This window comes from Cupressus sempervirens, chromosome 1, assembly GCF_028749045.1.
Source record: "Cupressus sempervirens isolate cs-2001-9-10 chromosome 1, ASM2874904v1, whole genome shotgun sequence".
NCBI lineage: Eukaryota > Viridiplantae > Streptophyta > Pinopsida > Cupressales > Cupressaceae > Cupressus > Cupressus sempervirens.
Window position 1 is genome coordinate 162703737 of NC_143118.1, and position 72089 is coordinate 162775825.

General features: G+C 33.7%; 1 pseudogene; it reads right to left on the minus strand.

Moving 5' to 3' along the window:
* Window positions 1-1536: 1536 nt before the first annotated feature.
* Window positions 1537-46349, minus strand: LOC149576655 (DNA mismatch repair protein MSH2-like; annotated as a pseudogene).
* Window positions 46350-72089: the final 25740 nt, after the last annotated feature.

Genomic DNA, 72089 nt, shown 5'->3' on the forward strand with positions numbered 1-72089 from the left:
GATACACACTTACCCTATACCATCTGAAATGTGTATTTTAGACGAAGAGTCGTGTGTGAACGAATCACAAGTTGTCTAGTCGGCCTAGAGTGCGATATGAAATCCTACATTGACCAAATCACAAGACCATTAAACACGTTACGTGTTGTCCATTTTTTCCATTTGAGACGTGTCCACGTGGCTACAAACCCCTCTCTCCCGCGTTACATTTGACACTTTCATTTATGCCTCTTTCTGGAAAAGTGCGTTTTCAGGGCACTATAAATATCCTTCGCCTCTTCATTTAATCTTCACAATCTTCTTCATATCATCTACATCTCAAATCGTTGCGAGTGTTCAAAGAGGTGCACATCATTTTCGACGTGTGGAAAATTTGTGATCAGCGAAGTAACATCCGTTAAAATGACAGGAACAGCAGCGAATTTGAGATTGATGGGAATCTTAGTTGTAATGATGATGATGATGATTGTGAGCGCAGTTAATGCACAGGAAGCGGAGGCGCCTACTCCATCAGCGATCACAGGCGCAGCGAATTCTATTGCAAAGACTCCATGTTTAGCCGCTGCTCTCATCGCTTTCATGGCTTGCCTTTTACATTGAGTACAGAGCTTCACAGCTATGTTTTCAGCGGTTAACAATGAGTGGATTTCTTTCGTGACCTTGGAGAACGCTCTTCACGTCTAAGAGCTTTGTGTTACAGATTTATATTGGGAGATTATTTGATTAGGTCTGTAGAAAATAAATGGATCTCCTTTATTAGATCCGTAAACAATTTTGGGTTTATTGTTCTACTTATTTATTTTATATACCAAAATTCTTTCAGATGATCTTTCATTTGGCTGTGGTAATTTAAAATATGTGTTATAGGTTTCAGATTTGGCAGATCTAATGTTACTTTTGTATCTGTATTTTATAAGTGGAACAGATCTTTAAGATTTAATTACGAAAGCATGGTTCCGCAGAAATAGAAGGACATGATTGCTCTTAATGCCGAATTTACAATCTGCTAAAATGAAGAACAGAAAAAGTTCATAATCCTATTACTTTTTAATTTTCTATAATAAAATTCTGTCAGATGATCTTTGATTTGGCATTGGTAATTGAAAATATTTGTTATAGGTTTCAGAATTTGCAAATCTACTGTTACTTTCGTTTCCGTATTTAATAGGTGTAGCAGATCTTAAAAATTTAATGAGAAATAGAAAGGCGATCGTGCTCTGTTTTTCTTAAAGGCGATTTGCAATCAACTAAAACGGAAGTAGTTAATAGTTCGGCAGAAAATGAAGGGTAATCATGCTCTGTTATTTGTTATTGTCAAACGCTAGAAATTTTGAAGGATTTTGAATCTTGATGTGTCCTTGACAAAAATAAATAAAATTAGCGTTGTTTTAAATTTCAAACATGAATCGTTAATTATTTATTTGGGGAAGCGCGTTCGCTGGACACACTATAAATACCCCCACCCCTTCTTTCTTCTTCTTCTCAACATAAACCTCACACCCTCTGCATTCTAAAAGAGGGCAAGAGATTAAATAATTATTTAGGGTCCTCTGTGCATCTGTGAAATACACTTGTCATAAAAATGGCAGGAGCAGCATTCAAATTGGAATTCATAGCAGCACTATTTACTGTGTTGATGATTGTGAGTGCAGTTAATGCACAAGAAGCAGAGGCGCCCAGTCCATCAGCGATCACAGGCGCAGCTAATTCCATTGCAAAGACTCCATCTTTTCTTTTCTGTATTCTGGTGTGGTAAAAATCTGAAATTCAATTGTCGAGGAATTGTTTTTCATTTTTTGGTATAATTTAGCTTTTCAACTCTCCTTAATAATTGTGGTTCGTCTCTCTGCTTCCGCGGGGTTTTGGTTGGTTAGAGTTACTATCATTGATTTACTTTTATGACTTGATATTATTCTCATTTGATTGGTTATATTCTTATTTATAAAATAAAATTTGAGTGACTATTCTACACTCATTGAGTTCTTTACATTTTAAAATATTGTGATAACAATAGGTTAAATGAGTGTTTATTATATAATCGTATGTGTCAAAGTATACAATTATAATGACACAAAAAAGTATCTTTCTCTTAAGGTGAAGTATGCAATGAAATATAGTCATGTAAATGTATTTCATAAGTGTACAATTCATAATGAAGAAAAAATTGATTATGAAACTTTCATTGAAGAAAATGGTCACCATTTGTTGTGTAGTGATCCCATTAGTGCGATAAAATATCATAAACAAAATAAATGACAAATTAGCCACATGTCAAGATGCATGCAAACATTTCAAAAGTAGTTATATCCGTGTAGGCTCCTAATTTGACAAGATTTCAAATACCTTTTGAAGTGGCTAGGGAAATCTAGTTATCAGCTACAAACCATAATACCATAATAGATATCCTCGCACAAATCAATAGGACCAACTAACAAGACTTAGCAATCTTCTCCCCTTTGAATTTGCAAGATTCAGAAGACTATACCTAGGAATTTATTATATTTCTTTCTTGGTAACAAAAACAACAGTATGCTCTAATAAATCTTGTTTATTTTTTTGAAAAATCTAGTATGCTCTCCTCTTGCATCTTCAAATGGTCTGGACAATCAGAGAAGTTTGACTAAAATGTTTTTAATCTCTAGGGTTTGCACATGTGTTTTATGAAATTTGGGCGATTGCAACATTTCTGGTTATACTGGCAACATTTTTGGTTGTTCTAACATATCCATACGGCTTGAGAAAGTTAGATTTGGTTTTCATTTCACCAAAATCAAAGATCGTCATACAAGTTGTGAAACTAGGGTTTCAATTTCAAATTTGACAACCAACATGCATATTTGGTGTTTTCAATCAATATTGCAGGTTCCAACGTGTCATTGATTGTCTTAGGTAGCTGATTCAACCTTTGCATGACATCTTTTGTTTAATGGGGTCATTTTTTTGGTTGCCAGGGTAGCTTTTCCATGCTAAAGATGTCTGATTTATACTAGATCTACATCTTTTATACATCACTAAGGAAAATGTCTTTTGGGTTTTGCTCATAGCATGAAAAAACTACTGGGTATCTTATAGTTTTTGCATGTGATCTATATATTTTTCAAAATCAAACTCGAAAAGCTATAGTCACACCCCTCTCCATTGGCAGTCACAAATTTGAACGCAATTTTCAAATGCCCTGTTCTTGCTCATATGGACTCCAATTCTGACAATTTCTGTTATGATCTTGGCTATTTTTTTGTGCTTTATCCACTATTGCAGTCATTTTTTATTTTGATGGAAATTTTTTTCAAAAATTGTGGATTCTTAGTCATGACATTGCATAGTTCTCATTTTGGGAACTTTGGAGGATCATAACTTTCTCATACGAACTTATATAGAAGCGATTCTTTTTTTGAAAGTGCATGATTTTTCAAGTAGATCATAGTGGTGTTATTTATTTCTCTGAGTATTGTGCCAAAGTTGCATTTTCAGCATATGCTCTTCGTGAGGGTTTTTTAATGCATTGAAATCAAGACCACTTAGTATTTCTTGCTAGTGGTGGTTGTAAACACACTAATATGAAGTGCCAAATCATATTTTCTTGGGGGGGTTTCTTTGATTGAGTAAAAAGGGGGGGATTGTCTTGGTAGGGTTCTCTTCTTTTTAGCATTTCTTCTCAGTATTTCTTCATCATGGATCAAACAAATATACCCATCCTAACTCCATATAATTACTTTGAGTGGAAATCATGCATGACAATTCACTTAAGGAAAGCTAGATTAAATAGGATAACTATGGGACTTGAAATTGAACCTGATAAAGATGAAGATAAGCCTAAGTGGTTTAACAAATGTGATGAGGCATATGGAACATTCTATTTATTTATTTCTCCTGATTTTCTCTTTCACATTAAGTCTTTAGATACACCAAATGAAATATGGACAAAGCTAGAAATACTATTTGGCACACAAGATTCAATAAGGGGGCATATGTTGGGCATATGTTGGAAAATGAACTAATTAATTTAAGCCTAGACAATTTCAACACAATTCGAGATTTCTTCACTAAATTGAAATTACTAAGGCTGCAGTTAAAAAAATATGGAATTGAAAAGGAAGATGAACAACTGATTGTTAGTATTCTCTCTAATTTAACTTTAGAATATTCTTTGTTTATCTCTACCTTCTATGCTACTAAGGGTACACTTGGTACTCAATTCACCATGCCATCTTTAGATGATTTTGCTGTCAACCTCACTCAGGAATAGGACAATATAATTTAGATGGACACTCTTAATTCCTCTAAGTCACATGCCTTGGCTACCAACCAAGGCACAAAAGAACAAAAGGAAAATGTAGTAACAACAATAGTTAGGATAAGAAACAAAAGAATAGCATGGAGAAGAAGGATCAAATATAGGTTGCTTAAAAAGAAATTATTAATACCCCATCTTCCAAGGGCGATAAGCCTAAGAAAGAAAGGATCCAATGTGCCTATTGTAAAAGACCCGATCATGATGAATATAAATGTCCGAAAAAACAAATTGATCACTTGACACACATTCTTGAGAAGAATAATATCAGTGTTCCTGATTCTATCAAAAAAAGTTCTAATGAAGGGTCTAACAAGGAAAAATAAAACAACAAGGGGAAAGGAAAGGACAAGGCCCTTTTTGCAATTGCTTCATCACCATCCACTTGGGTTCTTGATTTGGGTGCTTAACACCACATGGCTTCATCTAAGGAAGAACTTACATCTTTGGAGTTGTGTACTATGCCTTCTATTTTGATGGGTGATGACACTCTTGTTAAGGTGTGTGGGAGAGGGTTTGTTGATGTGGGGGATGACACATTCCATGGTGTTCTTTGTGTGCCCTCATTATCAACTAATTTCCTATCGGTATGCCAGATCATTCACATAGGTTCAGGTGAGCAGGTTGAGTTCACTCCTGGTTCAGTGGAGACACATGAGTTGTACAATGGTTATAGTTGCACCTGGGAGAGTAGATCATCAGTCACAACTCTATTTATTTTCTCACTTTGTTCTTGATCCTCCTTCAACTGTTTTGCTCACTCACTCTAATGATGTGAGTAAATTATGGCATGAGTGGTTTGGCTATCTTAACTTCCACTTCTTACATCATCTCAACCAACAAAACATGGTCACAAGGTTGCCTTCAGTTTAGTTCTGAGACGATGTTTTCCAAGGTTGCATTCTTGGTAAGCATCCTAAGGAAAAGTTTTACAAAAGTAAGGCATGGAGAGCTTCACAAAGACTAGAGTTAGTTCATAGTGACTTGACTAGTCCATTTTAGAATCCTTCTTTTAGCACGGCCCGATATGTCCTCACATTCATTGATGACTTTTTTTGATATACTTGGGTGTGCTTTCTCAAACAGAAGTTAAAGGTATTTGATCATTTTTAGGTTTTCAAAACTTTTGTAGAGAAGCAATTTGGGGAAACCATCAAATTTTTGTGCACTGACAATGGTGGTGAGTATGTCAACCATTAGTTTGAGAGATTTTTCACTTCAAAGGGGATTGATTTGTAGTATTCAGTTCCATACAATTCTCAGCAGAACGGTGTCACAAATTAGAAGAATAGATCCTTGAAGGCAATGGTAAACTCTATGATTCACTCTAGATCTCTTGCACCATAGTATTGGGTAGAGGCCATTAACTATGCTTATTATTTCCAAAAACATGTTCCTCACCAAGCCTTAAGGGAGTTACTCCTTTTGAATCTTGGAGCGGTCGGAAACCATCAGTTATGCACTTTCATTATTTCGGCTCTCCTACATGGGCCAACATTCTTGCAAAGAAATGTAAGGCCTTGGATTTGTAGAGTAGACCTTGCATATTTTTAGGTTATCCTAATGGTGTGAAGGGTTATCAGTTTCTCTACCCTACTACACATGAGTTGTTTATTAAGAAGAGTGTTCAGTTTCAGGAGGGATCTTCAAGCTCACTTTCTGTCACTTCTCCAACTCCTACTTTGACATTGGAGTCACTTGGAATACATGACAAATCTTCTCATGAGTTAGATTCACCTAAGCGGTCTTCTACCTCCACTTCCAATGCAGAGAGTGATTAAGAGGACTCACCTCCTTCCTCTCATATTCATCATTCAAAGGTTGATGATTCCCCTCCAGATTCTCCATCTTCTAGTCCACTTTGGGTTAGACAGACCTTGCAATTTGCCTGGGTCAGGGATCCATCAGACACCAGGAAAACTCGTTCATAGTTCCAGGATGCTCCACATGTCTTCATTGCTACTGCCTCAGATCCAAAATCCTTTCATGAGGCTTCCGGTATTCCTGAGTGGGATACAACTATACAAGAAGAATATAGTTCCTTGATGAGGAATCACACTTGGGATCTTGTCCCTCTTCCCAAGGGAAGAAAACTTGTTCGATGTAAGTGGATCTATCAAAAAAAATTTGTAGCAGATGGATTGGTTGACAAGCATAAGGTTTTCTTGCTCACCAAAGGATTCTCCCATGTTCCTAGGATTGAAAGTACCAAAAGAACTGCACTTGCATATTAGTTCATTGTAAGAGGCATTGTAATATCATTTGTGAACATTCTAAATTTCTTAGCATTGAAAGGCAACATACAAGTGTTTGACAATATTCTTTGAGCTAAAATCCATCATTTTGGGCAAGGGATATGTAGTCTACTCCCTAATGTCTCTTTATCTTTATATGTCTACCTCATATCTCTCCCCCTCTCCTCCCTCTCTCCCTCATGTCCCCTCATGTTATTACTGCCTACTATCTCTATCTCTTGTATCTTTATCTCTCACCCTCTCACAATGTCTAGTTCATGTCCCACCCACATATCCTCTCCCTCCCTCTCTCCTTATCACATTAAAATCTATTTTGGACTCTAGTTACCTCATCTTTTCCCACCCACATCTCCTCTCTCTCCCTCTCCCGCTCCTAATCTCTTAAGTCTTTCCTCTACTTCCTCTCACAATCTCTTCCCCCTATTTACCTTCTATATCTACCCCATGTCTCTCACTCATGTATCATTATCTCTCACAATATGTCTTGAACATGCCAACCCCCTGCCCTCTCTATGATGTCCTCTCTTATTATTACTACCTACTCTCTTCATCCACTAGTAAATCTAAACTCAATTTTCCACAAATTTTGGTCAAAATTTTGATGCAAGTTGGTCAAAATTTCGACCAAGCAGTTCATGGTAATTTTTCTTGTCAAAATGTCGACCAACCTACACGTTGGTCAAAATTTCAACCAATACATTTGTCAAATTTTTAAAAATTTTTTCTAGCTCTAATTTGTCATTGTTGGTCAAAATTTCCACCAATGTTTGGTCAATTTTTTTTTAAGAATTGGTGGAAATTTCGACCAATTCTTGGTAGAAAACTATCAAGAATCGGTCAAAATTTCCACCCATGTTTGGTCGATTTTTTTTTATAATTGGTAGAAATTTTGACCAAGTCTTGGTGGAAAACTATCAAGAATTGGTCAAAATTTCCACCAATGTTTGGTTGAATTTTTCTTAATAATTGGTTGAAATTTTGACCAAGTCTTGGTAAAAAACTATCAAGAATTGGTCAAAGTTTCTACCAATGTTTGGTCAATTTTTTTTAATAATTTGTGGAAATTTTGACCAATTCTTGGTAGAAAACTATCAAGAAATTGTTTCGTACACCTTTGAGAAGAAAAATTCTCCTGCTCCAACTTTATCTTTACAAAGATTTAAAAGGTTGCAAATTAAATGGCTTGGATAAGAAACAATTGGTTGATACAACATGGAACAAAGAAGAACATAAACATATAGCATGGTCATGTATTCTTTGAAATGATCTAAAATGTTGATTCAAATACTTATACACAATATTTTCTAGAAATCTATAAATTAATTAGATATAATGGTTTAAAAGCTCCAAAATTTAGGAAATGACAAAAATATCCTTCAAGATGATTTCTTTTTTTGGCCCTTTCAAAGAGAGATTTAAAGATTTTAGAAATAAAGATTTTCCATGTATACTTACAGTCCTTTAGGATTGGTAGAATTATTATCATCTTCTAGTGGCAAGAATGTACCAAAAAGTTTATTATCTCCACTCTGTAATGTAGCCATTGCAAGATTGAGTGGTCCTGCACCATTTTTGTGTATCTGAAGAGCTAAGATACTCCAATATGTTTGATAGATTGCGATGCCCCCAAATCGTAAAGGGTTATTCACACTGATAGTCTTCCTTAGAACTTCCTTTCCATTTGTATCACATAAAGAAAGGTCGATTTGAAATTGGGATACCTAAATAAAGATGGGCGAGAAAAATGAATAATAGTAAGATACCTGTTGTTCACATCTCAATGCAATTTTCAAAAGAGACTTGATTATTTTGAGATTATCAAACTGAAAAATGTAGCCAGGAGAACAAAAAAAGAACAAAGAGTTGTAAGATGATGGCTAGAATACTATTTCTTCTTTTATGTGAGTGTTTGTTTGAAGGAGAACAAAAGCTCCAGATTGTGATTCCAAATATATATACACCTCACCATTCTTATAGTAATCAATGTAAAACTTCTCAACATAAACTTCGGTTTGAAAACTGGGAATTGGTTTAGACAAAATCTCATTTGGAGTAAGCACATCCCCCATCATAAAATTAAACCTTGAGGAACTATAACTGAACCAGGGTAGCCCCCCATAGAACTTAGAGTTGCCTTTTCCATTATGAGCAAAAGAGTTGCATGTGCATCAATAAGTGCAAGCCTACCAATAAGCTCTTTGAATCCATATAGACCTGATTCACTACAGAAGATTTGCAAGCCTCAAATTTTGAAAACAAAAGATCATATTATCCATGGAATAAGAGCAAAAACATTGGATAAATGCTATGAGATCATTTCTTCCAAATAATCACAATCATCTTACCTCATATCCTAAACCCATCAGAAGAACAACAAGGTCTTGAATATGAGCTCTAGGAAGTGATTCTACAACTTCTAGTTTTAGGGTGTTGGATCCAGACTTCATGAATGCTGGGGAGAAGGCTATAAATGTCTTGCGGAACCCTAATGCAAGGGTTGGTAAATTCCATTGTATGGCTATAGTGAAAAACACCAGACTGTGCCTAGAATTGTAGTGACAATTACTGGTTTTTATTAAGTTTTGAAGTGAATAGAGAAGTATTTGTGGATTTTGTTGGATGGAATAGTCTATATAGTGTTAATTCTTCCTTGTGCAAGCATTAAATTAGGTCTTTTCAAGTTTTGCAAGTGCTTTGTTTAATTCTTTCTAAGTAGATCATGCTCCCTGTCTAGCATCTATGATGTCATTATCACGACACTATAATTTGGAAGCATGCAATGTTAAAGTAATTCTAGAGAAGGTAGAATGCAAATTCTAAAGACAAACAAAATGCAAGCATCCCTTTATAATAAAGAAAATGCCTTGAATAAAATATGGCATTAAAGGTTCCCTCATTTTGGTAAAGATCATCAGAAAACTGTAAGAGACATGAAATTTCCACAGTTCATGATAGTTCTAGTGAGTTCTTTTGGATATAATGATGCAACTTTTTTCAGAATCAATAGTTTGGATCACACTCACATTTTTTCTCAAATGTTGATGCTGGACTCAACAACGAGTGGAAGCATATGAGTTAAAGCCATAAATATATTTAAAAGGAACACAATATCAGAGAAAATTTTATGAAGACTATGTATAAAATTATTTCTCACAACTTAGATTAAATGGTAAATAAAGCAAAAACAGACTAAAAAAAACTTACCTCAGTAAATGTTGCTGTTGTCTATACCACACGGGTAACAAGTTGCCTTTGACTACTTGAAGATTCATTTGATAACTTAATATATTGCTCCCCAAGTCGCTTAAGTTTTGCATTTGTGAATTTGACTCCATCCTTCCGTGTTTCTAAGACTATATACTGTGTATTCAACTTCTTCCACACTTTTGGTTCCTCTTGTCCAAATTGTGTACCTTTGTCCAGTTTTAAGGCTTTGTCAGTAGGAAGATCTAGATCATCTGCTGCTTTATGATGTAATTTTTGAATTTGTTCTACAACTTCATCTCGTTCACTCTTAAGTGTCGTCAGACTAGGATCATAACCAATTGAGATTATGTACTCTCCATTGTCAAGTTGATCAAGATCAATAAAAGCCTCCACAAGAGCTGTAAACTTTGTCAAATGTTGTTCATCTGTCCAAAGTTCAAAGGCATCCAAATATCTTTCCCTGATTAATAAATAAAAGCCCCTTGATATCATTTGAGTAAATTTTTTATTACAGGAAGTTGTATGCTTGTCTGTCACATGTACAATAACTATAGTGAACAAAAACAATCCAAAAATAGTTTATGTGCTTGAAAACCATAGTTCTCATCTTGTAAAAGATGTGATATCTGTAAATTGCAACCTTAGCATGATAGCTAAGAACAATCATAGATGATGAAATACATCATTTAATCAGTAAGTGAAATTGCACAACACACAAAAAAATTTAGATACAAAGCAATGATTAACATTCATTCAAAAGCACGATGTCATTGTTGTGAAAGAAACACAAATTCAGTGCAAAAGTATCCATGTGATCATGGAAGAGAAAAAACACAAAGCACATTTATTGCAAATGCATAGTATAAAAAATAAAATACATTAAAAGTTAAAGTTCCTTGCTTGATAGAGCTTTACAATATCTTGTAGATTGGGCCTACCCTTCTCTTGTTTCCACACAAGTTGATCAATATCTGCAATTCTTTTTAGATGCAGTCTTAAATCTTGGCGTAATGTTGCATCCTCAACAAATGCCTGCACCATATCCTATCTACACTTGATCTCTTCTACATCTAAGAGAAGTTGCTTGAGCCACCTATTCAATAGTCTCTTCCCCATGCCAGTAGTACATGTCCTATTCGTCAATCCAAATAAACTAAAGTTCTTGTACACATGTATTTTACTTTCAAGAACATTCAATGCTCGTAAAACTGCAACATCCAGCCGCATAAAACTACCTATGTGATAATGTTGAATGGTAAACTTTCCATAATTGCTTTCATCTGCAAGAAAATATGTGTAAGAGAGGAGGGCCCCCAGAGCTCCAGTAGTAGACTCTGAACTTGCAACTATGTCCTTCAATGACTGAATTGAACATTTTATAAGGCGACGAAGATCTTGATCAACATCCCTAGACTTGAAATCAGATTTCTTCTTTTTAGTTAAGAGAACATTACAACTTGCCAATACATCATGCAGGCATTTATTATCAGTGGACTTTCCATTGCCTAGAGGTAACAAGCATTCCTTACAACCATGAGCTATCATAGCAGATTACAGGTTTGAGTATTAGCTATCATCAAGAAACTCGATGATGCCTAAAGTTCTCTTTCTCAGGTCAACAAAGGCCATATCCACAAGGTAACCATTCTCATGAATAACATATTGAAGAGCGATTATCATTTGTGTATATTACATGTTATTGCTAACAAAGAGAATGTCCTCAAAACTACCAAGCTTGCCAGGGGTTGCAATTTTTTCCAACCTCCAATTTGATTCACTTCCCTCAAAAATCTCCACAGTATGATCAATTCTCTCTAACAAAAAGTTTCTGATAATCGTTTCAAACATATTCTTGCTAATGCTCACACTTGAGAGAGCATCATGTCTATCATACAACTGACGAAGAGAAGTTGTGGTGTGGTAGTAAGTTTTTGCAATGAAGAGTGCATCATCACCATGAGCAGTATAGTAATCCTGATACCATTAAATCTTTACTCAGTTCTATGATCATCCTAACATCTATCAACTTGAATAACTCAATTCAAAATATATCTATAGAAATCATGTTGAAGTTATACCTCTTAAATATTATTGTCTCACAAACATCAATATAAGCTACAAATCAGTAAAAATTAGAAAGCAGCAAACTATAGCATCAAATTATACTTTTTCCTATATGAAAGAAACCAAAATGCTAAACATTGTTCATGTAGTGTTTAAACTTTGAAGACATTATTCAAAAACCAAATAAATTATTTTCTCCAAACAAGTGCAGATTATTCAAACCATATTAAGAAGATATATTGGCATGAATATAGCATTTACTTTAGAGTTCTGAGGTTAAAGATGGAACATACTAGTACCTATTACTAGACATACTTTCAAGGTGTCACCTTCAAAATTTTATTTCTATCTTACACATTATTCAATCTTAAACTAAAGCAACACACCAGTGTTTATACATTTCAACACACACTTCGCTGACTATAAAATGCAAAAGTTGGTAAGGATGCATGAATTAAAATAACGATAAAAATGTTTTTAAAAAATTGAAATAGATTTTTTCTTTAAATAGAAAAAACAAAGCAAAACCATTGTTACAGATACTTAAGCTTCACATTATTTATGAATCTTTTATACCTCAAAACATATCCATCCTTTTAATATTTGGATAAATAAATACTACATTAAGCTTTAAGACAACTATAGGAAAAAGGACAATTAATTTAATTGATTCAAAGACATTTCCATATTCTTGAAAGGGATAGAAAGATCACTAAAAGCACTATTTGTAGAACCCTAGATGGGTCAAAAGGAGAATGGTGTAACTATTACTGGAGGAAAAGTCACAAATACAACTTGAAGACAAACTATAATTTTTTTGAAATAGAGTATGGTTAAGGTCAAATCCAATCCAAAAGTGTTTGAGATTCATTAGAGTTGACAATGGTAGGTTGGAAGATTGGTGAACCTATCATAGGTCATTGAGGTTAACATTCTCATTCTTCAAGTATCCCAACATCTTGATTGAAATTCATGATTATCATGCATGCAATGTTTCTTTCTAGGAACTTCCACAGTTGGAAGGCAATGAGTTCTTAGATTATTTGCATGTAACTGTACCATACTAAGAAAGAACACTATAATATGTCACACTCCAACAAGCCTGTGTTACACCCTGTTGTAAATTATGAAGGCCCTATTGTAAATTATGAAGTTTTCTAAGGGCTCACAATATGGCATCCCCTATAAGTCCCATGTGTTTGAAAGGGTAAATCAAAAGATGTTCTTCCAATGGAAAAACATTAAATGTTTTTGAAATAGGACAGCTTCAAGAAATGCTTAACTCAAAAATATAGAAATTGGAACCATTATTCAATCAATTAGCCTATGATCTCTACCTGTTATTCAACTCCCATGATGTCTTGGAAAAGTGAGAGATAGGCGAAAACATTTCATAAATACTATATAGATGTGCATATATGATATGACAACACAACAACATTAAATGATAAAAATAAGAGAATTGATGTTGAAAATATATTGATGATGAGGAAATATGGTGGATTGGAAAAGTTGGGTTTACACTCAAACTTAATCATGAGGTTACAACCTAAGAGAGGAAGAGTATACAATATGAAAAATTATGAGATAAATGGAAAAATATAAATTCATTTGAACTCCCACAAAAGAACACTTGTAAGCCAACTAACATTTTTCTTGGAGGTGTCCTACAAATCCACATTTAGCTTCAGCTAGAAATTTAATAACATTAATAAACAAAAATAGCTTTCATCTTGCCTTCAGCGACTGAAAAGCTCAAATAATACTAAGAGATGATGATGCTTAGGTAAATTTATAACTCAGCCAAGCTACATATTTTTCTTGCAACAAGGGAAGAGATGGAAAAGATACAAGCAAGACCTTTGAGGATTTCACAAATGGGTGAGTAATTTGTTTATTGTTCCACTCCAAGTAGTTTGACGGTTTTTTCTCATCATTACTTTTTTGATTTAGGGAGATGATACTTGCTAGGGATGGGGATAGCAAGAAAAGCTCTAGTGAATGAGACAAAAAGCCATCCACTACTTCCCTTCCTTCCTACTCCTTTGTCCTCTTTATTCCATTCGCTTTGTGCTTTTGTGTATGATTATTTGTTGCCTGATGTATTGGTCCATTGTGTTTTTTTCTGTGTTATTTTCACAAAGCTTGATTGAGTAGTGTCATAAATTGTCGCTTTAGAATTTCACACTTAGTTTAGGCTCACTTTAGTGGTTGTGCCTAATTTTATACAACTTTGGGACCATTTGCATAATCTTGGTGCATTCTATAATTTCCACTTTCTAAAATAGGTTTTAATAATAAACAAATAAAATTGAAATATAAAAATTAATAAATAATAAAATATAAAATAAAATAACTACAAGTTAATTAAGTTAAATTAAAGGTCAAGAGATGTGAAATGAAGAAATGTGACTCCCTCAGCATTAGATATAGATGGGAGGAGAGTTCATTTGAAAGGGTGAGAGAGAGGAAGGAAGACAGAGGAAGGAATGAAGAAGAAAGGAACGTAAATAAATAAAATAGGGAAGTGACTCTTTCAAAGGGTTGTAACTCTTCGAAAGGGTTGTGATTCTTTTAAAGGGTAGAAATGTTGAAGGGTTGCGACTCTTTCAAAGGGTGAAAATTGTGACAAGTTGTAACCATTGCAAAGGGACAAACATGATGAAGAGGTGTGACTTTCCCCCACATTGGAAGATATAAAGGGTAGAACATTTCATTGAAAAAGAACATCCAACCGAGATCACTTTGGGGAATAATATATTATTCTCAAAGGAAACAATGGAAAGTGGTGACTCAATCCTTATGAAAGGTGGTAACCCTTCCAACAATAAAGTAAAAAGGAGGATTAATTCCAAGCATTGAAATGGATACATTGTGTTCTAAATCAAGGGATAAATAATTAGTATAGTACTCATTAAAAGGTGGATTAGAGTGGAAGGCATAAGCAGATTGTCTAACAATTAATACATTCAGCAATTCCTTATATCAACAAATATAAACGTCATGGGAACAATTGAAGAATATATCCTAAGGAATCATTGAGGAAGAATCAGAGACAACAATAAGTTAGAAGTAGTTACAGGAATTAAACAATAAGATAAAATCAAGATTAGGCATATGAAAGCAACAGACCCCTCGGCATTTCACAACTGTTATTACCAACATCTTGTAATCTAGCAATTGCTCTTGTGGTATTTATCATTGCCTATGTGTTATTTTTCAATCAATTATCTTTATAATGATTTGATATAGAATGCATATTTAATAATCTGTTTGTGAACTCTCATTAGTATAAAGGATGTGTAAGAGAAAGAGGAATCATAAGGAATGTCATCTAGGTAGGTACCCTAGGTCGATGATCATGTTGCTAGCCACCTAGGCCAAGAGGGACAAAGCTCCATTCTTAAGAATAGATATAACAATCAAGGTGTTGAAGATTGGTAGCTACAAGAGCTATTTGTTATACCTGCAAGGTAACATACCGAAGAGCAATTGTCATTGGTGTATCTTGCATGTCATTGCTAGCAAAGAGAATGTCCTCAAAATTGCCAAGCTTGCCAGGGGTTCCAGTTTTTTCCAACCTCTAATTTGATCCACTTCCCTCAAAAAGCTCCATAGTATGATCAGTTCTCTCTAACAAGAAGTTTTTGATAATCATTTCAAACATATTCCTGCTAATGCTCACACTTGAGAGAGCATCATGTCTGTTACCCAACTGAAGAAGAGCAGTTGTGGTCTAGTAGTAAGCTTTTGCAATGAAGAGTGCATCATCCCCATGAGCAGTATAGTAATCCTGATATCATTAAATATTTAGTCAGTTCTATGATCATCTTATCATCTGTCAACTTGAATAACTCATATTTTGTGTTATTGGTAGAGGTTTGTGACTGCTCTTCTTTCATATCCCTTAAATCTTCGTATGCCCCCATCATTTGATAGTCTATGATAGAGTGTTGAATCTTATTTGATGTTTAGGTGAATAGATGACTTCATATCTTAAAGTGTTATATCACAACCTCCATCAACCAATGACTATTTTATATGTGACTCTTGATTTGAGTCAAAGTGTAATATTTTGATACTTTTCCAGTAATCAATAACTGTTTATTGGACCCTCACCAATATTTAGTTGATATATAGTTGAACTACTGCCATTGAAGACTTACTGGTTTCCTTTCCACTCACTGCCTTCCTCAAATGGGATATTAGCATACTCTACTACTACAATGTCCCCTATTGAGACTTTTACTGTCTTACTCTACTATTCACAACCATGGTTTAGATCCCACTCAGATATAAGGATCTAAAACTTTCCTTACTAGGAGAGTGCCAATTCCTAATGATCAACTTTCATCATTATGCATTTGAATTACATTAAGGAATAATTGATGACTCACAATAAATTTTCAACCATTCAATTCCTTGTTGCACTCTTCATCACTAACCTTGAAAAGATGGGGAATTACTTGTCTGTGGGCCTTGGAAACCATTTCTGAGTAGGCTCCGTCAAAGGATTTGTGGCACATATATCTAATACCTATCATGACGCTACCTCCTCAAGGATTAATTTCTTGGCTATCTAAGGGACTGCAGGGAAGAGAATTTCTAATGAGGAACAGGTAGGTGATAATTGGATGAACCTCGTGATATGCTTTTGGGTTTAGTTTGAAGTGGAAATGATAAACTTCATCCAATTGGGTTTAGCATGGGATGAACCTAATCCCCTTCCCAAGTATTTATTGGTGCCAAGACCAAGGAAAGGAATTGGACCCAAAATGTAGTGTACAATGCAATAACAATCCCTCCTTTAGGATGCACATGGGTGGGGAATGATTAACCATTATATGTGAACTAGTCATTGTTGTCTTGTGATTCACATGTGAGCAGGTCACTATAGTCTTTTTGATGTATTTTGGAGCTACTTACTATGTATGTGATGTATGGAAAGCTAGTTAACTTGTGTATTTGTGATGTGTATGAGAACGTTTTTGTATATGAGACAGGTGCTCATTATAATAACGATGTGTGTGATTTTTGATATGGGGTTGAGGTTGTTCAAAGCAACTATCAAATGACTATTGCAAACTCGAGCACTAAGGGGGGCTATAATTACCTATTTACAAAATAGCTAAGACCAAAGAAAAACATCTATTTGAAATAAGGATTGTTTGTATAGTGGCTTGTGGATTGCAACACCATATATTGTCATATGGGAGTTATCGTAGGAGAGAAATAGACACATTTGTAAAAATAAAAGGATAGGATAGGAACAACTTATCAACAAGATGAAGGTTGCCATTATCAAGATTGTGAATAATAGAATATTGAATATGCAAAAAGTGGCAGAAAAGATGACTCATTGGGATGAGAATATGAGAGGTAGAGCGATTATCATTGGGATAATCACTCTTCAGTATGCTTGCAATGACTTATTTGTTTTTGGTATGTTAGTTTGAGCTTCACTTGGTTTCAAGAATACTATAATATTCTCTACTTAACAAGGCCAACCACATGAAGGTGGAAGCTCATTTGGCCTCACCCCCCTCCCCCTAACATCAATTTAACTTACCCATTATCATCTAATTACATACTTCATTCATTCGTTAGTCCATTTATGAACTATAACATTCGATCAATAAAATCACCTAACATTCATTAATATGATATAAAATTCATTAATACACAATACTAATCAAGACTTCATTAACACATAAAAATATTCATTAATACACAACATTCATAGATAATTACTTAAAACAAAGTTCTTTCATTATCCAAGAAGATTTATCAAAGACCATTTTGAAAACATAATTTCTTCTTTTTGTTTTTCTTAGATCTATTAAGAAAAAGGCTGATAGGAGCATCAATATCTTCCTCATTGTCCTCCTCTTATGGCACATGTAATGTCAAATTACGATGGCGCCTTCTCTTTAGAGGAGCAGGAGGCTACTGCACTAAAGGGGGCTTTGTTGCAAGAACAAGTAAATGCGTTAAATTGGCATACTCTTTTTCTTTTTTTAACTATTACAAGTCTATAATTAAGTACTAGCACAACATAACATGTTTTTTTCTTACCTAAAAATGCCACATCATGTACATTAACATTTTGATCCACCGCCACGCCAACATGCTGAACACTTGGAACATGCTCCACTCCTTCACCATGATGTTCAACATGCTCTAAAATATTCAAAAAAAGGATACATGTCAAATTGCAATTGAAGATGTTAAATTGTATTCATAATTACATAATTAATTTTCAATAGAAAATTAATACCTCCACCACTATAATGTACATCATGGCCTTCATTACGAGTAGGTTCTATAATAGGATATGAAGGCTACAGTAAAATGTTATGCGCATTGTTATGAAGTCAATTTATGTTCAAAACTAGCACCAAAAAAGAATTTTCTCAACTATTCAATTTCATTTACTTTTCATTTGACCAATTTACCTGTGTCTCATTTGGTGCACCAAATTCTTGGGTAAGGCTTTTACATTTTTGGAATAGGCGTGCAACCATGATTTTATAGTCTTCCTTCAAGGCAATTTTTCTATCTTCATCTATGAGCTCCACATTGAATTTTGTGCCCTATATTTTTTGCTTAACATCATCAATTTTTCATGTATTGTTTGATTAAATAAAATTGTTTGCAACATTATATATATATATATATATATATATATATATATATATATATATATATATATATATATATATATATATATATATATATATAATTTCATTGCTACTACTTACAAGTCGAGACTGAAGATTTATATAGCCACCAAAGCCAAGTTTGTATTGGCCAACTTTTTCTAGTCTTACTTTTGTAGCCATAGATGTGTCTAGTAGTCTATGAATAGTTTCAAACATGTTAGATTATATATTTACAAAGATCACTAATTAGTGCATGATTACAATGTACTTAATACTATCATGAGATACCTTCTTTTTCCCTGTGCTGGTTCTATTAGTACCCGATATGGTCACAATTTCAAAGCTTCAAGTTTAGAGTTGTTGAACCACTTCGAACTGAAGTTCAAAGTAGTTCAAAGTAGTTTGAAGCAGTTCAATGGTTCAGTTGATCTGTCCTGCAGGTTCAATAGAAACAAAATTCAGACTCTCGGTTTGAAATTGCAGATTTGTTAATTTAGAAAGGTTTAGAATTCTATCTCAATTCACATTTCAGGCTCAGACTTCATCGGTTCAATGGCTATACAGTTTCATCACTTTAAAGTGGCATAGCAAATGTGTTCAGAGAATAGTTATCAAAAATGAAGGGTTCAATGAATTTGATAGTTCAAAGGTTCGGTAATTCAAAGTTTGAGTTTAAAGGCAAACATAGAGACTCTGCTCTGATATGATTGGTTTCATCTGATTCAATTGATGCAGTTGATTAACATAAAAGTCCACACACATATTGAACATGGAATCATGGTTAAGGCTTGAGAAAGATCTAAAGCTATCATTTGTCTATGCATTAAAACAAATCAATTTCCAGCTCGAAGAGACTGATATGCTTGATAGAGGTGATGAGCATTAACCTTATATTGGTGATATGGATTTGCATGAAATTTAACTGAATTGAATAGTTAATAAGAATAGCATTGATTTCATGCAACATACATACAATGAGCTTACATTAGAATGCATCCATCTTAAAGTGGAATAAATATATACAAGCAGAAGAAATCTCAGATTCTCTGATGGCCTAAAAATAGTCATATTTCAAGGGTTGTATCTCACAATTTAACCATTGGATCAAGTTTAATTTTGGATATGTATTTTCAATCCTAGTTCTCTAAATCTTCACAAAAGAATTTTGTCATATTTCATATGGATCAAAAGTTACAGGTTCTTTACTGCACCACTATCAGATCAGAAATAACAGTCATAAATTGTAGATGGCGGAAAATAGTCATATTTCGAAGGCCATATCTCTCAATCCGACCATTGGATCATGCTGAATTTAAGATATTTGTTGGAAAACCTAGTTATCTAAATATTTTTATGAGATTAACTATGGGTCAAGAGTTATGGGTTTCTGTTCACGCCTCTATCAGCTCAACAACAACAGTCATAGAATCCAGACAACCGGATTGGGTCTCAATGTAGGACCCATAACTTCCAATCAAACTGTTGGATTTGGCTCAATTTCAGATATGTTTCTAAGAAGTAGGTTACACATGATCTGACCAAAGCGTTTTTCAAAATAATTCCCGGTTAATGAGTTACGACTGATTGAGTGGGATGCTATCAAAATTGTCAATGACAGTTACAAAATCATAATAGAAACTCATCACTAGCAAATGCCACTTGTCAGCATGAGTATACCATAGGGACCACGAATTTTCAAAGATAAAAGACTATTTTTATAATGATATAAACACCAAAAGAAAGGGGAAAACAAAAAGGTTTTTCAAGATTCAGTTACGAAACTGAAAAGCCATGGGAAGGAATAGATTAAATAAGCCAGCAACAAAGTGAAGAGGAGTTCCATTCTTCCAGCTTCCGACTGTAGACTTTGTGCTCCAAAAGGGAAGGAGATTTTGCAAATCATTTTATATCTTGTGAGAGAGAGAGGGCAGAGTTGATTTCCTAAACTTTGTGTTAGAGATAGGAGATCTTTTGATTTGTTAATGCAATGTTAAAGGAAAGAGTTTCAACTTTCCTTTAGATAGTGATTTTTGGATTGTAAATGTGTAAGAAGATCATTGTGTCTTTTTCATTTAGAGATATTTGTATCAGAAATTTGATTATGATGCATTTTCCTTCCACTGATCACAATCTTTGTATTGTTTTCAGTTTTCTCTGAAATACATTTCATGGTCATTGTTTTCAGATTATGCTATCATTTCAAGATATCTCATAAAGCTCTGATTCCTCATTTTCTCAAAAGGATGGAAAATACTTCCTTGATCTCATTTAATTTGTAATGCAGCATTTGGGCATGTGAACTTTGTGTCATCCAATGTTCTTTGCTAGTATTTCTTTTCAATAATCCTAGTTTTCGCATCTACTTTGTACATATAGGTAGATGTTTGTAATCCTTTTGTGCTTTCAGGTTAAAAGCATCCATATTTTAATTCATTGTAAATCATATATGGGGAGCTATACTCGATAAAATTCAGAGGAAAGTTATCAATCCAATGATAACTTGTCCAACTGTTAGTGCTGATTAGTCTTCTCATTTGGGCATTCAAGGTTATATTTGTATATATTTTCTTGGAGGACAATCTGTTCACTAACAGGTTCATTTACTCTATTTTCAGATAGCCTTTTCTCCTTTGCATCTTCTATTATTTCATTCCAGTCCATTGGTGGAATCATAAGAGGATGCTCGTACTTTGGGATCTCCATTATAGCCCTTCTATATCGATCCCTCACAGTCTTTATATGCCTTGATGCTCTTTTCAGAAGTAGTTCAGTGTCAAAAATGTTTTTTCCAAATAAGTCCTCAAAAGATGTAATTAGCTGATTTTTTAAATTCAGAAGCCTATAAATTCCACCTTTAAAAAAATAAAATTAGTTGTTAGATCAATAACTTTAATATAGTACAATAAATGGAAGAAAAGAAAAACTATGTAGCAATGATATGAAACTACGTACCTTTTATGTATGGTGGGTTCAAATAGCCTCAATGTCATATCAAAAAGATGGTCAAAGAAAACATTATTACTTACAAAAACATAAAGGGATTATCAATCCAAAATGAGTTATGTATAAGTAAACTAAATTTACACTTTAAATAATAACAATTTTAAAGCACCTCGAAGCTTTTGTAATTTAAACAAAAACATAGTTTTCTTGTTCAATAACAATGTCCCTTCAAATGAACCAGTACTAGTCACACAGATTGCTCCAAGAAATGGATCAGCTTCAATAGTACTACTCTCTATTGCTCTATCAATTGAAGATCTATTTATTAATGCACAAAATAAGTACATGAGTACAAAATCCACCCAACAAAAAAAATGCATGATTAGCACATTACATAATATAGAAATACAAGGTTTTACCAGTTGTACTAGGCATAGACGAGGATGTTTGCATGTTCCTTGTTGTCAACAATGAACAAAGAAACATTCGACCATCGACCAAAGGAGGTGTATGCACTTCATCATGAGCTGAAGAATACAATATTGTTAGCAAAGACATTTGCAATAGATAAAGATAAAATGGGATACTAGCTAGAAGCGTCCAAAAAAAAAAAAAGTTAAGTGTTATAATGTTGATGAAAACAAATAAAGAAAGTGTTACTTACACGAAGGTTGTGCGCTACAACCCTCACCATGTACACCTTACGATGTCACAACTATCACATATTTCTATACAAGAACACGTAATATTTTAGATCATGATCCATAAGATGCTATAAAATTTTAACATATGTTGAACTTCTATTATTTCTTTAGATTAATTACTTCTTCCCTTCAAAGATTGGACCCTACGGTCCAATTCTTTTTTCACTGCCTCTTTCTCCTCGCTTGTGTCATAGTCGATGATAATGTTAACAATTTCATTAGTGTATCTTTGTTTGAGTTGTTGGGCCATGAACATAGCGTCAACACTAAAGGTGATGTCTTGTAGAAATGATGCCCGTATTTTAGATCGCATTTGATCTTTTGTTGTTCTAGCTTTTTTCTATCAGTTGTGACATCAATATTAGTAAAATTTCATCAAAATAACTCCAAAGCCATAAAGAAAAGAACATAATAATACGATAATTGTTTCTGTATAACAATAAAAATTACAATAATTAATGTTTACCTCCACTGAAGGTGTCTGAGTTGGTATAACCTTGCCTATGTGTAGTGGTCTACCCATGTTGCCCTATGAAAAAGATTACTAATTCTTAGAAATCAACAGCAAAATGAAAGTATTTGACATGTTGTACTTAATGTTTGTATCTACACATATGGTTTTCAAAGAAAAAATTGGTGTAACTAATGTGTATAACTGAAAATTCAAAATTAGTAAAATTTCATCAAAATAACTGCAAAGCCATAACGAAAAGAACATAATAATATGACATTTGTTTGTATATAACAATAAAAATTGCAATAATTAATGTTTACCTCCACTAAAGGTGTGTGAAATGGTGCATCTCTTCCTGGACGTGGTGGTCTACCCATGTTGCCTTATGAAAAAGACTAGTAATCCTTAGAAATCAGCAACAAAATGAAAGTATTTGACATGTTGTACTTAATGTTTGTATTTGCACATATGGTTTTGAAAGAACATAATAATACAACATTTGTTTCTATATAATTTAAGCAGTTACAATAATTAAGGTTTATCTCTGTTGAAGAAGGTGTGTGAGATGGTGCATCCCTGCTTGTGTGACATGGTGGTCTATCCATGTCGCCTTGTGAAAAAAATTAGCAAAAAAATGAAAGTAATAGACTTACCAAAAAAATATTAATAATAAGGTAGATTGTATATGTAAATCATTTATCTTAAGTTAGCCAAAAATTTGGTGTAACTAATGTGTATATGTAAAAAAAATATTTGACATGTTCTACTTAATGTTAATAACTGCACTTATATTTTTGAAAGAAAAGTTTGGTTGTACATGACCCCATCATAGTTGAAATTGTTTGTACCTGGACAGACATTTCATTGATCGTCATCTTCATCCATGTCATCATCATCATCATCATCATCATCATCGTACTTGTCACTTTGATCATCATCGTCACCACCACCATTTTCATCACCATCATCATCATCTTCATCACCGTCATCATCATGACCATCATTGCCATGATCATCACCATCTTCATTAACATTATCATGATTGTCATCATCATCGTCACCATTAGCATCAACATGACCAAAATCATCACCATCTTCTTCTTCATCATTGGGTAATAGTCCTTCGTGATTATCATTTTCTTCATCTTCTGCTTCTTCAGTATCTTCTTCTTCCATCACATTATACTTTACTGGCCTTCCCCTTGGATCATGTCTAACAAAAAATGACCAACCTAGTTTGTGTGGAACGCCAAAGTAAAACACTTGCTCGCATTGGCTTGGAAGAACATAGGGCTCATCTTTGACTGGCTCAAATAACCTTGTATTAATCATTGTAAATCCACTATCATATTCAATAATAGTCCTATCAGGATCATTTTGATTAAGCCGTAGCCTAAACCATTTGACGAAAAATAGAACTATTTTGAATGAATTAAAGTTGCACTCAAGTATATAATCCAAAATGCCATAGTATCAATTTTCAAATTGTTGAGGATGTATGTTAGTTCTAGGCGAAATATTGGTGACCACAAAGACTGCACTTATCCCATAGTCACACATTTTCTTCATTTCGTCTAGCTTTTTTATGCAAAATTTATGGCCATGGTAGTACATAGCTTTGTGGTGTTTGGCATGCAATTTTTTTAACATGTCAAAATTATTTGCATCGGTCTATGAGTTGATATTGAACTTATGGCTCATGGTTAGTAATCTTCTGCATAGCTTTGTATCTCTTAATCCATATACCAGATCAAGTACCATTGGCGTAACATTGAGATTTCCATTACGATGAGCTTCTTTAACCAACAATGCAACATTGTCCCATGTTAATGAGTGACCATTTTTTTGAGATTGTTCAATCCATACTGTCATCCAATCAAGATTGTTTGCAATATACAAATGTAGTGCATCTCACTCACAACCAACTATAAAGAAAACAATTAGACTAGTTAGAAACAACTTATATTGATGATGGATAAAAATTAATAAACTACAAAAAAACAACTTATTTTTACCTGTCAATCTCCTCAATCTACCTTTCCCTATCATGTACTCTCCTTTAAATTTGTCATTAGAGTTGGGATCCCAAATGCGATCTACATGGATATTTGCTGCAAACTTTGGAAGATATTCATTAATGTAGACCATGGTCAGGTAAACCATCTATCCCTCTACCATAGAACCCTCAGGACGTGTTCTTTGTCGAGCCAAGCCCTTCATAAATTTCAAGTGCCTCTCAACCATCCACATTGACCTAGTTTGTACAGGTCCACACAATTCAATCTCCTCAACTTGATGTATGAGGTAGTGTTCTTGAGCATTAAAAAAGGTTGAAGGTAGACACTTTTGCATTTCACACATAACCTGTGGAATTTTTCTCTTTCAATATATATATATATATATATTTTATCAATTTCTTTAGATGATAACCACCTAAGAGAGATTCAACACACAAGAACATATAAATGAGAGTTTAGATCAAATTATACAATAGATTTCAGATAAAATTATACAAATCTAAGAAAAAAACACTTCTAACCTCATGTATTTTTCAAGGTCATATATAACTTGTTTAATATTGTTGTCAAAATGGTGTGGGAGGGATAGAGGTAGGACATACTACAATCATTAAAAAATGATCATTTCAATATATTATTAAATAATGCAATAGGTAGTACATTCAATTTTAGAAATATACTATAAATAGAGAATATGACTTACCTTGATGAAGGTATGTCGATCATGTGTTTTCAACCCTGACCCAAAATCACCTGTCTTTGATAGAAGAATGCTTATATTTGCAGTAAATCTTGTTGAAAATTTTGTTTTTTTTTTATGACTTCTTTTAATGCCTCTCTTTGTTACTCCGTTAATAACTAAGGAAGGGCACTTGTATTTATGCAGTCTCCATTGCTATTTGATTCAATGAAATCTTTTAGTGCATGATTGGATTCATGAATGTTAGTACAAATTTTGGCAATTTTTTCTCTATCATGTCTTCCATCCAATATTTTCCATAGTGTATCTATTACATTCTTTCCAATATGTGTAGCATCAAACAAAGTCATGATTGGGAGATCGTTGTAGTATGGTAACCTACTAAATTGAGTAGGATAACTTTTCATTCCTCTAGGAAGTTGGTCAGTGATGTCTTGATGACCTTCACGAGCATCAATTACATCATTAGTAAATGTAAGACAATATCAAAATACAAATTTTAAACTTCAGACAACAAACTGGACATTACCTCGATGATTTAGTCGATCGTATTCCAACTTCCATAAATGAGGTGTCATCCTTCATGGCCTTGATAATGTCTCTTCTTTCCCATTAAAAAAATGTTTTTTGGTAATTTGATACTTATGATTAGTGTGGAGAAAGTGCCTAGACTCATCGAACACCTACTTTCCTAAACTTCTTGAATGACGAGATTTCATCTTTAGACCACAAACTAGACATGCAAATTTTTCCTTTATCTAAAAACCTAAAAGATCATGTACGATTATCATGTGCATCTTACACATACAATGAGTAATGTGTAAACACAATAACAGACCAAAAATATGTGATCTTAACAATATAACATACCACAAAAAATGAGTTAGCCTAAGGGCATCATGTATTGTCTATACAAGCATTGCATGGAATTGAAATTGTAGATGTCCTGTTGATCTAGAGATGTTATACATAGTGATGCCATTCCATAACTTCAACAATTCATCAATTAGGGGCTCAATATACATGTTCATATCTTTAACTTGGTACTTAGTAATTGAATGAACATAAACATTACATAATTATTATGATGATTTTCATGCATTGTTTATAAATTAATTTAGAAAACTATTAAATGAAACAATACCTGGCACAATCATTGACAACATTATGTGCTCCCTCTTTATGGACATCTAAGGAGGAATGTATTGTTAATAACAAAAATAGGCCACACTGAGTAAATAGATCTCATATCTCCAAATGGATTGACACTGTCCATTGCTAATGAAAGCTTACTCTTTAAATGCAGAACCATCCATAGGCATTCGCATAATGTCATCTTGACTTCGATTGCGTGCATGGTAATCCATAAACTGTGCCAGGCTAATGCACCTAAATAATCATTGAAGATGTGGAATAATGAGAATGTACCAAAGAACCTTGTGAGGCACCTTTTTTGTTATTTGATCTGACTAATATCTACTAATATGAAAATCAGGGCATTCTATTGAAAATTCATGTTGTTTATGATATAGAATGTGATCATTGGGACATGCATGTATTGTCTGATACTTCATTCCAATCTGATTCATAATGGTAGATAATTCTCTGTACGAATGAGGCAAAATGTTTGATGGTGGTACAAAAACTCACCTATCAACCTACAACAACAAATATGTATTGTTAATATAATAAATAGTAATTGTATGCTAATATTGAAGATGAAAAAAGTGGCATACCTTAGCATACATAACATTACTACATTGGATAAACCATTCATAACATTTAAGTTCACCAACAACACTATAGCTGAGAGAAGATTTGTTTGGGAGCCTTTATATAGGGGCGTGTGTGCCTTCTTAAGTAAAAGTATATCAAGACCATCTTCATCATCATTATCAGATGCACTAGTACCATCATCGTGAGCCTCTTCATCACCTGCTCCAATACCGTCTTCTTCAATCATGTCCTCTGGCGCATTATCATCTTCTTCCATGGGAGCGTTATCCTCAGCTTGGATATTCACACCTCCATGTTGCTCCCATAGGGAATCCACATTCAACAATGGACGAAAATCGTGGCCACCTTCAATGTGACCATGTTGCCTACAATGTCTCTACGTTGTTGTGATTAGAATTCATTGATTCTTTAAGCCCTTAGACTCTTTGCAAGGACAATTACATTTATCAGCTTTTCTTCATAACTGAGACCACAAAGTAGCTATTATCTTGTTATTTTGTTCTAGGTTCATGTTGTTAGGCGTGGTCTTTCTTCACAAGAAGATATATCTGCAAATAAATTGGACATGTTGTACTTAATGTTTATATCTGCACATATGGTTTTGAAAGAAAAATTTGATCTAACTAATGTGTATATTATCTACAAAAAAATTGAACATGTACTTAATGTTTATATCTGCACCTATGCTTTTGAAAGAAAAAATTGGTGTAACTAATGTGTTCTCTAATTGTAACATGAACACTTCTGCATTATAATACAATGAATTATTTGCAATTTTGAGTGTAATTCCCTGGGTCTCCAATGATCTAGAACATAAAAAGATAGTAAACATATGGATACAAATTTTTTGGGCACAAACCAATGAGCTTTTTTACAAAGATTGTGCAAAGAAGTGCTCAAAGGTTTTCAAAAGATTGCTTAACTATGAATGTTGTTACATGTGTTTCATCAAGTGTTTAATTTCTTAATGCACTGAGACCCACTTTAAAGGTACCAAAGAATAGTGTTTGGGGTGAAATGTTATTTCACAGAGGCATATTTGGTGTAAATAGATCTTTAAGACCTTAGAAGGTAAAATAAAATGTTTCCAGAACTATGCATTCTACTTGACATTTGCTAATAACAATAGTTATAAGAAAGATCTCTCTTTCACTATTCTATGAAATTATGCATAAATATTCTTAGTATTTTGTCATTCTTCACTTTTCAAGTTGGATCAAATAGATTGTTAAAGATGTGACTCAATGTAACATGAGTGTTATTCGCAACCTCCATAATTTCAATACACATTAAACTACCAAGCACTCTTTGCATGGAGGCAAGGCAAGATACTGAACATGTATTCTTTCCTTATTAATGATATTTTGTTAAATTTCTGTGTGACCATAGGTGTGCACATAATTCATATAAGATGTTACAGATGCCAATGTGAACTCTCAGGCATACAAAATCAAATAGTAACAATCATATATGCTTAGGAAATTTGTGATAACTAATAATTTAATAAACAAAATGTGGTGAGAAAAATTACCAGTGCCACAAAACAAAGACCTATTTTTAACAACTAAAAGGCTATAAGCCAAACAACAAAAAATGAATACACAAAGGAAGTGTATCATAGGCAAGAGAAACTAATGCAAAAAACAACTTTAACCTTGTTATCAATGCCCAATCATAATAGGTATTTGTAGTGTTCCTACAATATACTCTATTTCTGATAATGCCTATGAATGTAAAAATTATTTCTAGATGATAGTCAAATTTCTTTAAAATACTTACAATCTAGGGCGGATTTGCTTAGATGGAACAAGCTGAACTTTCAAAATGTGCTCAAACAAAAGATAATTATGCATGCAATCTGCTACAATTTCAGCAACCTGCGCAGAAGCACACCATCATCACATGGAAAGAAGAAAACATACATGAGAATATACTATTAATAACATAATCTTATGTCTGTCTTAAGTAAGATAAATTCACTTGCCTCAAGAGACTCAAAATCAATGAAACCGTAGTGTCTTCTACTTATAACTTCTTAAAATTTTGTTATATTCTAACTTAACCACTAGAAATGTTCCCAACACCATAGGAGATCAGGATACACTAATATGTACTTTGTTAAAATTTCTCAATATAAACAATAGTAAGACTCCATTTATTGTTAGCAGTTTTTGGTAGTCCATTGATTATAATTAGAACTTGCAAAATTTAGTGTTTCCTTGAGTTCCATTTGTTTGAAGGAGTTATTGTTATAGTACTTGAAGATAGGTTAGGGGTATACATGTAATTTTAATTCAATTAGTGCATGGTCTTGAAATTCATAGTTATGTATCAATTGAAGTATTCTTTCAAAGACTATGATGTAGTAGACTAGTGGTCAGATAACCTAACAACTATTTTTTCTTTTATACATTGATTAGCTTCTTTTATTTAAACAAGTATTTATTTTCTTCTTTTTTTTATTGAAAATGAGAAAAATGCAGAGAGAAGCAGTTGAAGCATTATTTAGGAGCTTTTGAAATTTTGCATGAAGGCAATGCCTACAGACTATGGTGAGTGCCCCATCTACCTTGAGGAGTTCGGTGTAGGAAATGAGGTATGTAGTTTAAGATTGTTATAAATAATTGTGTTACACTTTGTTAAGGGAAACATGGTTCATGTATTTAAAGTTCCTAGTAGTGTTTTAATGATAAGTAACCTCTCTAATTATAGGTCTGTGGGGCTACCCTGTGCACATAACTTCCATGTTGAATGTACTAATTGATGGTTGTGCCTTAGCATAAAATGTCCTCATTGTCATCTCTCCATTTTTCCCAACCTGGACCTTAGTGCCTTGGAAAATGCCCAACATTCTCAAACTGGAGACTCTAATAGATCTTCTCAAGCATTTGCAAATGCCCAATCTTTTCAAACTGGAGACTCTAGTAGATCGGTAATGTTTAGGTGGTTAATCTAATTGTTGTCATCTTCATAAGAGTGCATATGTCATCTTCATTATTTGTAGGTATGAGTATATAAAATTACATATAAGTATTATAAAAGTCAGTCAATTAAAGATAAAAGACTAATGCAATAATAAAATAATAGTTAATAGTTGAAGGAAAACCAACTTCAGTCATTGTATAAAAACATTTGGTCTTGGGTAACAAATTTATTGTTTTTAATAACACTCTCTCTCCATCTTTGTAAAACAATTGTTTATTTTCATCTAGTTAGATAGCCACCGCAGAATCTAGATGGTAGTGATACAAGACACATAAAGGTTAGTAATCTTGAGGGAATACATGCCCACTGAAAGTGGTGCCAAAAAATTATGGAGAAGACTATCAAAGAATATGTTAATATACATTTCATTGATGTAGCATAACTGATGGTCATGTTCTTCATAGGATATCAGTTAGAACTGTAGCTGAATATTCAGCAAAGCCAAATTTTTGAAATGCACTGATTTATAGTAAAGAATTGTAGCCCACACGAGATATGGAATTAAATAAATTTAAGACAATATCATAAACTCTAAAGAATTCATTTTAGGTCTTAAAATCCTCTTGGGTCTTTGGGAAGATTAAGTACATGGTTTGGGTGACTAAGGTCCTTTAGCACATTTGAAGGGATTGGGAAACAAACCTTTTTTTAAGCACTTGACAAGAAATTTTTGAAGCCCCAATATCCCTCTAAATCAATATGCCTTATTATAGAGCATGCTTTGATAAATGCACATGCAAAATTGTTCTAATTCCTTGTGAAAGTTAAAAGACTTTGAACTTAGGCTTCTAAGGATTTGAGTAGGCTTCTAACTTCAAAAAGACAAAAAATAAAAACTAATGACTTTAAAAGGTTATTTTAAAATGTAATTTGTGTACATCACTTTAATATGAGATAAATTTAAATTTATAGTTAACAATGAAACAAATACACCTGTATAATATAAAAAAGTTATCATATAATTTACGATTATTATAAAAAATCAGAAGCTCTTAGATAGAGATTAAGTCTTTTGGAAGATTAAGTACATTCCATGTAGTACTGCTTATTAAGGATTTTTTTTGAGTTACTTAATTGTACACTTTTATTGGCATATGATCAGAATATTATTTCGAATTTTATAGTTATCTTATTTGTAGGCTTGTAGTGGGAAAGTTATGGTGCTTTTCACCAAATCTTCAGAGGCCGGGCTTCTTTTTGTATCAGCCTTGTATCACTTTTGGGGGTGAGTGCAATGGAGTCTATTTGAGAGCATCCCTTCAAAGAATTAGAAAAGATTAACCCAAGAGAACCTTTGTCTTCAGGAAATAGAGCTTAGAAGGCAAGGATTTTTCTAATACGATTGATTTGAAGGACACCAATCCATATAATATATTCATGTTGGATTGTTGAGGATGTGGATGTTGTGTTGAGTGACTGAGAACCCATTGGATTGCATAAAGAAGCAACATAATTACTAAAATATGGTGTTCCATTCAATCTTGAGGAGTATTTAGATTTACTTATTGTGACTACTATGGGGAGGGAAAATAAGTTGAAGATTATTGTACAATATTAGAATTTTGAGCCTTTAAGGGATATGTAACCATTTCAATTCCTGGAGAACTTATAATCATAATAGACTTATGCATCCTCTAAATTCATTATGTATGCTTCTTTGATAATTATAATAGATTGATGCATCCTCTAAATTCATTCTTGTATGCTTCTTGTGAATTAATTTATTTTATGTATCATATAATTTATTTTATTTATGTAGTTTTTTGCTTAGTAGGAGTCTGCTTCAAGTTTTTTGGGTTGCTGTGTTGCAGCCATGTCAATTTTTTGAATTAAAAAATGAATATAAATATTTAAAATAGAAAAAAATATTGTAAAAAATCAGAAGCTCTTAGATAGAAATTAAGTGTACAATTAGATGACTGGTATTAGTTGACAGATTATAAGTTTTGAGTTTTTCCTACAACAGTCTAGGTTCTTTTCATAATCTGATCATCCCATGAAAATCCAAGGGCCCTTTCCTAATGGGATGTGTTATTCTAACCTATATAATAGCCTACTAACTCTTGAAATGCAGAAATAATGCAACATTGATTGACTGTTACAGAACAGTGAGGGTTTTGTGAAGAATTTCAATGGAAATGGTGGTTAGGTGCAGTAGGGGGAGTTCTAGCCACATGAAGGGGATATTTTTGGATTTGGATCATCTTATATGATCAGTTTGAAGGTGTATGATCAACAAAATTGATCTAGAAGTTTGGGGAATGGTGATATTGGTGATACCCTAGATTTAAGGGTTTGAATGAAGGTAATTTGGGATTTTGGGCTTCGAGGAAGTCTGGAACAAATTTCTTGGGGATTTGGTGGTTTTATTCCATGAATGATGACTGTTGAAAGTTACAAGGTCTGGGAGTCAATATTACTGGGAGTTGCTTTGTTAAATTAGCCATTTTCATGATAAAAAATAGGGCATCAGTCAGAAACAGGGGTATTGGTCGAAAATGACCATATGTAATATTTTGGTATGTTTTAGTACTTTGAAAAGGGTGTCCATAAATGTAATTATCTTTTCAAGTGCTTTGGAGAAAGTTTAAGTTATTTAGGTTTTTATGCTGATGCAGGGCTACTAGTTTGTCAATTAGGTCTCCTAAGGTGCATTGGAAGAATTGGGCTTTGGGAGTTGGATCTAGCCAATTGAATGGTTAAATATAGTTGAATATGCATTATATAAATCATAAAATTATATTTAACCCTTGGTTGAGTCCCTTGGATATTTGGAGTTATTTAGAGTCATGTGGGGTTTGTAGGTGTTTTGGGCAACTTGGAAAACTTACATGCTTGAAGAAGATTGCAAGTGGAGTTTGTCTTGTGAATTCAAAGGTGTAGAGATCAGTGTGTTAACCTAGAAGACTAAGTGGGTAGGTTCATCACTTCAATTGCACTAGAGGAAGATATAAGGGTATTGTTTCAAAACAAAAGGATAGTTACTTATTTCATGCATCAAATCAATGGTTGACCATTGATTCTGCATCATGCATGGATAAAACCAATCAACATTAAATAATTAGCCTTTTTTAATAAAGGAACTTGGGAATCAATTGGATCCTCCAGACTGATTGGTACAAGTGAGTCTTTCAAAACAAAAAGAAAGGATAGAAGATGCGGAGATTTTTTATTAAAAAACTTAATGGACCACCATTCAAGTTTTGCTAATTTTGGCGACACAAACCAAGTGGAGATTAAAATTAATTTTCTCAAAAATGATCTCAAAGAAAGAATTAACATGTCTTTGATTCAATGCCTTCAAATAAGAAAGATAAGCAAACTAATGGTACCATTCTTCTTGGAAAGAAAATATGTCATTATTGTATCGATGAAAAGTTTTGGATGGTTTGATTGTCAAGTATAATACTATAAAGTTAAGAGACAACATTATTATCAAACTAATTGTGGTATAGGTTTTAAAGTCATAAATCATGGAATGAGTGTCTAAAAGACATTAATGCAGAGTGAGTAGAAATAGATCTTGAAGACCTTAGAAGGTAAAATACAAAACAATTAAAGGCTGCGAGAATATCACAATGAGGATAGTGACATATTATCTTTTATTGTTAGCTTTTTTTATGGAAGTAACCTCCCTTCATTTTACTGATTTTGAGTTATTACTTTGAACCATTTCAACCCTTCTTGTTGTATCAGTTGTTTGACCAGTAACTTCATTTTCTGCAAGAAAGGGTTTCTCTAAAATTTCTTAGCTCTTCTACTGGAACAATATTTCCTTTAAAGCCATTAAAGTTGAAGTACATTAGTTCCTTGTAAGAGTGAATATACTTTAAATCTCTTCCCTTGATTGAGAAATTAAGAGGATTCAAAAAATGTTCTTTTGGAGAAATAAAAAATATTCTTGTAGTTGAAGGGGAGCCAAAAAAAATGTTGTTAATCTTTGCAAAAATCTCTGGTGGGGAAGAAATATATACCTTCTCTCCTTCTCTTGCCTACTCTAATTAAGGCCTTCAATGTCAAAATGTCTGTGACATTTGATCAGGCCTGACGTACTTATCCTCCTTCCCCAGATCCCATATTCTACTTCTTGAGAAGGTTTTAGCCTAAAGGATCCCATTTTGCAGGTGCACTCCTAAATCTGGCTACAAAACCATTATCACTGCAACCTAGTACCAATTGATTCCTCCAAGTGATTCTACTTCTCAATCATTGCCTTTCAACTAGCAAGAGTTGAATACCCTTTTTATATGAAGGGATTTCTATCTCAATTCTTTACAATAATGCAGATCAACAATGTAAAACAAAAAGAAAATCATGAACTAAATGATATCCTAGTTTGTCAATTAGGTCTCCCAAGGTGCATTGGAAGAATTGGGAAAAGTAACAAAAAATGAACTAAGAAATTAGTGATAAGATGACTGAGCAAAGTAACAAAAAATGAACAAGAAGTCTAACAAATTATCAAACCCTGTACTCAAGTTTCATGATGTAATAGTAGTAAGGACCATTTAGAGAGTTCGATTAGGATTAATTTCTCACCAAAATTAGTGACGAGATGACTGTGAAATGTAACTCTAGCAAAAATGTAGTGAGCCTAAGAAATCTAAGGTTCAGTGTGGCACCCAAATCATATCTCGCATGCTCCCTCACCAAAGTTCAGTAAAAACCCACGCACTGAACTATGTGAACGCCCAAACAATGTCCTGTGTGCTCCCTCACCAAAGTTCAGTAAAAACCCATGTGTTGAACTATGTGAATGCCCAAACAATATCCTGCATGCTCCCTCACCAAAGTTCAATAAGAATGTGCGTTGATCCTATGTGAAATTTCTCATCTTGGGCATTCGCGCGAATTTATGTATAGTCCATAATAGAGACATGCCTAATTAATTTAGTATAGTCCAAATTATATTATGACCCAAGTTGGTTGAAATTTTGACCAACTTGGGAATAGTTTGGACATCTTTAACTTGGGTGAATGATGTTGGTCAAAATTTTGACCAAATTAGGGGAAAAAAAAATTGCAACCAACACAAGCATGAAAACTAAAAATAAGGAAGATTCATTGCTTTGGTCAAAAAATTTGGTAGAAAAATGGGTGCAAATGTACTAGTGTATAAATAACAGTGATGAACAAATGATAACTACACTATTATGATAGTGTTGAAGGTATGTTAATAGTATGAATTAGCTTCAATCCAAATCAATGATGTAGTAGCATGTAAAGGACAATGGTCAATGAACAATGGTTTCCTCATATATATCTATATCAATTTGTTTTGTTGTGTCAGTTATGACTGTTGTAGCAAATGCTCTGAGACGTCTGGACTTGAAACCCTCTCTCATGAAGGCCAGCTAAATATGGTTAATGTAACATCTATTCTATTGGGATATAGTAAGCAATAGACATTAATCTTATGCTCTCAACAAATTTTGAATTGCTACATCATATTTTTGTTTATGTTGTAGATTTTTTTGATTGTTGGTTACCTTCAATCATTTTGTTTGTAGATATGTTCTTCTATGGCTTATTGTGCAAGACAAATCATGACTATGGGATAGTACTTTAAGAGTAATTATTAGGTAGTTTGCATCATAGAAATAAAATGAGACAATATTTTTGTTGTTTGTTAACTATTATACTTTTCAAAGTGTACTTATAAGTCCTGTATTTTATGCCACAAGACTTGAGAGGACTTGTGTTCTTGAAAAAGATCACAATTTCAAATCTCATTAAGTGACTTTCCTAACACAAACTATTTGTAGATCCAAATTTACATCTCTTTATTGACCTAATCAAGGTGACAATCATGGTCTTGTATCTTTGTTTGGCCTTTTCCAATGATTAACAAAAGTGCAAAGAATATACTAAACCCAATAAAAACTACAAACTAACTACAAGTTATGAGCTATGAGCTAATCCAACTACAGGGACCAAGATATATTTTTATCTAATATGTAGTGCTCTTGATGTACAATATAAAAGTAGGTTACTTTAGACATGGATATTGTTGTTACTGTAGACTATGATGAAAGTGTATTCTGTAGAATGAACAACTCGTCTTATTCCTTGTCATGGAAGTGTTTTGAACAAAAATGTACATAATTTTCTGTCAATATGAATGTTGGCTAAAGAGCTGGGAAGGAGATAAGTGTATATTTGCAACTAAGACACCAATTTTGAAGGATCTGCAGGACTTAGTCAAAGAGAGTGCATTTTCCAAAAAAATGTAGGTGCACATATGTTAAATTCATATTGGAAAGATTAGGATTTTATTTGTGATCCTAACAATAGTTTAAACAATGGATTTCAAGAGATTGGACTACTCATAATTCTCTAAGTAGTATGCACTAAGGCACCAATTGTGAAGGGGTATGTTGGATTTATTGGAAGAGTGTGCATTTGCAAGAATAATGCAGGTGCACATATGTTAAATTCACATTGGAATGGTTAGGATTTTGTTTGTGATCCTGATAGTAATTTTTAACAATGGAGTTCAAGAGAGTGGACCACTCATTCTCTATTTAGCATGCACTATTCTCAAGAACTGGTCAAGTTATTTATCAAGGAAGCTTACAAAAAGTCCATTTCTTGTTAAATGTTCAAAGAATAATTGTTGAGTGACCTTAATAGTTAATTGCTTTTGTGTTTGCTAATTGCAGAAAGGGTGATTCTCAATACCATCACATGTTATCAAAGGATCTAGAAGAACAATATGATAAGAATATGTTTGAAATGAGCTAGATACATATTTGAAACATTGATAAAAGTAGCTGACAGCTATTTGGTATTATGCTAGTGTTTAGGAAATGTATAAAAAAGTATATTTACAAACTATGTTGTAGGATGGTATGTTCACTTGATTCTGCAATTGTAATTAATATGGATGAATAAAGGAAATCATAAATTAGAAAGTATAAAAAGAGCTCCTTGTCTTCCAACTGTGCATACCTTATCCAACAAGCCCACGCCGAAGCCTCACTTGTTTTATGTTGAATAATGATCTTTGATGGCTTGTGAATGCTTAACTAGGTCAGTAAGAGTCGTGTGCCCTGAAAATGAAAATTTTCTCCTTTAAGACAAAGGACTCACTTTTAAATATCACCTGGTAAACCTTGTAATAATCAATTTACAAACACCCAAACCTTGAAATCAACTGTGAACCAATCCTCCCCATTAAGTTATGTTCTGTTCAACTATTGTTCTAGACTGCTATTTCCAATTTGGGAAAACAATTTTGTTTGTTTTTCTGATTCAAGAACTTATTGAGCGGTTCAACTTTATGAATTATGTTTATACTCTTTGAACTATCTTGAAACAACTTATCCAGCTTTATATACAATATTGGAAGAGTTTATGTTAGATCTTCTTTAAGCTAAGTAGATTTCTTCCAAACAAGGAATTTTCTCCTTAAATGGATGATGAAAGCACAACAATTATACTATTTTACCTTTTAATAAAAGCGGAAGCAGGTGCAATACTCCTGTATACAGATAGGCAAGGGCCTCTATATGAGAAAAGAATGGCCAATGGCCTAATTCATTCTCATTGGGAAGCAAATGCACTGCAGCTTGAGGACTAATTATCTTAATCTCATGTGTGTGTCATGTTGATGAGAATGAGAAACAAGTATTTGATGCAAGCTATGGTCAACCACCTGAATGTTATTCACTCTCACTGGTCGGTTGTAGCTGGTATTGAAAGAATGGTTCCATACTAGACCAAGTCGACATAGGGCACCTACAAGAAAATTTGTTCATGGGCAAACCCTATGAGAAATGCCAATTTGATATCTACACTCACCAAAGTTCAGAAAATGTAGGCAAACCCTATGTGAAATGCCAATCCAACTGCACTCACACAAGTTCAGAAAACGCAAGCAAACATATTTGGCATTTCTAGTCTTTGCATCGACTTTATCCAAAGTTGGTTAGTCAAAATTTGTTATGACCCACTTTGGGTAATTTGATGTTGGTTGAAATTTTGACTAAAGGGGGGGAGGGGGGCGGGGTGGGAAATTGTGACCAACACGAGAATGAAAAAAAAAAATAAAGAGGTTTAATAGTGTTGGTTGAAAAATTTGGTAGAAAAATGGATGGAAATGTACTAGTGATCTCATGTATCTTTATCTAACCCTCATCCCATTGTCACACTCTATGATTTTATTTATAAAGTTTGAATTTTTTTTGGATCAGTAAGAGGCCAAAACCAAGATCAATTATTATGATGTGTTGTAATTAATTAATTATTATTATTATTTACTAAGCATAATTGCAAATAGATTTGAACCCAAGACCTCTTCGATGAGAGGCTCACAATTGACCATTGTGTTGTAGGCTCTTGCCTAGCATTCTTTTAGTTTTTCGTTTTATAGGTTTGATTGTATTAGTTTAAGATTTGTCCAAATTTGTAAATTTCAAGCTAATTCTAAAATTTGATATAATATCTAACATTTTATTCTAATTTTTAAAATCTATTGTTACAATTTTATTTTTTTCATTATAGTATCAACTTTATTATTTATCTACTTTATCAAAATTTAATTATACTAACCATCTTTAACTTTGTATAATTAGAAATCAATTCTTCATTTAATTACCTTATTTTTACACTAGCATTTCAAATTATATAATCACAATATCTAATATTTTTCAGTGTAAAATGTATATTAAATTATGTTTTTGTTTATTTAAAATAATTTTTTTTAGAAATTGATATCAATTGAACTTCATTTGGTTTCAGATATCAAAGTTGTTTAATTTTTACAAGTGAAGAGAACAAACCATATGCTCTTAAAAAAATCCAAAAATTTCAATAATTTTAATTCCTTTTAGATACTGCTGCCAGCACATAGAAAAACCATGGTTACGGGAAGACTCGTCTCCCCCCTAAAAGTCACATGTCGGAGACTTTTCGTGTCTCCAGAGACCTCAAAAAAGATTGGAGACTTCATGAGGAAGTCTCCTGAAGTCTCCCTGTCTCCTAATCCAAAAAGTGAAGTCTCCTTGAAGTCTCCTAATAAAATATAAATGTAAAATATATTATTAAATAATTTTATATATTTTAGCCCTCATTTTAATTTTTTTAATGCAAAAATTAAGACCACCGACAATTTAAATGATTAAATCATTTAAAATATTTTATTTAATAAATTAATAACTTTAAAAACATTAGAGACACTTTTAAAAAATTAATTTTTTTCAACAATTTAAATGATTAAATCATTTAAAATGTTTTTGCAGAGTGATGATTTTTTGGAGAGCATGATAGCTGAAGACCTTGAGATGGATGATCACAACCTTGTGGAGTAGATGATAGTACCATCGACATACTAATACTAAATATATTTCTATTTTTTGTTTATTGTACAAAGTGTTCATTTTTGTTTGCATATCGGCAATTTAGCATCAAACTACACTTTTTGAATTTAAAATTTGAATATGTAATGATAATCTCAGCGATTATCAATTTGATATGATGGTGATCATATGCAATATTCGAAAAACAAATATGTCTATGAGATACAATATTGTGATCATGTGAGTTTTGAAATCTTTGACTTTGAGTCTATTTTAATTTTTAATGTGACATTACTATTATTATTTACTTTAGTCTTTTAGTCTTACAGTATTACTATTTTCAAATTTTGTATTTACTTTTAGTATTAGACTCTTTAAACTATTAAAAAAATAAGAAATAAAAAAATTGCCATCTCCAAGTACTCCTGTCTCCTATTTGAAAATTTTTCGTACGGTACTAGTACCAGTACCGGAGACCTCGAAGTCTCCCCGTCTCCCGGTGACCTTGAGAAAAACATATGCAGCTTTTGTTCATATTTATACCAAAAACTTCTCCTGCAAGGTGGATACAAAAATTTGAGCCAAAAAAGAGATGATCAAAACACTGAAATAAGAACAAACCTAAAAACAGAGCAAGAAACTAAATCAACTTATTCAATCTTTGGATAGGTGTCCCTATGGTATTCAGCCAGTTTATTGTCTGATATAGGCCCACTGCCTCCTCCTTGGTACATTTTGGCAATAATTGGATTGCAAAGGCTCTCCAGCTCCTTCAATTTGTCTTCAAATTCATCCAATTCTGCAAGTTGGTTTCTTTCAAATTTACAAATCTCGGACCCTCCAATTTATTTTGCCACTATTAGTTGCACCCTGATCTATCTTCATGTCTTTTTTGCACATTTGTAACCATGTCTTCCTCCTCACAATCAAGTGCTCTTACTCAATACATCGAGTTGCTTGTCAATGTAACACAGTACGTGGAAGAAGTTAATCTTGATCAATTAATCAAATGTATTGATGATTTTCTAAGTCCTTGGAAAGTGAATCAGGTAAATTCTACCCATTTCCCATTTTTACCACTATAAGTCATTATAGTAGGCCGGAACAGCAATAACAATGTCTTTAACCGTTTGCCCCAAATTAGCTTCAACAATCTCATTCATCCTGAGGAGCACTATGGAAGGAAATCTCCTCTACAACAAGATGCTTCTTCTCGCCTTTAAACTGACTTTGATCATTGGCTTCTTACCAGGGTCTACAAATCTTAAAAGGACACATCTTCGTGTCACTCTACACCGATGGATCAGAAAATCACCTGTCGATGAGTTGCTTGTTGGTATTGTATTCCCAAATTCATTCTTGGCTTGTAACTGATGAATCTGTTAAAGAAACAAATCGAAATATGCAACATATGGCAGTATGTAACTGATCTACTGTTATTTTTTATTTATTTAAATTCTATTTTCACCTCACATTACAAACAGGTAAATGCTTGTCAAACTTTTTGAAAAATGCTTATTATTTACATTGAAGATTGCTACCACTATAGAAAGCCTCTCAGCTTAATTAATAATATTATTATTATTCATAAGAAACAAGAATAAATGCCCAATGTTTACTTAGTTTATTTTCCAAAGGAATAATTGATGAAATCAAATATTCTCCCAATAAAAATATGTGCTACAAATCATTGAAGAAGAGAATTGTTCTTGGCCAGCAAAAGAAGATGCCTAGGAACAAAATCCACTCATTGTCATACTAAATTCACAAGGTAACGCAAGTGAAAAGTTATGTGGCACATTAATCCATACGCTCAACGCCTCAGTAGAAAAGGCAGGCCGTAAAAGCAACGAAAGACCCCATGAGACCAGCTGCTAAAGATGGAGTCTTTGCAATGGAATTAGCTGCGCCTGTGATCGCTGATGGACTTGGCGCCTCCGCTTCCTGTGCATTAATTACAGATGCAGAGATTAGCCAAAAGAATAAATGCACCTCTTTGATCTGTTGCTCAAGTTTGGTACGGAGAAAAAGTCGTGTGAAGACAAATTCAGCATCCGTGAATTGCGGGAAGCGCGAATTCTTTCAATGGCGCGTGCTTGCCTTTCAAGTCAATAGCCGGGTTGGCTTGTACTCTAGTTCTTCCAAATTGACTGAATCGTTAATTTAATAATAATAATGTCCACAAGGTTAAAGTAGTTTGTGGGACTTCATTGGGTACCTATTTTTTTGAAACAGTTTGTATGTTTTTGGAGTTATTGTTCTATATGAATTGTAATTAGTAGGTTTGTTGATTTGGTCAAATTTGATTTTATAAATAAAGTATTTAAATTATTTTTATATAGAATGTCTTTATGACATGCATTCTATGACAAATGTTACTTTATTTCTATATTGTGTTTTTTACATTAAAAGCAATTAAAAAACAAGGGGTTGGTCTTATGTACAATACTATGGATAAGCCATTCTTTCATAACACATGCTTCGAAACCAAATTATATTGACAACTCTCTTCCTTAATATCAAAAATTGATTCCCTAAACTACTAGACCAGATATTATCTAACATATAATCCCAACTACTAGTAATGAAAGCAAAATTATAACTACTAAACAAAATCCTATGGACAAAGCATTCTATTGTGTTACAAAATAGAGAAACTCTCATTTCCCACTTTTCTTTAGGTGTTGCTTGTCTAACTATTTCACACCTCAAGGAATATCTATCAACATTTTTTTTGCATTGTATTTAATATTTGTTTCTAAATAGGATTTTTTGATGATTTTTTAGTTGCCTTCGTAGGAAACTTAAGTGCTCATAGTCATTGTTTTACCTTCTGGGTAGTATCAACACACCTTGTGAGAATCACTATTCATGGAATGGTTAAGAAGTTGGTCATTTCAAAGTGTCACCTAACACCCACTTAAAGGTGTTCCAAACATTGTGCACTTTCACAACTTGGAAAAAAATGTTAATACTTATGCACAAATGTCTTAGTAGTCATGCCCTGTAGGTATGAATAAAGTTGCACAACTCCTCCAATTAAAGTGTGAAAATTCTAAATATTGGAGTACATGTGGGAGACTATCGATAGGTGTGCAATTTATGAGTGGACTTTTAGTTACCATTTGTTGTTACTTAAAAGTTAGTTATTATGAGGTTGGATGAGCAAGGAGCTAATGCTAATTTATTTTTATTTCTTTTGAATAGTAACGATACATGTTGAGAGATCTATTATGCACATAAGAAAAAAAGTGGTCGTTCCAAAGTGTAGCCCAATACCTACTTAAAGATGTCCCAATAATTGTGCAATTTAACCACCTCACAATTTGTCAATGCTTATTTATAAATGTCACGATGGTTGTGCTCTATGGGTATCACTATAGTTGCACAACTCCTCTAATTAAAGCTCAAAAAATCTAAGTGTTGGACTCCTAGTGAACAACTATGGGTACATGTGAAATTTATTAATGGATTTGTAGTTATCATTTTGTGATTTCTTTAAAGTTGGTTATCCTAGAGTTGGGTGATTGAGGAGTGTGTGATATTTGGAACATTGGGTGGTAACTACTACTCCTCCCCAATATGTTTTAAATTGAAAATATGATATTTTCCAATTATTTCATTATTTTGATCAAAAGAAGTATTCAAATGGTAAGAAATATTATAGTCACATGATGTTTTCCATTTAGTTGTATTCATTTTGATGAAATGGTTCAAAGTAATCATATTGATAAGTAATATGGTCTCACATGAAATTTGACTTATGGTCTAATTGAATATATGTCTCCATTTCGCTCCCCTTTGCACGTATTCACCTATTTTCACTACCTATTCAATCCTATCTAATATCTATCCTCGCACATTCCCATGAATTGATCTTTCCCTCACAAATAACTACCTTAATATTTTAAAATCAATTCTTTAGAGTGCACAAATGGTAATTGAATCTCAATTATCAAAATTCAATTTCTATATTAGATTCTTGCTTGCATAATAGTTTGTGCCACTTTTTTATTGTTGCTTGCACAATATTAACCTTTACTACTTGAAAATAAAATAAAATCGATATAAAAAATTATTAGTATACAAAGACAATGATAAAAAATCAATAATTATTAATATTAGAATAGTCAATAAAATTGAGAACAACATAAGTCAGTAATAGATCTTGTTTGGATATTGCTTGAAGACTCAATGTACCCTAAACCTTACTTGAGTCATCTAATAGCTCCCCCCAAACATAACAAAATACAAAAATGGGGGTGAAGGGGGCTTGGTAGACAAAAAAATTCACATGATTGTAGACTAATTGATAACTCCAAAGATAATAAGACTATTTGATAATGTTGTACTACTATTAAAACATGAATACAAACTATTCTTAACCAGACTTAAAATCCCCAACCATCATTGGCTTCCATATCCTTAAGCATTTGAACATTCAATAATTTGAAATTCCATCTCACTACCTCATATTCATTGGCCTTAGAAATAATGTCTCGGACTGGTGTAGATGCATGATCTTCACTATGGACATAGAGAGGCTCAGTAACATAATTTGAGAGAGATAATTGTTGTAACATACTTTCTACTTTCTCAAGATCTTAAATAATCAATAGGGATCTATATAGCTCTAAGTATTGTATAGCTTTGACATTGTCTTAATGAATAAGGACCAAGCCTTCTTTAACCAACTTAATGAATTAGCTCATTGAGATCTTCAAGGAAAAAGATACCTGAGACAGAATAAGAGAATGTGGGATTTTTAAATCAAACTCAGCAAGTCTCCTAGTCTTCCTTTGAAACACTTCCTCATTTCTAGCCTTCCATAGAAACCACAATAATTTAGTAATCAACACATACCAAAATTCATTAAATTTAGACCCAAAGGAATCCGCATAGCCATCAAGAATCTCACTCCAAGTAAGACCAAGAAGCTTATTCCATAAAATGGGGTAACCAAGGAATATTGGCCAAGTATTATGAGAAGATTCACATTTTTAAAAATATGCTTACAAGATTCAACCTCAACCAAAAAACCACACTTGATATTGGAGACACCTAATGATTCAAGAGTTGATCCCATGGAAAGCTTTTGAAGCAACACCATCCATTTCAAACATAATTTCTTAGGTTCAACATGTGACTTCTAAAATTTTTGAAAAAAGAAAGATCAATAAAAAAATGGCCAATTAAAGCCCCAGCCTTGAACCACTCATTGAGAAATGGAGGGATCCGTAGTAAACATTTTATATAATTTTTTTGTTGCAACATCTTGCAAACAAGTATTTATCAAAAATAAAAACATCATGTAAACAAGTGCCATCAACTCATTTAACTTGCTTAGTACTAGATGTTGAGTCAAGTATCTATTTAAATTTAGAACAACCAAGTGCTTTAGTAATTATAGTGTATGCCTTTTTTGGGGAATTTGGTATATCAAACATATTTCTAATCTCCTCCCAAATAGCTCAATTCATTATTGTTCAATAAATATTTGATTTTTGAGATTTCACACATGTTCCAATGTTTAGCAGAGTAGTTCTATGTCAAAGCCAAAGGCTTGTCATTTAGGTAAAGCTCCCACCAAACAAACCTATCAGCTATTGCATATGATGGGTAGGGTCCTACAATTCCTTTGCCTGGAAAAAAGTTCATTGCGTGGCACCATGCCTTCCATAATGAAGCAAACACCTTAGATCCAAAGATTTTTAGTGTAAAGTCTCCCAACAACAGATCAAGAAATGGAATATTTTTCCACTGTTTCCCCTTAGCAATGGAGGAATAAACAATATTGTTCCTAAGTATTATCTCTTATGGCTCATTTCCATCTATACCTTCTAAAATCCATTTAGATGCAAGTGCAATTCCATGCAACTTGATATCTCTAAGTCCTAGCCCACCAATTAACATAGTGCCTTTTTTTATTATCCAAACCATCTGACCAAAGGAAATCCCTTAAGATTTTGTTTGTCTTATCAAATTGGTAGTTAGTACATAGCCAAGTTGAAGAAAACTAAAAGTGATGAGATGATAAAACTTTCTGGACAACCTAAAGTCTGCCTGCCAAGGACAAATGGTGGGTTTGCCACTTCACATGTTTCTTTTAAATCTTTTCATAGAGTCGAACCCACATATCTTTAGTTGATAGGTCAATAGAGAAAGGGATACCCAAGTATCAAACAATAGAATATATTATGTCCATACCATTACCAACCATCAGCCACAATCCAATCTAGAGCCGACTCTGACCATCCAAGAACAGAGGACTTTAGGGAGACAATTTTTGCCCCAAATACAAGGCGAAAAATTGAAGCCAATATTGAAATTATATTAGAAGAGCTCAAGGAATAAGATAGTGTCATCAAACTAAAATAAAAATTCGTTTAAAATCTATTACTATATGAAATTAATTATGACTTGATAACCACAACCCAAGCTTAGCTATTGTAATTCATGATACACACTTACCTTGTACCATCTGAAATGTGTATTTTAGAGGAAGAGTCGTGTGTGAACGAATCACAAGTTGTATAGTCGGCCTAGAACGCGATATAAAATCTTCCATTGACCAAATCACAAGACCATTAAACACGTTACGCGTTGTCCATTTTTTCCATTTGAGACGTGTCCACGTGGCTACAAACCCCTCTCTCCCGCGTTACATTTGACACTTTCATTTATGCCTCTTTCTGGAAAAGTGCGTTTTCAGGGCACTATAAATATCCTTCGCCTCTTCATTTAATCCTCACAATCTTCTTCATATCATCTACATCTCAAATCGTTGCGAGTGTTCAAAGACGTGCACATCATTTTCGACGTGTGGAAAATTTGTGATCAGCGAAGTAACATCCGTTAAAATGGCAGGAACAGCAGCGAATTTGAGATTGATGGGAATCTTAGTTGTAATGATGATGGTGATGATTGGGAGCGCAGTTAATGCACAGGAAGCGGAGGCGCTTACTCCATCAGCGATCACAGGCGCAGCGAATTCTATTGCAAAGACTCCATGTTTAGCCGCTGCTCTCATCGCTTTCATGGCTTGCCTTTTACATTGAGTACAGAGCTTCACAGCTATGTTTTCAGCGGTTAACAATGAGCGGATTTCTTTCGTGACCTTGGAGTACGCTCTTCACGTCTAAGAGCTTTGTGCTACAGATTTATATTGGGAGATTATTTGATTAGGTCTGTAGAAAATAAATGGATCTCCTTTATTAGATCCGTAAACAATTTTGGGTTTATTGTTCTACTTATTTATTTTATATACTAAAATTGTTTCAGCTGATCTTTCATTTGGCTGTGGTAATTTTAAAAAATGTGTTATAGGTTTCAGATTTGGCAGATCTACTGTTACTTTTGTATCTGTATTTTATAAGTGTAACAGATCTTTAAAATTTAATTACGAAGGCATGCTTCCGCAGAAATAGAAGAACACGATTGCTCTTAATGCCGAATTTACAATCTGCTAAAATGAAGAACAGAAAAAGTTTATAATCCTACTACTTATTTATTTTCTATAATAAAATTCTTTCAGATGATCTTTGATTTGGCAGTGGTAATTGAAAATATTTGTTATAGGTTTCAGAATTTGCAAATCTACTGTTATTTTCGTTTCCGTATTTAATAGGTGTAGCAGACCTTAAAAATTTAATGAGAAATCGAAGGGTAATCGTGCTCAGTTTTTCTTAATGGCGATTTGCAATCCACTAAAATGGAAGTAGTTAATAGTTCGGCAGAAAATGAAGGGTAATCATGCTCTGTTATTTGTTATTGTCAAACGCTAGAAATTTTGAAGGATTTTGAATCTTGATGTGTCCTTGACAAAAATAAATAAAACTAGCGTTGTTTTAAATTTCAAACATGAATCGTTAATTATTTGGGGAAGCGCGTTCGTTGGACACACTATAAATACCCCCGCCCCTTCTTTCTTCTTCTCAACATAAACCTCACATCCTCTGCATTCTAAAACAGGGCAAAAGATTAAATAATTATTTAGGGTACTGTGTGCATCTGTGAAATACACTTGTCATAAAAATGGCAGGAGCAGCATTCAAATTGGAATTCATAGCAGCACTATTTACTGTGTTGATGATTGTGAGTGCAGTTAATGCACAAGAAGCAGAGGCGCCCAGTCCATCAGCGATCACAGGCGCAGCTAATTCCATTGCAAAGACTCCATCTTTAGCCACTGCTCTCATCGCTTTCACGGTCTGCCTTTTCTACTGAGGCGTTGAGTGTATTGATCATCTACTACACGGATTCTCATTTGTTTATCTAATTATATTGTTTAGGCCTAAAGCGAATAACTGGATCGTGGTTGTCTTTTGATGTAGTAACATTTTTGGAAAATTCTCGACTTCGCCTATGGTACTTGATTTGCAATTAGCGGCTGGATTTTACAGATCTACTGTTTCATTTTTTTCTCTATTCTGGTGTGGCAAATTTCTGAAACTCAATTGTCGAGGAATTGTTTGGGAGAAAGAAGAGTGTACTAGTGCTCTGTTTTTGTTTTTCATTTTTTTGGGATAATTTAGCTTTACAACTCTTCTTAATAATTTTGGTTCGTCTCTCTTCTTCCGCGGGGTTTTGGTTGGTTAGAGTTACTATCATTGATTTACTTTTATGACTTGATATTATCCTCATTTTATTGGTTATATTCTTATTTATAAAATAAAATTTGAGTGACTATTCTACACTCGTTGAGTTCTTTACGTTTTAAAATTTTGTGATAACAATAGGTAAAACAAGTGTTTATTATATAATCATTTTATATAATCAATTCAATAGACGTGAAATGACATGAACCATATGTGTCAAAAGTATACAATTGTAATCACATAAAAAAGTATCTTTCTCTTAGGTGAAGTATGCGATGAAATATAGTCATGTAAATGTATTTCATAAGTCTACAATATATAATGAAGAAAAAAGTGATTATGAAAATATGCAAAGTTCCTAAGGTGAACTCGGCCTGTAGGTGATCTCGATCCGTAGGCAATTTCTTAGGTAGCCTTGTCGTGTGCTTCCATTAGCAAATGCTTCAAGTAGTTCTCCCTTTGTGCTTCAAGTAGTCTTCCTAGTGCCTCAGGTAGTTCTCCTTCGTGCCTCGAGTAGTTCTCCTCCATGCCTCGGGTAGTCAGTGCATCAGGTACGGTGGAATCAAGAGGCAGAAGGGGTGACCTTACGGTCCAAGAAGGATGTCCTATGGTGATGGGTGAAGCCATATGGTAGTTTGGGATAGGTTGTACGATAGTCTGGGATAGGCTGTATGACAGTAGTAGGGTTGTACGGTGGGCCTTGGGTAGTTGTACGATAAGTAAACAGAAAGTTGTATGGTGCAAGACAGAGAAGGAAATCGTGGAGAATGGAATGTGGGAGGTCTTGTGCCACGATTAGTGAGTTACATACGATTCTCGGTAATCAACAATATTTGACAAGTAATTCAAATATACAAACAAGAGATACCAACAAAGTCACTCCACAAAATATATCAATATTTGTCAAAATCAAATCAAGAAATACACAGACGGAATAGGGTGAGGGTTGAATCCCATTGAAATCGGAAAGAGAAAACAAGGAAGATCTTTCACTTCCAAAATGGAGAACAACATAGAATCCCAATTGGAATTTGTAGTACAAAGAAATAATCCAAATTGCATACTCACTACAATCTACATGTTGTGCTTAAATACCCTTCGGATAAACATCCTGAGGGTGTATAAAGATAGCTGACGGTCAAGACATATGGAACAATTAATTAAAAATGGGTCCAAGATATACTAAATCAATTGAAACCCACCAATACAAACATTAATAACTTGGCCTCCAAATTAATTAAAATTGGGAACATTACAAATCCTCACCACCCAAAATGGCTTGTCATCACAGCTTGCACTAGAGGAGCTTACCATTTTTGGTCTTCCTGCCTCCATGGTGTCTACCTTTTTCCTTATCATAAGTGTTTCTTTAATTTAGTTTGTGAATGTTAAATTAACTCTTAATGTTCATAGCATACTAGGTTCTTATAGCATTACACCAATACTCAAGTTCCTCCTATTGAGCTCTTCATTTTGCAAAGGAATCAAAGAAAACTTCTTGCCACCTTTCTTGATAGTAAACACATTCTTGACACAATCCTACATAGTCATGCAATCATACTGCCAAGGTCTACCAAACAACACATGACAATTGTACATGTCCACAATATCACACAACACTTGATCCTTCAATCTGGAAATCAAGAAGGCGTTGCTCTCTCACTTCCAAAGCATGCTCACCTTGCAACCGGCCAATCCTATAAGGATAAGGATGTCTCACTCTCTTCAAACCAAGTTTCTGAACCATCTCCTTAGCAATAAGGTTGTTAGTACTACCACCATCCATAATCACCTTGTAGACTTTACCAATAGACTTGCAACAAGTCCTGAACAAACTAGTCCTTTGACAAGAATCCAATGTCCATTGACCAACTAGTACTTGCCAAGTTAGTAAACTCTCTCCTTGCTTAGGTTGATTGTCTTGGACTACAAGCTCAATCACAATAACAACTTTCCTACCATGAGGACATTCAAAAGATCTATGTCTTTCTTCACCACATCTGAAATAATTACCATTAAACCCACCTCCACCCATCCTTCTCTTCTGATCAAAGGTTTTGGTTCACCTTCAACACTTAGTTTAGCCTTTGCTAAGTAGTCCTGCTTCTCGTTCCCTCTAGCATTACCTTGACTTTTCCTCTTCATCCTATCTTCTGCCTTTAGAGCATACTAATAAGCATCCTCAATTGAAGAATTTTTTAGCATACCAACTTCATCTTGAATATTGAATCTCAAACCATTAATGTACCAAGCTACCTTCTCATTTGACAATTCTCTGTGCCCAAACTGAATAGTCAACTTGTAGAACTCCTTGGTATAATCTTTTACAGTCATATCTTTTTGCTTCAAATTTTGCAACCTTTTAAACAACTCAAGTTCATAATCAACATGAATGAACTTAGCCTTCAACTTAGTCACCATCAATCTCCATCTAGTGATCTTCATTTCACCTTCTTCTTCTTTGTCTCTTTGCAATTCTTTCTACCAAAGAGCAGCATGTTCTTTTAGCTTAGTTTCTGCCAACCTCACTTTGAGTAGATCCTCAATATCCTCAAGCTCAAAGTAGTCTTCCAATTCACCAATCCAATCAATCATGTCTTTAGGATTCAAAGTACCTGAGAAATTAGAAACCTCCATCTTATGCTTCAGCTTCAACTAAGATCTAGGTCTAGCAAATTGACCAACCCTAGTTCTAATAGGTCTCTCCACATGATCAGTTTTATCCTCACCACTAGATCCAATAGCTTCAAAGTCTTCAACAACTTCCTCATAGCCATCATCAATACCCACATGCCTAGGTACACCACCTCAAGCACTCACAATTTCAACAATCATGTCACTCTTCATTAATGCAATCTTAGATCTAAATTCTGTTGTAATCTTCTCTGAGATCCTTTCCTCCACAACATCACTAAGATCATCAATTTCCCTAAGGTCCAATCTTCTTGGAGGCATCTTACAAAATTTTCACAAATCTAAAGCAATAGATCCACCAATCCAGAAGATCAATCAGCTCCACAAGATCAACCTTCTCCAACCCATGGTCCTGGGGCAAACTATCTCAACTTTGGCAATCTATCAACACACTCAAGAACAACGTTTTCTCTAATACCACCTAATGCAGTGCAAGGCAAGAGAATCCCCAAAGAAGATGTCCAAACCCCCAACAAATAACCACACAATGGAAATATAACAAAAAGAAACAATAATGCAAGATTTGATACCAAATCACAACTTTTTATTCATAAAATAACTAATTACATGCAATATGCCTTGCTATAAGGCCTTTTTAGTTATGGCCAAATACAAATAGCAATTATAATACTAGTTCTGTAAGATTCCACAAGATCCAACTTACAACCTTAATCTTGGCTAGTCTAGATTCACAACTAGATAAGAACACCATGAAAAATCTACACTTGTACCCTCAAGTCCACCAAGCAATCCTCTAGTTCTCAAACCACAACTACTAGCTCTTTAAAGTTCACATCTACCCTTCATCCTCTTCTCTAGGATGGATTCTCTCCCTAAAGACTCCTCAAAACCCCCTCCTTATACCCAACTAAGCCACAAGTCGGCCCAATTCATTACAAATTAAATTAGATCCCTCACATTCAATATATGTTGACCCACAAGTCATCTACAACACAAATTAAATACCCATACATAAATTAAATGCCAAGGTTGAATCACAAACAACTCGGCACCAACAAGAACCAAGACTAAGCCGAGTGTTAAAAAGACCAAGCTGATCATTAGAAAATTCCCAAGCATTGTTGAGCTTCCAGAGCATGCCAAGCTCCATAGTGTATGTCGAGCTACCAGTGTCTGCCAAACACTACTATCTATCAAACTTCACAAATTTAAGCCAAAATCCCTCCAAACATGTAGGATTGCAAGCAAGCCTAGGATGCTCCTACATCACTTGTTGGCCTTGCACATTAATCTTTCATAGAAGCTTCCTATGTCATTCAACCTTTTTGAACTAACTTCCAAATTGTATGGTCTAAGAAATTGCACCAGATCATTCATTCCCTCTTTAATGTTTGAAAAGTGGTGAAAATTTGTAAGATCAACAAAGAAATTTCCTTTTCGGGGCTTTTTTGGTAGGAAATTGGTATCTTGAAGTATGGCAATCTACCTCATCACTTCAAGAAAACCAATCCTCAATGGAACATATTTGGGCAGCACAAAAAACTTTCCTAGAAATCCATATATTCTAATAACTATGGTATGAGGGTGAAAATATATATCCCCCCATCGATGACACATCTTTGGTTTTGTATTAAAATTAATTGGCCTCAAGAAACTTCTCAAAGAGCGAGGAAAATCACTAACAATTGGCATAATCCATTTTATGAGGGAAAATCCAAAATCATTTTCAAATAACACAAAACTGGAATCCTTCCAATCCATTGACAAGATGATAGACATAACTGAATAGGTAACACTTCATAATACTTTTCAAATTCTAGAGCCATACATTGTGCAAAGTAATCCTTGTTATGAAAAATAATCATGTGAGTGAGCAATGAATACCGTCTAAAATTTGTGGATTCCCCTTTCTTCAATGTTGTTAATTCCTCATTGATCTTTGCTTCAAGATACATGGGGAAATCATATATTATTGTATCCCCATATTTATGAATTCCAAGACACGTCCACATTGTAGATTTATTGTATTTCCTCTTATTTGTCAATCCTAATACCTGATATAAGGTAGTATGTGTATACACTAAGGCATCACTATAATGTTCACAATTACCTATGGTGCGTGATATGGCTAGAGGTGTCAATTTGATTCCATCTCCCTCTTTTAAGAAAGAAAATATCATTTTCTATTGAATGTCAATCCTTGCCTGATCAAAAGCTTCTTCGAACATTTTAAAATCTATCCTATTATTTACATCTTAGGCTAGATGGAGACCAAAAGCTTCTCTAATGGAATCGATGTCTATTTTAAAAAAAGATTCCCCACTTATGTCCCTAATGATGTGTGAAATAGGGTCATAACTATCCATCATCTCCAACAATAGGTCAATATCGAGGGAAAAAATGGGCATTATTAGTTTACCCAAGTCATACTGCTAGACATTACTTAGAGGGCTTCCTAAATTAGCTTGACCATACCACCATCTAAAAACTTATAAACCTTTGTTTGGTATATCCGTGCCATAGACATTTCCATAAGTTTATCCTTCAAACCAGGGCATATTTCATTCTCGAATGTTTTCCACACCTGGACTGCTTCCCTACCCTCTTTTGAAAGAAATAATTGCTCAATAAAGTCATCCTATAATCTTCTATCTTCATAATTGAATTTTCCTGAGTACTTCTTCAGAGGCATATTCTCACTTATAGGGTGTTTACACAACTAGGGTTTATTTAGGGCTTCAAGGATTTGAATTAGGGCTTTAAAAATCAATGCAAAGTCCCAAATAAACTTAAAATTTTGTGATTCAAAATATGGAGAAAAGAATGTGGCTACCTACTTGGTATTCTACTCAATCACAGAGCCTCCCTAAAATTGTCATGTCCCCTTTTCAAATAATTAAAAAATAATAATCTTTGCTAAGGCAGGCAGGCCCAAGAAAGTGAAGTTTTAGAAAAGGGGGTTAATCTTTGGAAACCGTTGGACTAATAAATGAAAATTATTATTAAAATATGTTTCATTAACCTCTCTTGGACGTGAGTTACAGTTATGCCCTCTTTTAAGAGGTTTGGAGGCATTTTGGGGGGATTCCAGAACTTGATTTTTGCTCATTCTTTGTTATTCTTCAGAGGCTGCCAAACCTGTGGAGAAGGAGACCCAAGAACGGGAGTTTGCAGGTTTCCAGGGAGACCCAAGAACGGGAGTTTGCAGGTTTCCAAGAAGGCTAAGGACGGGAGTTTGAAGCCATTCCATGTGCATGCTCATACAGAGTTTGCCTTTGTGCTGAACAGTGCAGATTTGTGGGTTTTCGGGTGTGTTTTTTGTATGAGTTTGGTGTTTTCAGTTGAGTATTTCATATCAGTGTGGGTTGCTGCTGTATTTCAGACTTTAAGGTGTTAAAATAGAGCTGAATATATGTATTGGGACGTCATTAAACTTCTGAGATAGATTATTAGTTTTTTTGTGGTGTTTCCGAGCATTTTTGTGTTAATTTCGGGAGCCCGATGAGCATAGTTTTTGTCCTACATTTGAGAACTGTTATGTAAAGGATATACAGATCTGGAAATGTCATTTTTTAGGTTTTTATGCTACTGAAATTTCTGTAAAAATGTCCACTTTCAGATTTATTAATAATAGGTGAAGCTGTGAAGCTTTTGGCACAATTTCTGGCATACCCGATTTGGGGTTTCTTGAGAAATTTGGTGGATCTTTGTGATATTAGCTATTTGATCTTGAAAATCTGATTAGAGGTTGGGAATATCATACAAAATTAGAAAAGGGAAATTTCAATGGTATCAGAGCCATGATCTTGCCAGCCTGAGGGTTTGTAGAAGTTTGCAGGTCTGTTTTGACAACTACCCAGATCTTGCATTTCAGTTTTGAGAACTACCCAAATCTTGCATGTCATAATTTATGGTTGCATGTTTCTTCTAATCAGCTACATGAAAAAATTTATGGTTGCATGCTACTTCTAATCATTTTCATGTTAGTTCTTAGTGAATTTGGTGGTTGTAGAAGTTTGCATGTCAGTTTTGACAACTACCCAGATCTTGCATGTCAGTTTTGACAACTACCCAAAATTTGCATGTCAGTTTTGACAACTACCCAGATCTTGCATGTCATAATTGATGATTGCATGTTGCTTCTAATCAGCTGCATGAAAAAATTTATGGTTGCATGCTACTTCTAATCATTTGCATGTTAGTTCTTGGTGAATTTGGTGGTTGTAGAAGTTTGCATGTCAGTTTTGACAACTACCCAGATCTTGCATGTCAGTTTTGACAACTACCCAGATCTTGCATTTTTGACAACTACCCAGATCTTGCATGTCATAATTGATGATTGCATGTTGCTTCTAATTAGCTGCATGAAAAAATGTATGGTTGCATGCTACTTCTAATAATTTGCATGTTAGTTCTTGGTGAATTTGGTGGTTGCATGTTGCTTCTAATCAGTTGCATGTCAAAATCTATGGTTGCATGCTACTTATAATCATTTGCATGTTAGTTCTTGGTGTTTGAAGAAGTTATATCCTATTGGGGTTACACTCTACTTTATCCAGAATGGACAGGTATAGTACAGAGTCTCAGAGGACACAATCTTGGACAATTGATATCTAGAGTCAAAACAGTAGAAAGGATGGTTATTTAGACATTCGTGATAAACTTATGAAAATAAGCCATGACATGTCTAAACAATTGATTGAGCACCACCGTATAATGAATGACATGTTGTCCGACCCAGCTAAGGTGGATAAGTTGATTGGATTTCTATTTGGTAGATTTTCTCACAGGGCAGATGACATAATTACCAAGAACTTGCATGAAGAGTTTGAGAAACTAGCTGATAGCCAGGTAGAGGTCTTAGATTCTACTCTGCCACAGGAGGCGGTGGGAAAGGATATTACACAGATTGATAGTAACGGTCAACTTGATACTCAAATTGAGACAATTGTTTACAGGTCGTCAAAGGGTGATGCCACAGGTATTCAGGATGGTATAGTTACAACAGGCAGTGACTACAGTGTAGTGGGTTCAGATGATGATTATGGGGATGTTGTTGTGCAGGATGGTGAGATACCTGGTAGAGATGAGCAAACATTGAGCATTCATGACTTTGCTGAGAAAGAGTACCAGGCACAGTTAGATGCTTCATCACATGAGGTTGAGACTGGTAGTACTTCACATGATTTGTCCAGCCAGCTGAAGGTGAACAAAGATAGTATTGTGACTTCATTATCTCATCATGACAGGTATGTGGAGTTAGTTGGTATTGGTCATATTACTCAGGTGAGGAGTTTGCTTGAGTTACCAGTTGATTCTAGTTTACGGATATGGACTCGAGATTGTTATATTGGTGTTTGGGATTCAGTTGACTGGAGATCTTTAACACTTTTTGGTAGCAGTGTTTGTTTGGGTGCTATCATGGATTTGATTAGCAGATTACACGGTGTTGTCTTTTCTTGTGCCAGTATCTTGTCTGATGTTGGTATTAGTTTTTATACACCAATGTTGGGCTTTGTTCATATATCCAGTCGGCCATACTTGCTGGAATGTGTTGATGATATTTCATATTTGGCAGTGTGTATAGATGAGTCCCAGGATCATATTGGCATTGATGACATCTAGGAGGATGCAGTGAGAAGTTTTGAAGACTTAGTTTCCTTGGGTATAGAGGAGTTGGACAGCAATGCTAATGTTTTTGATACTCTGTATGTTGATATGAGCTTTATATTTGATTCACAGGATATGGATGGTAATACTCTAGAGACTAGTAACTTTGAGGATACTCCTTCAGACAGTGCATCAGAGGAGGTTTGTAGGAGACAGTCAAGCCAGTACCATCATGTGTCTAATCAGTTGAGAGTTAGTGATCGAGACATTGCTATCACTTGCCAACATTTTGATGTTGCTCGTCAGTTGTTAGCAGTTTATGGATGGGGTTCTCCTACTAGTGATGAGCAGGGAGGCAGTTATCTTTCCTTGACAGAGTTCCACTCTTTATGGGAGGCTATTCGGATTTTGAGACAGAATTATATGCAGTTGGTAGCCGATAGAGATCATCTTATGGAGTGGGGCAGTACAACATATGATGCATTGTTGGCCAAGGAAGATGAGGTGAGTGAGCTTACTGAGCAGCTTGAGGTGACTTCTGAGATTCTTGAGAGTACACAGTTGGCTTTCAAGGAGTCACAGTTTGATTTGGCTAAGGCGACCATGGAGTTAGAGCGACTACAATCTTTACCTAATTCTATACAGTCACAAGCTATGGTGTTTGGTGATCCGAGGATGTCCATGGCCGAGATTGTCAGAGACAGTGGAGATGGGGATGCATCCATCCTTGATACTAACATTGGCATATCAGGTTCATTCCCACTAGAGTCAAGTTCAGTTGAGTTGGGTGTTGTAGCAGATTGTTGTATGCCTGACATGGTGGTGGCCTCTAGTACTGATGGCACAAAGACTAGAGATGTATCAAAGATCATGTGTGATGTTGGTGAGTCGACAGTTGGAATGGTTCCTGCTAGTAATACTACTCCCTTGGTGATATCTTCAGAGGTAGTAGTCAGTTCCAACATGGTTAATGATCAATTGCAGTTGGTTTCATCTAGATTACAGTCTAAGCCACTGACTGAGATTGGCGAATTCTATCGACATTACACTGTGAGGTACGCTCATCAATTTACCTTTGATGACCATGTTGATGAGATGATGATACAAAGATGTACTTTGGTTCCTAGTGCTTATCATCAGTTATGGGATAGTTTGATGCCTCAAGATGAGATTTGTGATGGGCATGACATGGTGATAGGTTCTGCAGTTGACAGGTTGATAATATGTGACTTAGAGCAGGAGTTTGGGAGTGATGCTTCAGTGGGTGTTGTTATTGATTCTACTCCTTTGGCTATGACATCTCCCGACTTAGCTAGTGATCAGTCACAGTGGGTTGTATCACTTGTTCATGGTGAGCTGTTGACTGAGGTTGGTTTTTTTAATCGACATTATATTGCAGGGTATGTACATCAGTTAGCATTTGATCCTTGTTTTGAGGAGTTGATGGCAGGCAAATTTGGTTTGGATTCCATTTCTTACTCTTTATCTTGTAATGTCTTTTCACCATTAGTAGTGCATGGGAGTTATGGTTATGAGATAGTGGCGGGTGATTTGCAGAGTTGTGTTGACTGTAGGAGTTGTACAGTGTGTGGATTCTCCATACTTGGTACAGTTTCATTCGAGAGCGTTCACCATTGTTGCAGAGTTGGATTGTACATTCCGTATAGGCCAGTGGGATGCGTTGATGGTATTTACTATGTTGGTAGTTTGATTTGTCCACTTTACTTGGGTTTTGATGTTCTAAGAGTTTGTGTCTCATGGGTTTTTGACTGTGGTAGTGGTGATTTTGGAGTTTGGTTGAGCTATAATTGCCAGTTTGATTATGGATTCCTCTTGGTCATATTGTAGAGGATATTGCAGGAGTTTGTGTTAATTGGTAGTAGTATAGTTCATGACTACATTTGGGATCTAGGTGGATTGATTGGTTTATTGTTCAGCCATTGCTTGAGGACAAGCAATGTTTGGGAGGGGAGGACTTGTCATGTCCCCTTTTCAAATAATTAAAAAATAATAATCTTTGCTAAGGCAAGCAGGCCCAAGAAAGTGAAGTTTCAGAAAAAGGGGGTTAATCTTTGGAAACCATTGGACTAATAAATGAAAATTATTATTAAAATATGTTTCATTAACCTCTCTTGGACGTGAGTTACAGTTATGCCCTCTTTTAAGAGGTTTGGAGGCATTTTGGGATATTCCAGAACTTGATTTTTGCTCATTCTTTGTTATTCTTTAAAGGCTGCCAAACCTGTGGAGAAGGAGACCCAAGAACGGGAGTTTGCAGGTTTCTAGGGAGACCCAAGAACGGGAGTTTGTAGGTTTTCAAGAAGGCTAAGGATGGGAGTTTGAAGCCATTCCATGTGCATGCTCATACAGAGTTTTCCTTTGTGTTGAACAGTGCAGATTTGTGGGTTTTCGGGTGTGTTTTTTGTATGAGTTTGGTGTTTTCAGTTGAGTATTTCATATCAGTTTGGGTTGCTGCTGTATTTCAGACTTTAAGGTGTTAAAATAGAGCTGAATATATGTATTGGGACGTGATTAAACTTCTGAGATAGATTATTAGTGTTTTTGTGGTGTTTTCGGGCATTTTTGTGTTAATTTCGGGAGCCCGATGAGCATAGTTTTTGTCCTACATTTGAGAACTGTTATGTAAAGGCTATACGGATCTGGAAATTTCATTTTGTAGGCTGTTATGTTGCTGAAATTTCTGTAAAAATGTCCACTTTCAGATTTATTAATAATAGGTGAAGCTGTGAAGCTTTTGGCACAATTTCTGGCATACCCGATTTGGGGTTTCTTGAGAAATTTGGTGGATCTTTGTGATATTAGCTATTTGATCTTGAAAATCTAATTAGAGGTTGGGAATATCATACAAAATCAGAAAAGGGAAATTTCAAAAATTGACTTCTAAAATTTGTTTGAGCTTGGTTGTTGCAATTTAGAGACTCCACATGCATACAATGATAACTTGAAATGAAATGACAGCTCTTAAAATCTTTGTAATAGAATTAAAACCATGAATTTGTGCAGAAAAACTATTACTCCTTTGTGCATAGAAAAACCCGCCTTTATTGTCTCAGTACCAAGTTTAAATATCCATTGTTGATCTTCTTCCAACTTTCATTTGACGGCTGCAATCTTCCTTTGACATTCTCCCACTATCCTTTTTATCCGCAAGGACCCATCATAAACCAATAATAATTTAAAAAAGCGATCATGTAAGCTCTTTTGAAAATTTCACACACTCAAGCGGACGAGACATGTGTCTACATCACACTTTATCGCCATACAGATGCTAAACCCTTGCAATAACATGTGAATCATTAGTCTCTTCTTTATTTCTAAACATATGGACAACTCATCTTTATTGTGTGATCAAGTCCTAATCGTTGGTTTCCTCCTTGTGCACAATTCTTCATTTTAAGTAAAAATGGAGTACTATGACGCGAGGTAGACACATGGAAGCATCTCGCTTCATCACCATGAGAATACCAATTCCTTGCGAGACAATGCGAGCCATTCGATCATCTTGGAATTAAAACTGCACATGCTTAAATAATTAGACTTACTGACATTGTCCACATGGCCCAATCATATGCTACATCCTTGCTGACTTTGCAAGTCCCACTAGAAAGTTTTCTATCAATCAAAACCACATGCCATGATCTTGCTAACTTGCTATTCCATGTATTAGAGATGTGAAAACTCGATAGTTGTCGATTCAAAGAAGAGAGGACCCACTGTATATAAAAGAAAACTTAATCCTCGTGTCCACATGGAAACATCTTGGCATCTCCATTGTATGATTCATACCTCAACCCCATTCATACTGGCTGACTTGGGCATACATGGACCAATCAGAATGTAATGAGCCCTCGTTGGGAATGGTCCCATTGAACACCTTGAGCTTGGGGTTGTTCCACGCGACAAGATCTCACATTCTCACTACAAATATTGTCAGGGCTCATGAGTTAACAAGGATCATTGATCAACATCTTTATATTGAGAAGACACAAGTCCATCTCCTAGACACACATCCAAATCTTGCTACGTCACCACATAGAGAAAGACATATTGTGAACAAGCGGCGGCTATTGATTTGGCTCAGTTGCTGGCTTAAAGAGAAGAGTGTCTAGTCTCATCATCAACCACATGGAGACATCAGACATTCTCACTAAAAGAACTGTTAGAGCTTGTGAAAAAATGCAAACCATTGATTTGAGGACCCACCATTTCATGCATTAAAACCATTTCATTTATTTGAGGCCCTAATTACGAAAATGACCCTTGCCTTTTAAAACATATTCACAATGAAAAAGAATGGGGTCACAACTTAAAGTTGATAATGCCTAGGCTTGGACATAACATGATAATGGACAAACCCTTCCTAAGTGAAACAAAAAGTAACGAAGGAAAAGAAGGACTAAGATGATTCTACATTTAATCTAGGATTTTACCTCCTTTAAGCCCTTGCATCTAGGGTTTTATCATGTCGGAAAATAATTAGGCACATTACCAATAAAATTTCAAACTCAATAATGAAGACATATTTCTTGCTAAAAATCATGATGTAATTTATATTGCGAATCTATGATGTAACCTAAATGGAGCTTCTTGTGAAGTGAAAATAAGATAGCATTCAAAATACACAATTAAAGTGTAAAAAGCCTAACAAGCATAACCAAATTATATGTAAATTAAGTAAAATTTATCATAGATATGAAAATATCCTCAATTCAATCCAATATAGAGATGAAATATTAGCCTTAGCATATATGTAATGTTGGGTAAGGTGAATGATAGATTTGCTAAGAAACATATAGAATCCTAAAAATATAATATACCAATGAAGCATAAGGGTATAATACAGAGATCAAATATAAAAGTAATATCTGAAATAAAAATTATGCGTTTAAAAAAATTCTAGCAAGATAAACAAGCAGTGTAGAAAATCGAGGTTGTATGGTCAATAGGTTCACCAAATGAATGCAAATAGATAATATCTTACCTCAAGAGTGATTTAGGGTTTTGAATAAAATGTTTATAGCTCAACACAAATTAATTTGGATCAATAAATAATAGCTATCCACATACATAATTTTCAAATTAAATATCAACCAAAGTAAATACAATGAATAGAAGTACTTGGCAATGCGACTCAAGAATATTTTCCTTGGTGAACACTTATAATTTTGATTAGTGTGAACTAGAACACAAATCTCCTTATAGTGAAATACCTTAAAGCGTAAGTTAAATTTATGTTTATTTGGAGTAAAGTCAATTTGGTGTGGTTAAGTTTATAGCCACAAACTCATCCTCTACATCCAAAACTTAACCCCACAGAATTTATACTTTTGAATTGACAAATGCTTGATCATTGTTTTCATTTTGAGTCCCTTTGTTTAATCTTAGGGTGAGTAATGTTGAGAAGTGCTTTGGACAGGCACATGTTCTCCTAAATAATTCCATGAAAGTAGGGTACATGATTAAAAAAAATATAGTCACGCATATGCTCTTCATATTCACATGCAAATTTAAGTTCCTTTTAATTTATAGACTGAATTGTTGTAATTTGTGATTATAACTTGGAGCACGAGGAGATTCTTATCTGTGAAATGAATGCAATCAAACAGGTACACAACTTAGTATCAAATTTCACAAAATGTGTTTTTAGTCAACATAGGAAGGGGAAATAGATGGGGTCTACAAGTTAAAATTTGAATTCGAAGTTTATAAATGTAATGATCAACGTATTGTAAAGATGAGTCATGATGAACAAATAATCAAATGCAGGTATATAAGTGTATACAAGTTGTAATTACAAAAATGATTCAAAATAGATATATAATCAAAACTAGATGTATAGATGCTTAATGAGTATATTTGCTTTTACAAATAGATATGCTAGAGTCTATTAATTATGAAAAAGAAGAAAAGAGTAAGTGGATACAAGATTACACCCTTAGAATCTCAAATGATAGAACTTCAAGAACACAACTAATGGCATATAAAACGCTGTTAGGGCCCATTTGGTTGCTGGAATACAACTGGAATAGGAATATGAAATTAGAATATGATTTGTATTCTTTGTTTGGTGCGTGGAATAGGAATAGGGAATAGGAATACGTATTCTCATTTTAGCCCCAAAATGAGCTTTTGTCCATTCCAAAAAATACTTGTAATTAGAATTGCTATTCTTGCATTCATTTTAACTTTCTCAAATTTGATTAAATTTTTAAATCCGCTTTGACCTAGGGTGAGCGCTGGAACTCTGTTTTCAATATTTTCAAATATTTCAACGATTTTCCAATGGCGCCGATTGCATCTTCATAAATATTTTCAAATATTTGCAAGAGATGCTGCTATCATTTTGCTAGGCAGAGGTAAATTTCCACACTTCACAATATCGCGACCCACCTCTTCCAAGTCCAATGAAAAGATCCCAGCCGGAAAAGTGTAGAATGTGAATAGATCCCAGCCGTCGTCATCTGATAAAATATTCATCTTTTTGAATTTTGGGCAACCTCCACATTTCTCGTGGTCACCACAACATTGCAATCTCTATGGGCCGGTAGACCAAGTTTATCCATGAGATTATTTTCTGTTGAAAGCTCCCACAAATAATGAAGGACTATAAGACATCTTTGCCCTTGCAGACGGTCATTAATCAACTCGACCATTGTTTCTTTAGAAATGGCGCTGATTGCAAGTTAACCCTATTCCAATTTAAGCTTGCATAACCAAACAAGAGATAAACAAAATTGGATTGCAGTTTTCCATTCCTATTCTTCATTCTCCATTCTCATTCAAATTTTCTATTCTAATTCTCAATTCCTACGCTTGCAACCAAATGAGCTCTTAAAGACAACTATAATAATTCCCATAAAAAGAATAATAATAATATATTTGAATATGTTTAAATATGATACATAATAAATATAAAGATTAGATAAATATGCATACGCATATGTGCACATATATATAGAGGTGAAGTTAAGAGAATAAATCCAAGAATCGCATAAACTTAGGTATATCAAATCCTATGTAGGTAGTCGAGTTTAGAGATGCCCTTTTCTCAATTATTCGCCTGACATTGGTGAGCTGTAGAGAGCCCTGCCAGAGAATATGCTTCCAATCTGTAATTCAATAATAATAATAATAATGGGAAGCAGGGCAATGCTTAGCATTTACGCTAAGACGACAGGCTGTTTCACACATGAGGTATCATCATTATGTTCTCACCAATTGGCTCTCCCAATTAGCTCTATAATTCACTTCTTCGTCGTAGTGGACGAATGTTTTCAATAGTGCTTTTAGTGGCCCGTTAGAAGGAGAAGACCTATAAATATCCCTTGCCCGAAGAAATATCTCCATTCATTTCCTCTGTTTTATTAGGGTTTCTGCATTTCAAATTCCCTCGTCTTGGAATGGCAGGAGCAAAGAAGATCTGTTGCATTGCAGTTTCGGCAGTAGTAGTGATGGCATGCGCAGTGAATGCTGCGGAGGAGGCGGCGGCAGCTCCTAGTCCATCTCTAGTTGCGGGCTCCGCTTCAATGGCGGCGATTCCCTCTGTAGCAGCTCTCCTTTTCGGATCTGTCTTTGCTTTCTTGGCCTGATCTTTCCGCTGAGGCGTTTGGCTCCTCAACGATGCGATTATGTTTTGCCCTGCCTGTATTTCGTCCCTGCAGATCTGGTTGTTTGTTTTGCAAGGCAATTTTTCATTTTGCCTTGGCAGATCTGATTGTTTGTTGATTTTTAAGGCACTTCTGTTCTCATTTTCCGGCATATATCTTGCCTCGGCGAATCTGATTCTTTGTTGATTTCCAAGGGGGCTTTTAACTTCTGATGCTTAATTCATTGTTTTAGCCTATTAGGAAATAATCCGTCCATTCAGGACAAATACAGGTGCATATTTTTTTGATCTGTCCCGATTCATATAAAACGTATTCATTTTGGAAATTTTAGGATTTTCTGTTATTGAGTGTCTTGACAGAGATTCTCATTTACCGTTGCTTAAATTTTCATTTCGGCTGCACAAATTTATGTAGAGTGCTTATATAAATTGTGTATATTCACCAATTATTGCATTCATTCAATTAATTTTTGTATTCATTCAATCAATTTGTAGGAATCACGAATGACCATTTTATGTAATTGAGATATTTTAAAAGTTTTTTAATTTATCGATAAATTTTATATATTCTAAAATTTAATTTTTACCACTGATTTGATTTTGTCTTATAGAACTCCTTTGTTTGAAGATAGCTTCATGGAACTCCTGTGAGCTCAGTTTGTTACATCTATGTATCATTGTGAGCTGAAGTAGGAAAGAAACATATAACATATAGGCACTGTCTATAAAAGGACCAAAATGCACTTTTATTAATTAATTATAAATTTTTATATGAATGTTAATTTGTTAAAAAATACAAACAAATTAGCTATGTAGGTGCATTTTGGAATGAAAAAAGTCTTATTTTTATGGTAGTCATCACTGTAAAAAAATAAGTAGTGTTTTTTTTGTTGGTACAATAGTTGAAAACAATGTACATAAGTCATTATTACTTATTGGAGAGTAGCAATTTCCAAAATTAAGAAAATTTATCTATGGATATTTAAGATTTTAAAAATGTATTTAAAAAGCTAATATAAAACTTTAAAAATAAAAGAATTTTCCTTAAAATAAAAATAAAAATAAAGCTTTACATGTATTGAAAAATCCAATAACCTAGATTTTAAAGACTTTCCTTTTAAAAAAAAAGTCAAAATTCCGGAATCTTATAAATACAATGAAGCCATTGGTTGAGCAATGACATGATAAAGTGTATTTAAAAACTTTTTCATCAAACTAATTATTAAAAAATTATAAGATAAATATTTTTTTAAAAGATAAATTTTGAAGATATTTAAAAAAAAAAATTCGACTTTGGTCATGTAAAAAAACAAGAACTCTCTAGAGCAAGAGTCCCTGCCTATTAAGGAGGAGGAGATAGATTATTAGATGATTCATTTTTTTATAAGTGAATTATAAATATCACATTAACTTATATTTTTAATAATAAATTAAATCATGAATTATACTTTTAACTTAGTAATATAAATTAAAATGCCTTGTTCAATCTATGAGGTCATGGTGTTTCATACACTTGCTCATAAGTGTCATTGGAACTTCTAACGAGTGCTTGAATTGACACTTCTCTTTCAATTCACACTACTCTTTCTTGAGCTATACGACGACCAAGAACAAAGTTTTGGTGAGAACCTAAAAAATTGTGATAAGAAATATATCTTCTTTGTTATTTAAATTCTTATCACTTGATTGGAAGTGATTGTAAATACGTCTTAAATATATTTATTATAAAATATATTAATAATTATAGTGATCAATTTAGAATTATATTATTTATTTCAATTATTTTAAAGTTTACTTTTGAACTTTTTTATTTATAATTTTGTATGATAAGTTTTTGCATTATACTATTTGTACTATTTATTTTTATTATAAATGTCATATTTATGTTTAAATATAATCCTTATTGTATAAAAGTAGTAACAAAATTGTCCATGATGTTTTAAAATTATTTTTACTCATAAAATTAATTGTGTTGATTCAAGTTAAATTTTGATAATTTAACTTTATATTTGAAATATAAAGTAAAAGCTTGGAATAGGGTGTTGTAATCTTGAAAGGTGCCAGGGATAGAGGGTTTTTATTATCAAATGTTTCAAAGGTGAAGACAAATATGGTCAATGGAGAAGCACAGACAATAGAAAGATTGCACATGTCCTTCAGCGTCACATAGAAGGGTGACCTTGCTGACCACCTCTTCTCATTTTCTGTAATGCTAGCAGTCATAACAATAGATTCCTTGGCAAGTTTCTAGAATGAACCATTTTGGTAAGCTCTATCTAGAACTTACGAACATTTGAGACATTTATTCTTCTAATTTTGTGTATCAAAAATTGAATTTTATCCCCGAAAAATTGTTATTAGCCTATCAAAAAACTGAAATTACATTGAAAATTAATTAATTAATAAATCGATTTTTAAACTTTAGTAGCTCCCTACTTTCAATTATAGAAATTAATTGTGTGAAGCCACCAAGAACATTAGTTCCCTAGGCAGGGACTAATAAACTATATTATGTTGACTAAAAATACTTAAAGATATTAATTTTTTTTTATTCATTTACTTTTTATTTAACATTTATCTACCTTGAGTTTTACAAACTGAATTTTATATTGAAATCAATTATAGGATCATAAATATTAATAAAAAATATTTTAACACAAATTATTTTATTAAATTTATATACTATAGTTTCACTTAAACTATTCTTATTAAAATAGCTATAGAGTGCTTATATAAATAGTGTATATTCACTAATAATTATATTCATTCAATTAATTTGTACCAATCAAGAATAACAATTTTATGTAATTGACATATTTCAAAAGTTTTTAAATTTATTGATGAATTATATATATATATATTCTATTGCATATCAGTTAAACAAAAGGAACATCATAACATTTTAACACAAATTATTTTATTAAATTCATATACTATAGTTTTACTTAAACCTTTCTTATTATTAGTTCTTGCCATAAAACTATAGGCATCTAACTAAACTTAACTAGTGATTATTAATTGTATTTTCAACAAATTACATTAAAGTTGTTTCTCTTTTTCAAAATAAATTTTACTTTTCATTATGTCTAGATGCATGATTTTTAACAAAATACAATTATAATATTAATTTTTTCAAATACGATTGGCTCACACAAATCACCCCAATAAGGGCAGTTTTCTCAGAATTATTTTGGGATATTATAAAGTTTTTTAGATAGAATTATATATATTCTTAAAATAAATTAATACAAATGAACATCAAAGGCACTATTTTCCTCTCATAAACTTTTAATATATGCACTATTTTCTTCTCTAATAAACTTTTAATATAACTTTTTGCATAAGTGAGTAGTTAATATTGTTTTACAGATGGCAATTTCAGCTAGAACATCGACAATCACATTTATTGTTAGCTTGTGTGAAGTTATGCCTTAAATCCCTACTTTCTACATCTATTATTTGTTTATTAATGGCAAGAACAGAAGCACGACTTCCCCAACTCAACATAACAAGGATAGAAACAAGAACCCTCAGATCTATTAGATTTCCACAATCCATGAAAATGAGTTTTAATTTCTGGATTTGATTGTGTATAGTTTTCTTACCATCAACGTTTCAAATCATACTACATGATCCATCAACAGGATGCAAGAGAAGATGAAGAACAACTTATCATTTTTTGTTCTTCATGTTCTCTTGCATCTTGATGATGGATCATGTAGTATGATCCAAAATATTGATGGTAAAAAAACTATACACAATCAAATCCATAAATTAAAACTCAACAAGAACCCTCCCTGCTTTCACATCTGTAGCCACATATGGAGGAATGATTTTCAATGATCTTCTCAGTGACAAGATTGCCTCCATTCTATTCTTTTCATTCTCTTCACCCTCCATTTTGTTCTTCTCATTCTCATTGCCCTCTCTGTTTCATCCACCTCCGCATGTAGAGCTTGTTATTAAAGCATAACACAGAGTGGAATAAGAAGAATGTAGTTATTTAGATGACCCAGCTTTAGTTAGATGACCCAGCTTTAGGAAAGTGAGTCAATAGAGCCATTCAACCACCTCTCTCCTTGTCCTCATTTGTTTTGCATTTAGGGTTAGAATTTATTGTTAGTTTTTTCTGGATCGATAGGAAGTTGAAGCCACTATTAATTATTATGTATTATTATTTTATTAAGCATGGATTGATTCGAACCTAAGACCTCTTCAATAAGAGGCTCACAATTTACCATTGTGTTGTAGGCCTTTGCCTAAATTTATTGTTAGTTTAATTTATATGGTTGGGCAAGATTTCTGTAGAAATTTGTCACTATCCACCACTGATTGTGATTTTTATCTTTTGAATTAATAAATACATATAAATGATTTCCACTTGTTAGGTAATGACAACATTCTCAAACTTATCAAAATATATTTTTTTGGTGGATTTTACATGAAATGGTTTAATCCATTTATCGAGAAAGGGTTTTAGGTGAATCTCCAGCTTGTTATTTGTGATTGGTCTCTTATTATGAACAATTTTACTTTAACTATGCACTTTATATTTTGATGAACTCGATTCCTATATACTTTTAAATGGGTCTCCATTGAGCTTTTACAAATTGCATTTTAAATTTTTTTTTTTTCCTATTTGAACTGTAATTAGGTTTGCACAACCAAATAAATGACAACATGAATAGCTTTTATGACAATGATCACCTCTATTAAAATTGCTTTCTTAAGTGAATTTAGTCTATATATTTTAACTCTGTATAGATTAAAGAAGATTTCTTAAAAATGTCACTTATCTAAAATAATCTAAAATTTGCAAATCAAATATTATATGTGCTCTAACAAAATCTAAAATTAGAGTTTATTTTTTATACTGTAATTAGGTTTGCACAACCAAATAAATGACAACATGAATAGCTTTTATGACAATGATCACCTCTATTAAAATTGCTTTCTTAAGTGAATTTAGTCTATATATTTTAACTCTGTATAGATTAAAGAAGATTTCTTAAAAATGTCACTTATCTAAAATAATCTAAAATTTGCAAATCAAATATTATATGTGCTCTAACAAAATCTAAAATTAGAGTTTATTTTTTATACTGTAATTAGGTTTGCACAACCAAATAAATGACAACATGAATAGCTTTTATGACAATGATCACCTCTATTAAAATTGCTTTCTTAAGTGAATTTAGTCTATATAGTTTAACTCTGTATAGATTAAAGAAGATTTCTTAAAAATGTCACTTATCTAAAATAATCTAAAATTTGCAAATCAAATATTATATGTGCTCTAACAAAATCTAAAATTAGAGTTTATTTTTTATAATATATATCTTACGCTATAAAATAATGTTGAAATTTAATTAAATATTATAAAATCTTAAAATTTAAATCCTAAACATGATAAAATATTCTTAAATATTATAGAACTAAGAAAATTAAATTCTAAGAACTATACATTTTATTTTGAAATTTTGTTTAGTTGTAATTACAAGTTTAAATAGTCATAACAAAATCTCAAAAATTTGGTAGGAACTCCACTACTTTGTAGCCTTGTTAAAATAGACATAGGTAAATAAAAATATATAACATTTTATTTCACTATCATTTCTAGCATATCCAACTAAATGTTAAAACAATAACAAGAGGGTGATTAATAATTTTTTTTGGTATGTATCTACTCTTTAATCTAATTAATCCAATATTAATTCATTACAATTATCTACTAACAATATTAATACACTACAATTATCTTACTAATGACTACACAATAAGTACTTGCCACTATGTGGCACTTGTTTATTTTACAATGAAAATGGGGAAATCAAAATTAATGGCTAATCACAAGTCTCCAAATCAAAGTGATGCACTTATTACCAAATATTAATATGCTAAATCTATTTTGTTTTAGCTGTGAAGGCTAAGGAGAAAATGAATAGAGTCAATAGAGTGGCCAACAAAAGAGGTGATAGTAGTTCAAATAGAGGAAGAGGAAGTGCCTTTGAAACAAATGTTGAATAACCCGTGTTTAATTAGACAAAATACTTCCAAGGGAGGGGTGCCTTTAGAGTTAGGGGAAGATGACAACCATCCTTTAGAGGATGGAGACCCTTTGAGTGCTATATTAGCAATGAAGGCCGTAGAGCTATAGAATGCCTTGAAACCCTCAAAAGAGCTTTGGAAACTCAAGAAGGAGAAGAACTTATGGTGGAAGAGGTGGAAGCAAAGTTAGGAGAGAGTTTGTTGTTGAGAAGCACCATGGTAGTTAGGGTAAAAGAAACCACTATAAAATATTGGAAGATAAATAATGTTTTCCGAACGCAATTCAAGTGCAAAGACAAAGTGTGAAAGGTGATTGTGGATGGAGGGTCTACATATAATTTGGTCAGTAAAGGAATGGTGCAAAAATTAAATCTTGCATGCATTTCACAACCAAATCCTTAAAATATTTTTTGGTTGAAGAAGGATCATAGTGTGCTTGTGAATCAATTTTTGATTGATTGAATTCACAATTGGCCCATATGAAGATAAGGTGTTGTGTGATATAGTACCAATGGATGCTCATCACTTGTTATTGGGTAGGCCTTGCCTATATGATAGAGATAACTCACCATGGTAAAGAAAATACTTATGAGATACAACACAAGGAAAAACTCCATATTTTGAAGCCTTTTAAGGAAGAAGGATATGTTAGACTAAGCATCAATGTTCCTCTTTAGGATTCGTGACATGAGTTAACCGCCTCCCATGTTCTATAAGTCTAGTGGTTGTATCGGTTATTGACAAGGCAATCTTTTGGTGCAACAACAATCCTAGCTTGTAACAAGTGGTATCAGAGCTTGGTCATAGGTTCAAATCTCCTTGGATAACACTTGGGGGGGTGGGTTGATTGTTAGACTAACAACTAACATTCCCCTTCAAATCATGACATGGATTAACTGCCTCTTGTGTTCTACAAGTCTACTGGTTGTATTGTGCATTGACATGTTGATCTTTTGGTGCAATGATAACCCTAACTTGTAACAAGATCAACATAAATAACTTCTTTCTTACTATTTGTAGTAGAGTAAAAAGAGTTTTTAAGGAATATAAGGGATAAATTTGTATCTATTGCACCTACAAGGAAAAGAGAGTCAAATCAAAATATGATTCCATTGGATGCGCATGAATCACTGCAAGAATATCTAGACTTAACAAGTGACCTATCAATTGGTTTTCCTCCTTCTAGAGGAATTCCCAACAATGTTTGTTCTTGGTTTTGATGACTTCATATGCATTTAAGAGATGCAATGAAATCTCCATAAGAACTATTCTATTTGAAGGTTTCTAGGGAAACTGAAGGATTTGACCAATACAAATCCACAAAGTCCTCTAACACTTGCATGTAAAAAACCTGTCACAGAAGAAAAAGATGAGAGGAGGCAAGGGTTTTTCTCTGAAAATCATGCAAATGTATTCTTAGAAAAAAAAAAAGATGTAAGATTATTACAAAAGATCAATCCTTATAAAAGGAGATCGAAACCCGAAAGGGTAACCTAAAAAGTAAATTCTATTTAATAATTACTAATTAATTATTAAATAGAGAATGCAAAAGCGCATAAAACAAAATCTTAATAAGGGAGAAAAGGTAATTTAATTAATGAAATGAAATTAATTTTTTTCTCTAACAATCCCACACCCCCTTAAGATGAGCAACAATGCAGTTATAGACAATGCCAAAAGAGTAAGGAAACTACAATGCAATGCTAAAAGGAAACTTGGGTCTTGGCAACAAGGCTTGATGAGGTACCCAATCACAACCAAATCTCTATGAAATGAAGTAATAGAGAAAACTCAGTGGGAAAAACTCTACTCTAGAAAGAGATAGCTGAAAAGAACTGGTAAAGGATTGAAGAAGCCTCCAAACTAGGGAATGTCCCCAAAGATAGGAACAAAAGAGAAATAATGAAGAAAACCACTGAAGCATGTAGAAGCTGCAAAGCTCTATCAAAAATAATTGCTAATTGAAGAACCTCCACTAAAATAGAACCTGATTAGGTAGAGAAGACTGTAATTTGCATCAAATCAAGTGGCACAAAAACGAAAACAACTAAACTCGAATATACAGATGCCTAAAGAGCTAATCAATCAAACATGGAAGGATGCAACCAAAGTTGGAACAAAAAGAAGAGTGTCTATATGGTAAATGATCCATCTCACCGAAATGCATAAGTACCTAGCCACTACATCCACCTAGTACATAGGAGCAAAAACTGAATACATAGCTCACCTTATC